We start from the raw sequence: 70691 nt of genomic DNA, 5'->3' as shown, positions 1-70691 counted from the left end.
GGACAACCTCATTGTGTTCAGCCAGCCTCTTGCGCTGTGAGGGACTGCAGTAACTGGAAAGCGCCTTCCAGCTGGTCCTCTTCTACATTCATGGGAGTTGTCTTCATGGGCCCACCACATTCAGAACACCATTTTGCATTAAGGGCCCGTGCGATCCCTGTAATCCCCTGTGAGTAAGATGCCAAAAGAGGTCAACAGCTTTCTCCAGGGAGCAGCTTTAGGAGGAAGAGAACTGCCTGGGAAGCTGACCACAAGTTGAGAAGGGGGGAGGGAGGGAGGGAGGAGGAGAGGGAGGGAGAGAGGGAGAGAGGAAGGGAGAGAGGGAAAAAGAAAGACACGGCACATCCTCAGACAGGGAAGCCCTTGGGTGACCAGCCAAGGATCGCAGGGCTGGGAGTAGCTGGGCCCCATCCTGTCATGCAGCCACAGGCAACCCCACCAGCGTGCTCCAGGCCAACAGCACTTGCCTGCACTGCACCCATCCGGCACCTGAGCGGAGTCTTCTGCTGGCACTGTCACATTCCTGCCCTGGAAATCCTGGGGCCTCTCAATCCCAGCACTCAGAAGAAGCCGCCATGAGGGAATGGGTATGGCATAAGCCAGGAAATGAAAAGGCGGCATCAGGGAAAACAACCACCCAGCCCATGTCAATAGCTGAAATGACTTCCGTTCATCATGAGAAAATTGTCACTTCTGAAGAAGCTACCTCTGGGCCTGGGGCAGTGCAAGGCCACCATAAAAGACTCCTTCTCCTTGGGAACCAGGTGAGTGTGAAGGCCTTTCCCCACATTATTTTCGGCGCATGCTGTGGAGTAATCACTGAGGGGCGATTTAGAAATTTATCCTCTAAGAGCAGCATTGAAACAGGGCGGAACATAGCTCATGTACAATGAGTCTGTACCATGGCAATTCCCGAGGCAACCCCAGATGTTGGCAACATCAGGGGCACTTGGTGTGCTGACCCTGGGAGAAACAGCATGCAGGGTGGAGCGAAGTGGAGGCGTCGCGGCCACGCTCTGTGAACAAGGGAATTTAAGGGTACACAGTGTGTACATTAATAAGTTGCACGTGCGATGCCCTGAGTCAGTGACCTGTCAACTTTGATGAAATGCTGTACTTGGAGTGAACTTTGCCTATTATAATATCATTATAATACTAAAACGCACACCCCTCTCAAAAGTTACCCACCTCCCAAGGTGCGATCACCCCTCAATGAGCGTGCGCACTGAATTTTTCCTAGTCTGTACCTTTGAACGCGAAGTGAGAGAATTCTGAACCAATCCTGATAAAGGTTCGTATGACCAGAGTCACTCCAGCTCCACCTGCAAAGTAAAACACTATAAAATAGTTTGAAAAGAGCTGGATGTCGGGGAAGACTTTTAGGATCCGCCGATGGGCTGACCCTCTCTTCCCCCGCATTGGGACGCCTTTGGGTAAGATTCGAACACTGGGCCATCCCGAGAGGATCCCCAGGTACTTTAGTAGAGTTGTTTAGAGTTGTTTCGTCACCCCACGCGTGTGTAACCCGACCTTAATCAATTTAGTGCACGTGCTTTGCAGACAGTGAATTTATCACCGGCAATCCAAAGAACTTGTGCATCTGTTGCAATAAATCGCGCTATTGATTGACTCAGCCGTGTGTGTGTTGTCCCTGAACGCGACCGTACCTCTCAGTGCGGCCGTGTGAGTTCAGCAGGTGTCCGGCTGAGCAGGTAGTGTGATGTTAGTAGTGCATCCGGATCCGTGATAGTCCAACGAAGGTGTCGGGTGCAACCGGACTACTAACGCTAACTTTGGGCATCATTCAGAACCTAAGCTCAGCCGCCCCCAGTAAAGCAAGGGGGTTTAGTTTCTGCCAAATTGCTCTGCCTCTTAACGCAACACATGCATATGCATGCTCCTGCATCCTGTGCTGGGTCACCGTGCCGCTCCTCATGGGAGGGGAAGAAGGGCGAATGCGTGACTCAGAGAGTGTCTGGGACTTGCCTGAGGAGGCTCTTCTTTGAAGAAATAGGCAGCAGCCTCGTTGGGCCTGGTGACACTTTGCAGTGACATGTCTGGATGAGGAAAACAGGAAAAAATAAACAGGAAACCCTTCTGCCTCACTGCTCAGTCCCTACCTCCTGTCTCAGCAGGTGCCTTTGACTTTGGTGATGGCCTTGTGGCAGACTGCTCCTCCCAGGACATTCATCAGTCGCAGGAGTAGTGGGGGGTGGGACACGTGGCAGTGGGGCACTGTCCCTTGGGGCTGAGGAAGACAGACTCAGCTCCTCCCCAGCCAGTGGTGAACAGGTCCTGCATTCTGGCATCTCTGCTCAGACACGGCTCCTTGGCCTCAGGGCATGTCCTGCAGGTGGGGAGCCCACCCACTGCTGTCCCCCAGTGAGGAGCCAGGTGCTGCTGGAGCCTCAGAGAAGTCAACAGCCGAGAAGCCTGTGCAGAAGGGAATTCCACCTGTCAGACACCTCGACTTCCTTCTGTCGCAGAAGGCTGTATTTCCCATGGTGTTCATCAACACGGGCAGACAGACGCTGCGCTTAGAGCCAGCTGCTGCCTCATATGTGGTACTCTGTGGTACTTGGCCTTTCTTTTACTCGTACCAGAGCAGGCCATAAAAGTTAGAGCCCCGGCTGGCACAGGTGGACTGGAAGGTGTCTCTCTCCTCTACAGTGGCTTGTCCTTCTTGGTGGCTGATACTGGTCTGCCCCATGGTGCCTGGAAGAAAGCAAGGGTCAGCGACTGTGCAGGGAAAGGCTCCGAGATGCAAAACAAGAACAGACGCAAAGTGTCAGAGGAGAAGGCTCCTTCTGCCTTGGGCTGAAGCAAGAACCCCACAGATGGGAAAAGCAAGATGACGAGTGTCTCTGGGCAGGAGGTCTGAGAGCTCAGCTCAGCATGGACCCCAGAGCATAATAATGCTAATTACCTCCCAAAGAGATACCCTCAAGAGGAGAGCTGTGCTTTCACCCAGGTCTTCGGTCCCCATTCTCATGCTGCCCAGAGTCTCCAGGCTACAAGCCTGTAGTGCCTGGCCCTCCTGTTTTGGCTCCAACTCCAGCAGGGTGAGGGACCTGGGAACTCCTGCAAATATGTTTCATCCTGCTCCCCATTCCCTGTCAAAGGGCAAGGGGTCTAAGCTGATCAGGAGAGGAGCTGTTTCTTCTCAGTCTCTTCTTTTCTTTGCTAGCAGTAGCAGCGGCTTGAGAAGGCAGCTGCAAAGCCACCCGCGTGATCTGACGTTTCCCAACGTTTGCCCACAACTCAAGAGCAGCTCATTGCAGAGAGCTGTTGAGGGGTGAGGGTCTCCTGGGGGGAAGAGGAGCCATGCCTCCAGTCAAAGCCAATACTTAACCAGTGGATGCCTCAGGAAGGCAGCAAGGATGAGGTACCCAAGGTGCATGCTGAGACCAATCCTCCTGCATGTGTGAGAGAGACTCAAAAACCCCACACATCCCCCCAAGAGCCCTGAGAAGGCAGAGCTGCTGGAAATGACTCTGCAAGGGGAACAAAGAAGGAAACGGGGAGGAGAAAGTGCTTGTTCTTAGCACGCCTGAAATGCCTGTGCTGTGGTCCTTCCTCCTCCAGCAGTGACATGTGTTGCTCCTGCAGCCAACACCTTCTGCCACTCCAAGGTGAGGGCTAAAAACGGGATCGGCCTGCACCTGGTGACCAACCCCTCTGGCACATACTTCTGTGCCACATCTTGGGACTCTCTCCTTCCTTGATGCCTGTGTCTCCTCTCTCTCTCCATCCTCAAGCCTTTGGCTGGGATGGCCTATCCGGGCTCCTGCACATTGTCTAGCCCAGAGCTCCTGTCAGCCCGCTCCAAGGCTGCAGCTCTCACAAACACAATGTCAAGACCCCCAAAGCCTTGCAGACAACAACTGCCCCACTCAGCCCTACTGGCATTATGGACTTTCTCCCTCTAGCCAAAAGAAGATACCTAAGGACTAATAAAAGACATTTTGTTGTGCCCTGCCCATCCCATCTCATAAATTAGCTTCTGAAAAGATCTTTCGGGGAAAAGAAAGAACATAATCCCAAACAAACAGTCCTTCCACTTGGCCATAAGCTTTCCTTCCTCCATTTCCTTAAAACAAGTAGGACCTGCATTTGTCCTCTCCTTGCATCTAGCAGTTAACACAAAAACCAAACAAACTATTTTTACTCTTTCCACAGAAAAATTTAGGTTGGACAGGACCTGTGAAGACCACCCATTCCACATCCTTGCTCAGAGCAGGTCTCATTAGATCAGGCTCTACCCATCAAGTCTTCAAAATTCTTAAGGCCAGTGTTGTGTTAGGAGGCAGAGCAATTTGGCAGAAACTAAACTCCCTTGCGTTCCAGTCGATCCTCAGATATCAGAGGGACTGGGGGTGGCTGAGCTTGGTGTCTGAGTGATGCCCAAAGTCAGTGTTAGTAGTCTGGTCATGCCCAACACCTCCTTTGGACTATCATGGGTCCAGATGCACTGCTAACACCACACAACCTGCTCAGCTGGACACCTCCTGAATTAACACGGCCACACTCAAAGGTACGGTCACATTCAGGCACAACACACTCGGCTGAGTCAGTCAATAGGGCGATTTATTGAAGCAACAGATGCACAAATTCTTTTAGATTGCCGGTGAAACAAGGATCTAAAATAATTATAAGGTTTTAGCATGTGTCACTAATCAACTGTAAGTTTTGCAGATTTCTTAACATACGGAAGGTTATTGATTACATGATTAGTTTAACTTTAGTGTAGAATTCTTTAGCTTAATAACTGTGTGATTATGTTTAACGGCCTACTCTCATAGTCCTTAGGCTGTATTTGCCGCAATGCTAACATTGTAACTATGTGTAAACGGTTAATCACGAGGAAAGCAGGCCTCATGAAAATTAAAACAAAGAAGAGTTAAGAGCAAGGACTGACAGATTAAAGAGAACAGAGAAGATACCTTAACCTTGAGTGTAGGGACAGACTGCAGGAATGCTCAAACAAGAATGAGAAGAAGGAACTTTCTGCTTCACCAACAGAAGGGGTGAACATTCAAGGAGAAGAAATTATCCTCAAGAGACCCGTGACCATAAAAGGGAAAAAGGAGTAGGGGGCTAACTCCCCAAATGACCACCGATGACCACCCAAGACCCCCACGCATGTGTAGTGTAGTTTTGCAACGCCAGCATTATGTAAATGTAGTAGATAAGAAAGGAGGCGGTGATTTCTTGGAAAATGTGTGAATATTCATGTCTTTAAGGTGTATAAAGGATGAACTTTTCTTTCAGCGCACGCATGTTAGGAGGAGATATCCCCCATGCATCCAGTGCTGCAATAAACATGTCTGCTTGATAACATTTTGATGTTATTGAGTTTCAATTTCTTAAGTTTGAGTTTTTTTGAATCACCGGTGATAAATTCACTGTCTGCAAAGCACGTGCAATAAACTAAATACGGACGAGTTACACACGCGTGGGGTAATAAAGCAACTCTACAGAGATTCCTAAAATTCCCGGGGATTCACTCGGGATGGCCCAGTGTTCAAATCTTACCCAAAGGCATCCCAATGCGGGGGAAGAGAGGGTCAGCCCGTTGGCGGATCCTAAAGGTAAGGAGCGATGGTATCTCCCCTGACATCCAGCCCTTCTCAAACTATCTTGTAGTGTTTTACTTTACAGGTGGAGCTTGAGTGACTCTGGTCATACATACTTTTATCAGGATTGGTCCAAAATTCTCTCGCTTTGCGTTCAAAGGCACAGACTAGGAAAAATTCATTGCGCAAGCTCCTTGAGGGGTAGTCGCACCTTGGGAGGTGGGTAACTTTTGAGAGGAGTGTGCGTTTTAGTATTATAATGATATCATAATAGGCAAAGTTCACTCCAAGTACAGCATTTCATCAAAAGTTTAGAGACTGTTGGCCCAGGGCATCAAATGTTCAGCTTATCAATGTACACACTGTGTACCTTTAGATTCCCTTGTTGACAGAGCGTGGCCGCAACGTCTCCATTCCGCTCCGCCCTCCATGCAATTTCTCCCAGGGTCAGCACACCAAGTGCCCCCGATGTTGCCAACATCTGGGGGTGCCTAGGGAATTGCCATGGAACAGACTCATTGTACATTAGCTACGTTCCACCTTGTTTCAATGCTGTTCTTAGACAGTGAATATAAGTTTAATTTCTAAGTTGCCCCCCAGCAATAATTCCGTAGCCAGCGCCTGTACAACATCTGTGGACAGTGCATTCCAGTGCTTGGGAATTTTCAAGGGAATATCAAAGTTAAAAATAAAAAAGTTTCTAATACCTAGATAAAATTTCCCAGGTTGCAGATCGTGTCTGTTGCCTCTCGCCCTGCCATGGTGCACTCTGGGAAGAGCCTGGATCCATCTTTTCCACATCCTTGGAGCACGTACTTATAGACACCCATGTCGTCACACTTGAGCCTTCTTTTCCTAAGGCACCGTTGCCTCAGGCTCTCTTAGTGCGTCGTGTCCCTCAAACCTCCTGACTGCCTTGGGGGCTTCCACTGGACTCGCTCCCACACGTCAGTCCCTTTCCTACACACCGAGGAGCCCCAGACTGAACACAGGACCTCAGGCATGGTCTCATGAGGGACAAAGAGAGGAGAAGCATCACTTCCCTGCGTGTGCGGGCTACATCTTTGCTAAGACATCTCAGAGCGCAGTGGGTCTGCTTTGCCACAGGGGCACACTGCTGACTCACCTGCAGCCGTTGGCCACCAGGCATCCCCTGCCTGCCCAGCTGTCTGACCTGTAACCGCTGGCTCCAGCATGTTCCAAGCTACATCCAGAAGATGAAAGGTGTCTGTTCCCAGAGCAACTGGTTGCTCTTGACTCAGGCCTTTGGAGAACAGTCCTGGTTTGTATGTCCTACCTGGATGATACCAGTGGGAACTGCAGCACAAATTCCTTCTGCACGTGATCTCTCACTTCATCAGCTTTCTCACTGGGCTCATGCTCCATCTCACTTTCTCTAAGCTACCAAAGTCCAATCCACGGATCTGAACAGTCTGGCATTGCAGGCTCAAGGTTCAGCCAATTCCTAGATGCAAGGCAAGAAAGGCATTTTCCCTCCTCGGGCTAGTTTGGCCAGGGAATATATCACAGGAGCAGTCATGTCTCCTGTCTAGAGCCATTCTCTCCAAAAAAGGCCATCCGTGGATGCAGAGGGAAGCATAAGAGTAAGACAAGCAGGTGGGATACTTCTGCTGAGTATCCCCTCCTGTGTCGCAAGTGAGTCCCTGGGTCTGGACCTGGCTGAAACACTCACACCCAGTGTGTATGTCTCAACAGCTTTCCGCACCGGCACACAGGCTGGGGAGCCACAGATGGCAGCACATATGCCCTTGCCCTTGGCCTTACAGACAGGCTCCACCCATCCCTTCAGGTACCCACATGGAGATCCCCTGAGCGTGCTGTCTGGCCAGTTGGAAGCCCAGTCAAGCAACGCCTGCCAAAGGGATCTATTGCCAGTTCAAAGACAGGGGCCTCTGACGTTGCAGAAACCAGGTTTCCCTCTCTGCTTCTCAAGCCCAGGAACATGGCCTTTGAAGAGCTCAGCGAGCTACTAGAGCCATACAGCCTTTCCTGGGGACCAGCTGGACACAGAACTCTCCCCTCAGGGGACGGCTTGCAGCTTCCGCAAACCTCAGACCTTCGACCCCTTTAGGCAACATAGCACTTCTCTTTCTGACTGTCTCCGAGACATGACGTTGGCAAACCCTGAGCCCCACATGTGTCTTTACAAGGCGTGCCCAAGCTTTCATCCTGTCTCCAGGACTTCACCTGCACACCAAAAACCTCTGCATTTGGTGCAGAGGGAAACCCTCTACAATAGCCTCATGATCTGGAACCTGTGGAGAAAGCCTGAAGGTTTCAGTCACCTCTACATCGTTGTCTCACATCTGTGTTGAGCTCAAACTCTGACTCTGCAGGATGGCTTCTGAGTACCGGAAGAGTTCCCGTGCGGAGAAATGATGGAGAAGCTCAGAAGTAGCCCGTTGTTGATTCCAATGCCGATGCTTGATGCTGGTGACAGTGCTGATGCTGCTGACACCGCCTAGTGGTAGGGGAAGCTCCCCGGGGGGACCGTGGCTGGGCGGGTTTGAGTGAGGCAATGTGGGTCCCAGCGAGCAGAGCAGGCAGGCAAGGTTGGGGCTGTTGTAGAGTCCTAGAATCATCAAATGATAGGAGGGTTTGGGTTGGAAGGGACCTTGAGAGATCACCCTGTCCAACCCTGTGGAATAATCGCTGAGGGGCAATTTAGAAATTTACCCTCTAAGAACAGCATTGAGACCGGGTGGAACGCAGCTAATGTACAATGAGTCTGTACCATGGCAATTCCCGAGGCAACCCCAGATGTTGGCAACAACAGGAGCACCTGGTGTGCTGACCCTGGGAGAAATTGCATGCAGGGTGGAGCGAAGTAGAGAAGTTGCGGCCACGCCCTGTGAACAAGGGAATTTAAGGGTACACAGTGTGTACCTTAATAAGCTGCACATTCGATGCCCTGGGTCAGTGACCTGTCAACTTTGATGAAATGCTGTACTTGGAGTGAACTTTGCTTATTATAATATCATTATAATACTAAAACGCACACGCCTCTCAAAAGTTACCCACCTCCCAAGGTGCGACCACCCCTCAATGTGTGTGCACACTGAATTTTTCCTAGTCTGTGCCTTTGAACGCGAAGCAAGAGAATTTTGAACCAATCCTGATAAAGTATGGATTCTATGACTAGAATCACTCCAGCTCCACCTGTAAAGTAAACCCCTATAAAATAATTTGAAAAGAGCTGGATGTCAGGGAAGACACTGCAGGAGAAGGATGGACTTCACAACTCTATGAGAGTTATATTCCAAAGCTGTTTATTGTCTTGTCTGACTCCAATATATATCATAATTTTTGCTTAGTCGCTGCGCACACACTCATGATTGGTTACAGCTTGTTACACACATTATTGCAATTGGCTATATACAAAATATCACGCGCTGTCCACGCGCCCCTCACACAGTCAGGATTCGCTGCCTGCAGGTGTTCCTGCGCTCCTTTGCTTCCTCTTAGCTGTTTACCACAGCTCCTTCTCCTCAAGGCTGAGCCGTGCAGATATCCAGCTGTTTACCAGCTTCTCAATGCCACAGCTCCTTCTCCTTAAGGTCGAGCCATGCAGAGTGATCCCAACAAGACACCATCACTCCTGACCTTTAGGATCCACTGATGGGCTGACCCTCTCTTCCCCTGCATTGGGATGCCTTTGGGTAAGATTGGAACACTGGGCTATCCCGAGTGGACCCCCAGGAACTTTAGGAATCTCTAGAGTTGTTTCATCACCCCACGCATGTGTAAACGGACCGTAATCAATTTAGTGCACTTGCTTGCAGACAGTGAATTTATCACCGGCAATCCAAAGAACTTGTGCATCTGTTGCTTCAATAAATCGCACTATTGATTGACTCAGCCGCGTATGTTGTCCCTGAACACGACCGTACCTCTGAGTGCGGCCGTGTGAGTTCAGGAGGTGTCTGACTAAGCAGGTTGTGTGATGTCAGTAGTGCATCCAGACCCGTGAGAGTCCAATGAGAGGGGTTGGGTGCGACCAGACTACTAACGCTGACTTTGGGCCTCTGCCTCTTAACGCAGAAAACCCCCTGCCATAGGCAGCAACATCTCTCACTAGATCAGGTTGCCCAAAGCCCCATCCAACCTGACCTAGGACACTTCCAACAATGAGGCATCCACAACATCTCTCGGTAACCCATTCCCCTGTCTCCCTATCACCCTTATAAAAAATTCCTCATGTCCAATCTAAACCTACTCTCCTTGAGTGAGGAGGCACCCGAACTCATTAGCTACCCATTAGCCCTTCTCCTGTCCACACTGGGACCAATAGTATTTGATATCTTCATTAATAACATTGACAGTGGGACTGAGTGCACCCTCAGCAAGTCTGCAGCTGGCACCAAGCTGAGAGGTGGAGCTGGTACCCTTGAGGGAGGGGATGCCATCCAGAAGGACCTTGACAGGCTGGAGGGGTGGGCCCATACGAACCTCATGAAGTTCAACAAGACCAAGTGCCCGGGCTTGCACATGGGTTGGGACAACCCCCAGCGTCAATAGAGACCGGGAGATGAATTGAATGAGAGCAGCCCTGCGAAGAAGGACGTGGGGATACCGCTGCTTAAAAACCTGCAATGAGCCGGCAATGTGCACTTGCAGCCCAGAAAGCCAACCGTATCCCGGGCTGCATCAGAAGAAGTGTGGCCAGCAGGTCAATGGCAGTGTTTCTCCCCTCGGCTCAGCTCTCATGACAGCTCACCTGGAGCACTGCGTTCAGTTCGGGGGTTCCCGATAAAGACAGACATGGACCTGTTAGAGCAGGCCCTCCAGGGAAGGGCCACAAAAATGATCCGAGGGCTGGAAGAGTGTCTTATGAAGAAAGGCTGAGAGAGTTGGGGTTGTTCAGCCAGAGAGGCTGAAGAGAAGGCTTCAGGGAGACCTCACTGCAGTCTTTCAATATATAAAGCGGGCTTAATTAAGAAAGATGGAGAAAGACTTTTTACCAGGGCCTATAGTGGCAGGACAAAGAGCGATGGTCTACCAGAGCAGCAAGTGCCGAGCTCACCAGCCAGCGATGGAAAATCCTGACACAGGCGTGCTTTCTACACGCATGGTACACATCTGTTGTGGCTGCCTGGTGGCCAACAATGGCAGCAGCTGGGCGAACCTGAGCAATGCTGCAGCTGTTTTCTGAGGAGCTTTCTGACAAACCCCTCTGGCTGGCACCTTGCTTCCTGATGGGGGACTTGCCGAGCACAGCTAGGAGCTGGACTCCCTCCAAGGGAGGCAGGTCACAGTGGGGGGGACCTGAATAAGAGCCTTCCAGGCCAGGTGAGGACCCTTGGAAAATGCCAGCCCTTCTGGGATGTTCTCTGGCACAAGGCTTGTCCTCCTGGTGCCTGTGCACCACTCCTGTGGCTCTGGAGGCCTCTCCGGTGCTAAAAGCAGACGAGGAGACAGACCTCTCCAGCAGCGCAGCTCCACGAGCTCTAATGAGCCAGGTTAACTGACAGACAGCTTGCCTCAGGCAGTTTGAACTCTCCTCCTGATGCCACTTGCTAATTAGTATGAGTTTGGCTTCTGAAGAGGGGGTATCTATCTGAAGGCAACTTCCTCAGGCCAGCTTCCGCCCTGGTGTCCCAGGCTCAGCATTTGCAGCTGCAGGGCATCTGCCTCACCCCAGACACACAACCCTTCGCTGCCACATGAGCGTGTCGGGGCGGCACCTCTCCCCACACTGCAGCTGGAACTGGTCCCAGACCTCCATAATTGCCCTACGCTGATCACCAGAGATGGGCTGGAACTTGTAAAACTTAGGGATTCTTTTGACTTGTTAGGTGGGGAACCGCTGGAGCTGCAGCAATAAGGATGGTCTCTAGCTCTGCCTTTGCCTCTCATGCACGGACTTTGCATGTGAACAGGCTGAGTTTCCAAAAAAGACCCTGCAGCTTGGACCCCACTACACCTTCTGTCTTTCCTGTAATGAGGACGCAATTGATTGAACTACTCCTGCCCAACCCACAAAAGCCCCAAAGCCCTCTGCTGTCATTAAATCCACCAGGGCTTGGAATCTCAGGGTGTGTGGGGAGAGGCTGTTCTTCCTCGTGTGCACCTGCGTGTGCCTGTGGGTGTATTTGTGCCTGTGTGCCCGCAGCTGTGTGTGCATTTGCAAACGCACGTGTGAGAGTGAGTGTCTGTCAGCGTGCGTGTCAACAAGTGCATTTGTGTGTGTGCCTGTGCATGTGTTGGTGTACACGCACGTTTTTGCAGGTGAGCAAGTAAGTGTGTGTGGTGTCAGTGTGCGTGTGTGTGCCTGTGTGGGCATGCGTGTGTGCAGATGAGCACATACATATCTGTGTTTGCACACAAGCTTGCATGTATATCTCCATGCAAGTAAGTATATACAATGCAAGTGTAAGCCACCGAGGCAAAGGGCTCTGGAGCGGGTGATTGTGCCAGGGGACCCTTCCTAAAGTGGTGAGAACATGAAGGCGGCAGCGCAGGGAGAGAGAGGGTGCCCCAGCTCCCCCCCTTCAGGCCGGTGGAGCGGGCTCCTGACGAGCGGCAGCTCTGACTCAGCGTGGGTGGGGACTACAGCGGCGGCGGCGGCGGCCAAAGCCCCCCACATACAAGAGCGTTCCCTGGGAGCACGAGCAACCTGGAACGTGGCAAACAGGGCGGGCAAACAGTACGTGGCGCATCAGAAGGTCGTGGTATGTCAGTTTGCGCAGCAGTTGGCGCAGGCGGGGTGTGCAGTGAAGGTGTGCAGTCAGGGTGCTATCACCCCCGGCACTAGAGGCTCTCTGACGAGTGGCCATTGGACTCCCAGAAGAGGATCAGCCATGGTCTCAATTGGCTGAAAGCCATGGCCAAAAGGAATGTGGTGATCCAGACCGAGCTCCCGCTCAAGCACGCGGCTATAGGGAGTGCCTGAGCCTGTTGCTTGTGCCAGAGACCAGCGGAGACACCACCTTGCGTGCGGTGCGACCAGGTGAGCGACCTGCTCAGCCTGGGGCAGAGCTGGCAGAGGCCGTGGGGAGGCTGAGGGGTATCAGGGAGTGCAAGAGGGAGGTGGGTCAGTGGAGCCGCAGCCGGCCGTCCCTGGGGCAGGGGCAGCCGGTGGAGGCTCCACAAGCAGCAGGGGATCCCCTGCCCTCTTGCTGCCAAGCAGAAGGAGGGGACCTAAGAGGTGAGGGAGAATGGAAGCAGGTCCCTGCTCGGGGCAGCAGACGAATCCCCTCCTGGCCTCCCTCACCATCCCAGCTGCCCTCACACAACAGGTATGGGGCTCGGGAACTTGAGGGCCAGGCACATGAGGACCCTGACGAAGGTCCATCCAGGGGGGTGCCTAGGGTGAGTCATCCAGCCCCACGCTTCAAGATGTCCTCTGTTAGGAGAAAAAGGAGGGTAATTGTCGTAGGCGACTCCCTCCTGAGGGGAACAGAAGGCCCAATATGCCGACCGGACCCAACCCACAGGGAAGGCTGCTGCTTCCCTGGGGCCTGGGTGAGAGATGTCACCAGGAAACTCCCTGGTCTGGTTTGGCGCACTGATTACTACCCACTGTTGGTCCTACAGGTTGGCAATATGAGGTTGCGCTAAGAAGCCCAAAGGCAATTAAAAAGGACTTCAGAGCACTGGGGCGACTGGTCAATGGAGCGGGAGCACAGGTAGTGTTTTCATCAATCCCTTCAGTGACAGGGAGGAATGCTGAAAGGAATAGGAAAACACACCTGATCAACACATGGCTCAGGGGCTGATGCCGTCATCAGAATTTGGGTGTTTTTTACCATGAGGCGGTTTACATGGCACTGGGCCTGCTGGCAGCAGATGGAGTGCAACTGTCTCCAAGGGGCAAAAGGATTCTTGCTTACGAGCTGGCAGGCCTTACAGAGAGGGCTTTAAACTAGATTCAAAGGGGGAAGTGGTTAAAACCAGGCTCACTAGAGATGAGCCTAGGGGTGGCATGCCGATGTTGGGGGTGAAACTGATAGCCCAGATCAAGTGCATCTACCCCAATGCATGCAGCATTGGGCACCAAACAGGAGGAGCTGAAGCCATTGTGCAGCGGGACAGCTATGATGTAGTTGCCATCACAAAAACATGGTGGGATGCTTCCCATGACTGGAGTGCTGCAATGGATGGCTATAAGCTCTTCCGAAGGGATAGGCAAGGAAGGAGAGGTGGTGGGGTGGCTCTGTATATTAGGGAGCGTTTTGATTGTATAGAAATCAACGCTTGTGATGACAAAGTCAAGTGCTTATGGGTAAGGATGAGGGGAAAGGCCAACAAGGCAGCTATCCTGCTGGCTGTCTGTTATAGACCACCTAACCAGGGTGAAGAGGCAGAATAAGCATTCTACAAGCGACTGGCAGAAGTCTCACAATCACTAGCCCTTGTTCTTGTAGGGGACTTCAATCTACTGGACGTCTGCTGGAAGTATAACACGGCAGAGAGGAAACAGTGTAGGAGGTTCCTGCAGTGTGTGGAGGATAACTTCCTGACACAGCTGGTGAGTGAGCCCACCAGGGGAGGTGCCTTGCTTGAACTGCTGTTTACAAACAGAGAAGGACTTGTGGGAGATGTGGTGGTCGGAGGCCGTCTTGGGCTTAGCGACCACGACATGATAGAATTCTTGATTCTGAGTGAAGTAAGGAGCGGCATCAGCAAAACTGCTACCATGGAATTCCGGAGGGCAGACTTTGGCCTGTTCAGGACACTGGTTGAGAAAGTCCCTTGGGAGGCAGTCCTGAAGGGCAAAGGGGTCCAGGAAGGCTGGACAACTTCAAAAAGGAAATCTTAAAGGTGCAGGAGCAGGCGGTCCCCATGTGCCGTAAGAAGAGCTGGCGGGGAAGGCGACTGGCCTGGCTGAACAGGGAGATTGTGATGGGACTCAGGGAAAAGAGGAGAGTTTATCACTCTGGAAGAAGGGGAAAGCAACTCAAGAAGAGTACAAGGGTCTCGTTAGGTCAAGCAGAGACAAAATTAGAAAGGCAAAGCCCATCTAGAGCTCAATCTGGCCACAGTCGTAAAGGATAACAAAAAATGCTGCTACAAATATATTAACAACAAATAGAGAGGCAAGGAGAATCTCCATCCCTTACTGGATATGGCGGGGAACATTGTCTCCAAGGATGAGGACAAGGTTGAGGTACTTAATGCCTTCTTTACCTCAGTCTTTAATAGTCAGTCCAGGTATCCGCAGGGTATTCAGCCCCCTGAGCTGGAAGACAGGGATGGAGAGCACAATAAACTCCCCGTAATCCAGCAGGAAACAGTTAAGGACCTGTTAAGCCACCTGGACACCCACAAGTCTATGGGGCCTGATGGGATCCACCCAAGAGTACTGAGAGAGCTGGCGGAGGAGCTTTGCCAAGCCACTCTCCATCATTTATCAGCAGTCCTGGTTAACAGGGGAGGTCCCAGAAGACTGGAGGCTTGCCAATGTGACGCCCATCTACAAGAAAGGCTGGAAGGAGGATCCTGGGAACTACAGGCCTGTCAGCCTGACCTCTGTGCCAGGGAAGATCATGGAGCAGCTCATCTTGAGGGTGCTCACGGGGCATGTGAAGGACAACCAAGGGATCAGGCCCAGCCAGCATGGGTTCATGAAAGGCAGGTCCTGCTTAACCAACCCGATTTCCTTCTATGACCAGGTGACCCACTTAGTGGATGAGGGAAAGGCTGTGGACGTTGTCTACCTGGACTTTAGCAAAGCCTTTGACAGCGTCTCCCACAGCATTCTCCTGGAGAAACTGGCGGCTTGTGGATTAGACATGTGTACTCTTTGCTAGATAAAGAACTGGCTGGATGGTGGAGCTCAGAGAGTTGTGGTGAACGGCGTTAAATCCGGCTGGTGTCCGGTCACAAGCGGTGTTCCCCAGGGCTTGGATCTCAGGTCGGTCTTGTTCAATATCTTTATCAATGATATGGATGAAGGAATCAAGTGCTCCCTCAGTAAGTTTGCAGAAGACACCAAGTTGGGTGGGAGTGTTGATCTGCTGGAGGGTAGGAGGGCTCTGCGGAGGGATCTGGACAGGCTGGATCGATGGGCAGAGGTCAACTGTATGAGGTTTAACAAGGCCAAGTGCAGGGTCCTGCTCTTGGGTCACAACAACCCCATGCAACGCTAGAGGCTTGGGGAGGAGTGGCTGGAGAGCTGCCCAGCGGAAAAGGACCTGGGGGTGATGTTTGACAGGTGGCTGAATATGAGCCAGCAGTGTGCCCAGGTGGCCAACAGCATCCTGACCTGTATCAGGAATAGTGTGGCCAGCAGGAGTAAGGGAGTGATTGTACCCCTATACTCAGCACTGGTGAGGCCGCACCTCGAATCCTGTGTTCAGTGTTAGGCTCCTCACTACAAGAAGGACGTTGAGGTGCTGGAGCATGTCCAAAGAAGGGGAACAAAGCTGGTGAGGGGTCTGGAGCACGAGTCTTATGAGGAGCGGCTGAGGGAACTGGGGTTGCTCAGTCTGGAGAAGAGGAGGCTGAGGGGAGACCTTATGGCTTTCTACAACTACCTGAAAGGGGGTTGTGGTGACATGAGTGTTGGTCTCTTCTCCCAAGTAAGTAGTGATAGGACAGGAGGAAATAGCCTCAATTTGTGCCGGGGGAGGTTTAGATTGGATATTAGGAAAAATTTCTTCACCGAGAGGGTGGTTAAGCATTGGAACAGGCTGCCCAGGGAGGTGGTGGAGTCGCCATCTCTGGAAGTGTTCAAAAAACGTGTGGATGTGGCGCTTCAGGACATGGTTTAGTGGGCATGGTGGTGTTGGGTTGATCGCTGGACTTGATGATCTTGAAGGTCCTTTCCAACCTTAATGATTCTCTGATTCTGTGAATTAAGCTGGGGCTATTGTTTAGTATCTGTGAGCAGTTAACAAGGCACAACCTTGAAGGAAGGAACAAGATAATCACAAAAGAAACACAACTACTGAACATTGAGTGAACTATCCTAATTAATACATAATTAACATATAATAACATATAATGGGCATATTAGAAACCTGCCCCTGGGCGGAGAAAGCCCCCTCCTCACAAAAGCCTCTTCCTCACTGAGCATGCCTAGAAAAAAAGGGCACTGTGATTTTACATGGTGACGAGGCTTTTGAGAACCAATGGCAACAAGGGTAACAAAGTCAACTTTTAAAAAAATACTGATAACTGTTGATCGAACTGTATAAATATTTTCCATGTGTTCACTTATGCATGCTAGCTTTGTGAGCCTACCACCTAGCACCCAACTCTGTGCAGATTTGGAATAAAAGCAAGTATCTCGGCTACATGTGGTTTTCAGCTCTCTGCACACTGGGTGGAAGAACTCATATTTGGGACAACAGTATGTAGTGTTGGATTGGTATCTGGCACTGTCCATGTCCATGATGCGCACGTCAAAGATGTCGATCTCGAGGAAGTTGCTGCACGCAAGCTGCTGAAGCCAGTTCTGGTTCCATCACCGCTGCATGTTGCTCGGTTTCAGTAAAGCTCATTCCTCATCAGCCTGGGTGATTCTTACTGTAATACCATCTTACTGTAATAAAGACAGCAACCATAGTAGTAATATCATACCATGTTGTGTAGCAATTAACATAATACAATTCAAATCATTGACTATTTTCACCCAAAATCAAATCTCCCTGAGGTACACATTGGACTTCCCCATCCTTCTGCATTACCCACCAAGTGCACCCAGGTCCCTGGGCAAAAGCAATCCCACAAATGGGTTTGCATTTGCCTGAGGCAGGAGTAACACAGACTGTCTTCCCAGCATATTTTTTACATGCATCACAGGGTTTTTATCCCCTTCTACAGTACGTAAAAGTTTTGATTGGGCAGGGCCAGCTCTATTAGTAGATCCCCTAGTGTTGACTAACCAGGTGGCTTTTGCTAAATGTTTATCCCAATGTTTGAATGTCCCATCACCCATTGCTCTCAGGGTAGTCTTTAACAGTCCGTTGTATCGTTCAATTTTTCCGGAATCTGGTGCATGATGGGGGATGTGATATACCCACTCAATGCCATGGTCTTTGGCCCAGGTGTCTATGAGGTTGTTTCGGAAATGAGTCCCATTGCCTGACTCAGTTCTTTCGGGAGTGCCATGTCGCCATAAGACTTGTTTGTCAAGGCCCAGGATAGTGTTCCGGGCGGTGGCATGGGGCACAGGGTATGTTTCCAGCCATCCGGTGGTTGCTTCCACCATGGTAAGCACATAGCGCTTGCCTTGGCGAGTTTGTGGAAGTGTGATATAGTCAGTCTGCCAGGCCTCCTCATATTTATATTTCAACCATCGTCCTTCATACCAGAGGGGCTTTAACCGCTTGGCTTGTTTGATCGCAGCGCACGTTTCACATTCAGGGATAACCTGTGCAATAGCGTCCATGGTCAAGTCCACCTCTTGATCCCGAGCCCATCTATATGTTGCATCTCTTCCCTGATGGCCTGAGGTGTCATGGGCCCACTGAGCTATAAATAATTCACCCTTATGTTGCCAGTCCAGATCCACCTGAACCACTTCAATCTTAGCAGCCTGATCCACCTGATGGTTGTTTTGATGTTCTTCAGTGGCCTGACTCTTGGGTACATGAGCATCTATGTACTTTTATGACCAGATTCTCTAATCGGACAGCAATATCTTGCCACAATTCAGCAGCCCAGATGGGCTTGCCTCTGTGCTGCCAGTTGCTCTGCTTCCATTGCTGTAGCCACCCCCATAGAGCATTTGCCACAATCTATGAGTCAGTATAGAGAAAGAGTACTGGCCATTTTTCTCATTCAGCAATATCTAAAGCCAGCTGGATGGCTTTCACTTGTGCAAACTGACTTAGCTCACCTTGTACTTCAGCAACTTCTGCGGCTCATCATACAGGGCTCCACACAGCAGCTTTCCACTTTCGATGTTTGCCTACAATATGAGAAGACCCATCAGTAAACAGGGCAGATTGCCTTTCGTTTTCTGTCAGTTTATTATATCAGCACGCGCCACCTCCTCTTCTGGCGATATTCCAAAACCTTTGCCTTCTGGCCAGTCCATGATCACTTCCAAGATTCCTGGACAACTGGGGTTTCCTATTTGAGCCCGCTGTGTAATAAATGTGACACACTTACTCCACGTAGCATCAGTCGCATGATGTGTAGAGGGGACCCTCCCTTTGAACATCCAGCCCAGCGCCGGCAGTCGCGGTGCCAGGAGGAGCTGTGCTTCAGTACCAACCACTTCTGAGGCAGCTCGAACTCCTTCATATGCTGCCAATATCTCCTTTTCAGTTGGAGTATAGCGGGACTCAGATCCCCTATATCCTCGACTCCAAAACCCTAGAGGTCAACCTTGGGTCTCTCCTGGTGCCTTCTGCCAGACACTCCAAGTAGAGCCATTCTCCCCGGCTGCCGTGTAGAGCACATTTTTAACATCTTGTCCTGCCTGGACTGGCCTGAGGGATATAGCATAAACTATCTCCTGTTTCATTTGTGTTCATTTGTGTTTAATTTGTTCGAAGGATTGTTGTTGCTCAGGGCCCCATTTAAAATCATTCTTCTTCTGGGTCACTTGATAAAGAGGGTTTACAATTAGACTAGAATTTGGAATATGCATTCTCCAGAAACCCACAACACCCAAGAAAGCTTGTGTTTCTTTTTTGCTAGTTGGTGGAGACATAGCTGTTATTTTGTTGATCACATCCATTGGGATCTGATGACGTCCATCTTGCCTTTTTATTCTTAAAAACTGGATCTCCTGTGCAGATCCTTTGACCTTACTTTGTTTTATGGCAAAACCAGCTTTCAGAAGAATTTGAATTATTTTCTTCCCTTTCTTGAAAACTTCTTCTGATGTGTTGCCCCATATGATGATGTCATCAAAGTATTGCAGGTGCTTTGGAGCTTCACCCTGTTCCAGTGCAGTCTGTATCAGCCCATGGCAAATGGTAAGGCTGTGTTTCCACCCCTGGGGAAGTTGATTCCGGGTGTATTGGACACCCCTCCAAGTGAAAGCAAACTGTGGCCTGCACTCCACCGCCGAAGAGATTGAGAAAAATGCATTAGCAATATCAGTGGTGGCGTACCACTTGGCTGCCGTTGATTCCAGTTCATGTTGAAGTTCTAGCATGTCTGGCAAACAGCACTCAGTGGCGGTGTGACTTCATTCAGGCCACAATAGTCTACTGTCAGTCTCCATTCTCCATTAGACTTTCGCACTGGCCATATGGGGCTGTTGAAGGGTGAGTGAGTCTTGCTGATCACTCCTTAGCTCTCCAGCCGACGAATCAGCTCATGGATGGGGATCAGGGAGTCTCTGTTGGTGCGATATTGCCGCCGGTGCACTGTTGTGGTAGCGATCGGCACCTGTTGTTCTTTGACCCTGAGCAACCCCACCATGGAAGGGTCCTCTGAGAGACCAGGCAAGGTGGACAGCTGTTTAATTTCTTCCGTCTCCAAGGCAGCTATACCAAAGCCCACCGGTACCCTTTTGGGTCCCTGAAATACCCTCTCCTGAGGTAGTCTATGCCCAGGATGCACAGAGCCTCTGGGCCAGTCACAATGGTGCTTCTGCCACTCATTCCCAGTTAGGCTCACTTTGGCCTGCAGTACAGTCAGCTGCTGGGATCCTCCTGTCACTCCAGAAATACAGATGGGTTCTGCCCCTATATGGCTTGATGCCATTAGGGTACTTTGTGCACTGGTGTCCACTAAAGCCTTATATTCCTGTGGGTCTGATGTGCCAGGCCATCTAATCCACACAGTCCAATAAACTTGGTTGTCCCTCTCCTCCGCCTGGCTGGAGGCAGGGCCCCTCTAGTCCTGGTCATAGTACTTGTTACTCACTTCTTGTAAATAGGAATCAGAAGTCCCTTCAAGAGGATCAGAGGTGAGATCAGCTCTTCTATTCTTTCTGGGGAACTGCCCACTGGAAAGTGGAGCGACGATTTTTCTGGAGGAACCCGAACCTCCTTTGTAATTGTTTTTCCTTGCAACTCGCATACTTGTGCCTCTAGGGTCAAGGTAGGTTTTCCATCCCACCTCCTCATGTCCTCTCCGTAGTCATGCAAGTGAAACCACAGGGTGGCTCATGGTGTGTATCCTCTATATCCTCTCTCTTGAGCAGAAGAGCGCTTATTCCTAATGGCTGAGATACCGGTCCGTACGGGTGGAGGGTAAGGCATATCCTTTTTGAATTGCTGGAACTCCCGGGACAGTTTCTCTACAGCAGAGACGCAGGCCCGTAGGGAGGAAGAGAGACTTTCTTCATATTGCTGGAGTTGGCCAGTCAATTCATCTACCATTGATCCCTCTGTCTTTCCAGGCCATTACTGCTAATGACTTGGCATATGATGATGGTGCACTCCGTACAAGCTTCCGCCACATAGGTCGCGTGCAATTGACTTCATCTGGATCTTTGGATGATTGCCCATTGTCCGAGTCACCATAAATCACTTCCAGCACAGCTAGTTCCCTCAGGTACTGGATACCTTTCTCCATGGTGGTCCGCTTGCCTGGGTGACATAGAACATCTTCATTGAAGGGATACTTTTCCTTCACACCCAACAGGAGTCATCTCCAGAGGCCAAGGACTCGTGCACCTTTTCCAATTGCTTTGTCAATGTCCCCTTCCCTAGAAAGGGATCCCAGCTGCTTGCCTTCCCTACCCTCTAATCCAGGCTACTGGCCCTGTTATCCCAGCACTGGAGCAGCCAGGTGACAATGTGCTCACCTGGACGAGGGCTGAAATCCTTTCGCACATCTTGCAGTTCACTCAGGGATAGAGACCGGGTAGTTACCGTCTCTTTTATGAGTTCTTCCTCTTCATCCTCTTCAAGCAATGACCCATTCTCTTCTCTCTTCTGTCCTCATGATGGCCCTGCTTTGGGGCACTCTGCCTCCTCAATCTCTTCCTCTGGCTCCTTCTTAGAAAAAGGTTCTTCATCCCTTACTAAACGAGCTGACTTCCCCTTCCAAGATTTCTTCTTTTGTACAGGGCCGACTGATACCGGGACAGGCTGGTTCTCTGGTTCAGCTGCAAGAGTCTGAGTAGCTTGGAATGGGTGAACTGGGGTGTATAAAAGAAGAGAAACCTTTTGATTTATGTACCTACACAGTGTAGATAATGTCTGTGAAAGAGAAATCGTATATTGCTTAATACTGGCCTGTGCTTTTATATATATTTGGTCTCCTTTAAAATGCTCAGAAGAATCACAGGGAATACTTTCCCATATAGAATCTCAAAGGGTCTTGCTCATCCATCATAAACCATAAACCAGGAAATACGAAGGTAGTGTAGCGGGAAACAGCAACACATCCCTGGGATGTTTCCATTCATTACGGGCATACAGGAAAATTGTCCCTTATGCAGAGGCTGCCTTTGGGCCCGAGGCAGTGTGGGGTGAGTATAAAAGCCAGCCCAACTGGTCGCTCTGTTGACCACTTCAGTCACCGCCCTCTCCTTTGGAACCAGGTGACGTGGAACCCCCTTTCTCATCCACGTGCTCCAGGACAAAGTCTAGCCTTCAGGTTGATACCTGCTTCTTAGTCTTGCAAGTGCTCTGTGCGATCATGGTCATGGGGGCACGGGAGGCATGGGCGGTCATGGAGAGAGGCAGAGGCTGGGCTGAGGTAGCTTTTGCTACAGGCCAGGCAGAAGCATCCCTGGGCCTGACTGCTACCCAAAGGACCCCGTGGAGGTCAGGCAAAGAAGCACTTGCTCCCCGCTGCACAGCCTCCACCTCCCCACACGGCAGGTGCCTTGGCTTCCTGTTGGTGAGGTTGCAGGCTGTTCCTCAGGTGTCCTGTGCTCTTCTTCCTCCCTGCCCTCTCTCCCAGGTTGACCACCAGCCCTGAGATATGTCCTACTCCGACAAGTGCTGGCCCTGCCATCCCTGCGGCCTGACCCCACTGGCCAACAGCTGCAATGAGCCTTGGGTCAGGCAGTGCCAGAACTCCATCATTGTCATCCAGGCCTCCCCCATGGTGGTGACACTGCCCAGACCCATCCTCAGCTCCTTCCCGCAGACCACCATTGTGGGATCCTCCACCTCCGCTGCCATTGGCAGCATCCTCAGCTGTGACGGAGTGCCCATCAATTCTGGGTGCTGTGACCTCTCCTGCATTGGCAGCAGCTACTGTAGCAACAGAAGGTGCCCTCTGCATTTGGTGTGGAGGGAAACCCTCTACAACAGCCTCATGATCTGGAACCTGTGGAGAAAGCCTGAAGGTTTCAGCCACCTCTACATCGTTGTCTCACATCTGTGTTGAGCGTAATCTTCAGACTTTGCAGGATGGCTTCTGACTACCGGAGGTGTTCCCGTGGGGAGAAATGATGGAGGAGCTTGGGACAAGCTCCTACAACTGCCCTACAGCAATCACTAGGGATGGGCTGGATCTTTTGAAGCTTAGGGATTATTTTGACTTGTTAGGTGGGGAACCGCTGGAGCTGCAGCAATAAGGATTGTCTCCAGCTTTGTCTTTGCCACTCATGCACGGACTTTGCATGTGAACAGGCTGAGTTTCCAAAAAAGACCCTGCAGCTTGGACTCCACTACACCTTCTGTCTTTCCTATAATGAGGACGCAATTGATTGAACTACTCCTGCCCAACCCACAAAAGCCCCAAAGCCCTTTGCTGTCATTAAATCCACCAGGGCTTGGAATCTCAGGGTGTGTGGGGAGAGGCTGTTCTTCCTCGTGTGCACCTGCGTGTGCCTGTGGGTGTGTTTGTGCCTGTGTGCCCGCGGCTATGTGTGCATTTGCAAACGCATGTGTGTGAACAAGTGCATTTGTGTGTGTGTGCCTGTGCATGTGTTGGTGTACACGCACGTTTTTGCATGTGAGCAAGCAAGTGTGTGTGGTGTCAGTGTGTGTGTGTGTGTATTGTGTGTGTGTATGTCTGTGGGCACGTGTGTGTGCAGACGAGCACATACATATCTGTGCTTGTAAACGAGCTTGCATATATAAATCTCCATGCAAGGGTGAGTGTGCAAGTGTGTGTAAGCACATGTGAACACTTATGTAATGACAAGTCTCTGTGTTGAATGTGTGTGTGTGCAGGAATTCCTGTGTAACTGGGTGCGTATACACATGTGTTTTTATGTGTGCTGACATGTGAGTGAAGGGAAGTTGGAACTGACTGTGAGCGAAGGAAGGACAGAGTGATTTCGTTTTTGTCCTTTGTGGCATTGTGCTCATTTTGGCTCAGATAGAGTTATTTTTCTTCATCATAGCTAGGGCAATGTTTTGGATTTGTGCTGGAAACAGTGTTGATACACAAGTCTGTGGGACCTGATGAGATGCATCCGAGTCCTGAGGGAATTGGCTGATGTAGTTGCCAAAACACTCTCTGATATTAGAAAAGCCATGGCAGTCAGGTGATGTCCCTGGAGGAACTTCAGAAAAAAGGGAAACATTGCACTGATTTTTAAACAGGCAGAAAGGAGGACCCTGAGAACTACCGACCTGTCAGCCTCACCTCAGTGCCTGGGAAGATCATATAACAGATCCTCCTAGAAGCTATACCAAGGCACATGGAGGACAGAGGTGATTCAAGACAGACAGCATGGCTTCCCCAAGGGCAAGTCCTACCTGACCAACCAAGTGGCCTTCTATGATGGAGTGACCACATCAGTGGACAAGGGAAGAGCTATGGATGTCGTCTATCTGGACATATGTAAGGCCTCTGACACGGTCGCCTACAACATCCTTCTCTCTAAATTGAAGAGATATGGAATTGCTTGGATGGTCACATCCAGAGGGTAGCAGTCAATGGCTCAATACCCAGGTGGAGATCAGTGACGAGTGGTGTCCCTCAGGATTCTGTATTGGGACCACTTCTTTTTAATATCTTCGTCAGTGACACAGCCAGTGGGATTGAGTGTAGCCTCAGCAAGTTTGCAGACGACACCAAGCTGAGTGGTGTTGTTGACACGACTGAGGGGCGCAATACCATGCAGAGGGACTGGACAAGCTTGAGGAACGGGCCCGAGTGGACCTCATGAGGTTCAACAAGACCAGGTGTGGGGTCCTGCCCCTGTGTTGCGGGCAACTCACAGCATCAGTACCGGCTGCAGATGAAGGCATTGAGAGCATCCCTGCCGAGAACGACTTAGTGTCATAGAATCACAGAATCATTAAGGTTGGAAGAGACCTCTAACATCATCAAGTCCAACTGTCAATCCAACACCACCATGCCCACTAAACCGTGCCATGTCTACATGTTTTTTGAACACCTCCAGGGATGGTGACCACCACCACTTCCCTGGGCTGCCTGTTCCAATGCTTGACCACTCTCTCCGTAAAGAAATTTTCCTGATACCCAATCTAAACCTCCCCTGGTGCAGCTTGAGACCATTCCTTCTCCTCCTATTGCTAGTTACTTGGGGGAAGACACAAGCACTCACCTCAGTACATCTTGGGGTACTGGTGGGTGAAAAGCTAGACATGAGCCGGCAATGCACCCTCACAGCCATAAGGCTAACCGTATCCTGGGCTGCATCCAAAGAAGCATGGCCAGCAGGTCGAGGGAGGGGATTCTAGACCCTCCACTCCGCCCTGGTGAGACTCCACCTGCAGTGCTGCATCCAGCTCTGGAGCCCTCAGCACAGGGAAGACACAGACCTGTTGGAGCGGGACCAGAGGAGAGACACAAAAATGTTCAGAGGGATGGAACAGCTCTGCTGCGAGGACAGGCTGAGAGAGTTGGGGTTGTTCAGCCTGGAGAAATGAAGGCTCTGGGGAAACCTTGTTGCAGCCTTCCAGGACTTAAAGGGGGCAAGAAAGATGGGGACAGATGTTTTAGCAGAGTCTGTAGTGATAGTACGAGGGGAAATGGTTTTAAACTAAAAGAGGGTAGGTTTAGACTATATCTAAGGAAGAAATTTTTCACAATGAGGGCAGTGAAACCCGGGCACATGTTTCCCAGATATGTGGTAGATGCTCCATCCCTGGAAACTTTCAAGGTCAGGCTGAATGGGGCTCTGAGTAACCTGATCTAGTTGAAGATATCGCTGCCCATTGCAGGGGGGGTTGGACTAGATGGCTTTAAAACCTCCCTTCCAACCCAAACTATTCTATGATTCTAATACAAAGATGTTTTAGTTACTGCTGAACCTAAGTTCAGCTTACACAGAGTCAAGGCCTTTTCTGCTTCTTAGACTTCTCCATAAGCGAGTAAGCTGGGGGTGTACAAGAAGTTGGTGGAGGGGACAGCTGGCCCCAACTGACCAAATTGATATTCAATACCCTATGATGTCATGTGCGGCATATAAATCTGGAGGAAGAAGAAGGAAGGGTGGACATTTGGACATATGCTGTTTGTCTTCCCAAGTAACCGTTAGGTGTGATGGAGCCCTGCTTCCCTGGAGATGGCTGAACACCTGCCTGCCCATGGGAAGCAGTGAATGGATTCCTTGTTCTGCTTTGCTTGTGCGTGTGGCTTTTGCTTTGCCTATTAAACTGTCTTTATCTCAACCCATATGTTTTCTCGCTTTTATTCTTCTGATGCTCTCCCCTGTCGCACTGGAGGGGGAGTGAGCGAGCGGCTGTGTGGTGCTTACTTGCCGGCTGGGGTTAAACCATGACCCACATGAAAGTTCTGCTGCATCCCAGCCTCTTTCTCTGTCTTGTCCTTCCCCCTGTGGACACTCTGCCAAGCGCTCTGTGAGCAAGGTGTTAGTCTAGGGTGATGAGAGTGGAGGCAAAAGGGGATTCTTCCCAGTTTGCCAAGGAAGGGGAGTGCGGGACGCAGTGCTGTGGGCCCTTCTAAGGTGCTGTTCCTGGGAACAGAGGAAGGCTGCTCCAGAGCCAGTGGCCTGCCTTGCTTTGTCTCTCCCGAGAAGTGCTCTCCTGAGCATGTCCTGTGGCTGGGGAGCTTGATCAGTGGTGTCCTGGAGTGAGCAACCTGGGCACTGCAGCAGGCCAGTGGGAGGCTCGCAGCCTCCCCTTGGGGACAGATGTTCCTCCTGGTCCACACGGAGCTCTGCTGGGAGGCAGCTCAGCAGACGATGACCTTGAAGGCTAGCACAATTTGCTGTACTTTTCTTTCCTTAAAATGGCGTTTATTAGCATCAAGTCTAGAAACAAAGAGGGGAGAGTATAGATAACCTTACATCCCTTCAGATGCTCAACATCAGCTGCTCTCACAGAATGAATGAATGGGTGAGGTTGGAAGGGATATCTGAGAGCATCTGGCCCAACCTGCCCTGCTCATGCAGGGCCACCTAGAGCCAGTTGCCCACGAACGTGTCTAGATGATTTTTGAGTATCTCTAAGGAAGGAGACTCGGCAACCTCCCTGGCCAACACGTGCCAGTGCTCAGTCGCTCCCACAGCACAATACAGTGTATTGCCCCTTGCCAGGGCACAGGACACTGTGCAGACCCCATTAACCGAAGGGGTACCCCGAGTTGGTAAGCTGCACTTTTAAAACATTCTCTTCAAACAGAAACAGATCTAGTCATCATTTCAGTTATGTAACACCCTGCCACTGTTGCCAGTGAACAAATGCCAGCAGCTTTCACATCCATTTTTCTTAGGGTGAAAAATCATAGGTTCAGCAGGTGACTAAGAGTGGTGTAAAGAACAGCCACAACTCTGTCAGTAGATGCTTTAAATCACCATAAAATAAAAAAATCTCTGGCAGAAAAGGCCTAATTTTGAAGTGTAAAGCCTTCATGGATCCTGTGCCCTTTTCCTACCTTTCCAGGATCATTTCTGTTGAACAGGCAAACCAGGAGTCATGCCAGGAATCAGTAGCAGTGCTATGGCAAAAGGGCTTGCCAGTCTGTCAGAAGAAATGTCATCCCTCCTTCTTCTCAAGCACAATTGTAGATGATATCACCATTAACAAGGAACTTCTGCCTATTACAAGCTTTACTGTTGTAGGATTAGGAAGTCAACTGCGCTGTGTTATTAATAGAATGGTTAGGGAAAAAAGATTTCAGACATGGAAGTGAAATGCCTTTATAAAAGTTTGGTCTTCAGTCATTCTGAGATATGCTTCATTAGCCATAATTCCTTGGTGCAGGACAGTGGTACGAGGTTATCTGTTCTTTCACTTATACACGTCTGTCAAGACATCTGGATTTTCTAGCAGGAAATAGGATATGAACCTGTAGTAGCTGCCAAGAGACATTGCCAAGCAATCAGAAAGGATGAGATTTACAGATAATGTCCATCAAGAAGAGATCTCACTTTAGAAGAGGAGAAGAAAGGGCTTCAGACTCAACTGGTTCCCAAGGAGAAAGAGGCAAGAGAAGGGGATGAGGGAGCAGGGACTTGGGCTGGCTCTTATACCTGCCCTTCATTGCCGCAGGACCAGAGGCACCCTTTGCAGAAGTAACAATTTTCTGACAAGCTCATCTTGAATGCAAACCATCGCAGCTAATGACACGGGCTGTGCTTTGGTTTCCAACACTGCTGCCTTTTCATTGCCGGCTTTGTGCCATGCCCATTCCCCAATGAAGGCTTCTTCTGAGCATGGGGATGAAAGGCGCCAGGATGTCTGGGGCAGGAATGCAGCAGTGCAGGCAGAAGACTCAGCTCAAGTGCTGGGTGGGTCCAGAGCAGACAGGTGATGTCAGCCCGTCACTCTGTTGGGGCTGTTTGAAGTGCTCTTTGTTGGAAGAAAGTCCAGCCATCCTCAGCTGGACACCAAGGGCTCCTGTGCATGAGGATGTATCCTATCCTTTTCTTTCCCTCCCTCCTCAGCTCACCCCGAAGGTCACAAGTTGTTTTCCTCTCAGGTGTGTGCGTTGTGCTCCTAGGTTATGCCTCACCCTGCCTAACACTGCCCAGTCCTCTGGGGCTCCTCAGCAAAGTCGATGCTTCGTTGTGTTCCTGTGTGTGTTCGTTACTTGTGTGCACCTGTAAGCAGCAATGTTTGTGTGGATGCACATGGGAGCACTAGTTTGTGCATGACTTTATGCTGGTGTGCATTAGCATGTTTGTTTCTGTGTCCTTGTGTGTCCCACATCACGAGGGAATGTGCTGCTCATGGCAGGGACACTTTCCACTGCTGTCCCCTTGAGCACCACAGGGCAGCAGGTCTCAGGGTCAGAAGGTGCCCGAGTGCAGCTGAGTGGTGATGGTACCAGCCTGCTCGAGATCTGTCCAGGGAAGAGGCACCGAAATGCAGCCCCTGTCTCCTGAGCCCTCCTTTTCCTGCCCCTCCAAACCTCACGCTCTGCTGATGCCAATTTCAGAGCCCAACAAGAACAGGTTCCCTCCAGCTTGGATCCTGTGTTTAATTCGGTGTAACAAGATTGGGAGTGCCTCAGCGGGGCTGGCAGTCCCCCCTCCCTGCCTCTCCAGGCCAGGACACAGCTGTTCTGCCCAGCGCTAGGGAGTTCAGAAGAATGGGGATTGCTTTTTGGGCAAGGAGAAAGGCTGAGGAACCCTGAGGACCATGTGCTGGCCATCCCTGCGTGCATTTGCTTCCAATAGTATGCCAGTGGTGTCTTGGTTGGGTCACATTTCCCCTGTCTCATGTCCAACCTAATGCCAAATGTACTTGTGCAGCCCATCGGCCTGGTGCCATGTCAGGCAGGGACTGTGACCTTGGATCCAACAGGTGATGAATGAATGGAACGTGAAGCCTGACATTGCTGTACTGTGAGTAGAACGACAGACTCTCTGGCTTGCACGGGAAAGGCAAAGAGCTGGTGAGTGATGTGGACTTCAGCCCACAAGGACCTTCATGCCTCGCATTGCAATCTCTGTCTGAGTGCCCAGCAAGTGTCCCTGGGAGGGAAGGGATATTACATTTGAGGCCACATCCCCCAAAGCCTGCTGCTATCCCACAGGCATGTCCAGAACAAACCCTCTTTCCAACAAGGGCTGTGCAGAGTTTGTAAGTTCCTGAGTCCATCTCCTCTCCCGAATGTCTGCCTGCTTGGGCTCAGGTCCAACTTGGAGACAGTACTGTTGAGTGCTTCTCTCCTTCCCTATAGTGACCTTTGTCAAGATCAGTGCCCGGGAGCTCTGCTGGGAGAGCTCAACCAGAGCTGATTCCCATCTCTGTATTGCTGCTTTTGATCCGAAGCTCTAGTGTAGCTGAGGGCCAACGGCATTGCTTTCTCAGGAGGTAACAGGCAACTGTGGCGAAGGGCAGGGAAGGGAAGGGAAGGGAAGGTGTATACCTGGAGCTTAGCAAGATATTTGACAGCCTCTCCTCTACTTCCTCTGCGACCAAATTGGAGATGAATGGGTTCATTAAGAGGCTGATAAGGTGGGCTGAACTACCAGGCTCAGAGGGTTGTGACCATGAAGAAAGGAGCTGACTGGAACCTCATGAAGGTCAAAAAGAGGAAGGGGAAGGTTTGCTTCTAGAGAGGGAGCCAGCCCATGCAGTCCCGCAGGCTGGGGACTGTCTGCCTAGGAAGCAGATGCACAGAAGAGGATGTGTGGTTTTAGAAGACACACAGCTGAACATGAGACATCGGTACGCCCTTGCAGCAAAGAAGACCTACCGCATCCCAAGCTGTGACGGCCAAAGTGATAGCAGGAAAGTGACCCTGCCCCTCTGGCCCTTGTGAGACCACGTCTGCAGTACTGCGTACAGGTTGGGGGTCCCTGATCCAAGAATTGTATCGCCATACTGAAGCAAGTCCAACAAAGGCCACCAATGTGGATAGAGGGCTGACAAACATGACGTGCGAGGAGAGACTGAGACAACTGAGCCTGCCCATCTTGGTGAAGAGTTGTCTCAGAGAAGACCTTCTTGCTTTCTACAACTACTTAATCAGAGGAGGCAGAGAACGTGTACCAAGACACTCAAGTGCTCAGCAATAGGAGTAGAGGCAATGGGCAAGCAACTGCAACATGGCGAAATCTGCTGAAGCAACAGGCTAAAAGGAAGAAGAACTGGAATGGGTTTCCCAGAGAGGTTGTGCAATCTCCATGCTGGAAGATGTTCAAGAATGGCCTGAATGTGATCCTGATGCATCGATTCCAAATATCTCCCAGCTTTCTCCCCTCGCTCCACACACCCACAGCACGATCATCTTCCATCCCTGTTCACAGGCACATCTTCCCACCCAAACAAGTCCATCTCTGTTCCTTGGCCGCTCTTCCTAACGATTGCTCTGGGAAAATCAGAGCTGGGTGACCTTTCTGCTCTGTGCATGGCTGGCAGCAGAGATCCTCCTGCCCATGGGCAGCCGGACAGCCCTTGGTCCTGCCGCAGGGACCTGCTGCTGCTGCTCAACGGGCAGGAGTGGGGATCTCTTTCACCACACTAACAGGGCCTGAACTGATACAGTGCTAGTACCAGCCGTTGCTTTGAAACCACAATAAGAAGTTCTTTCTTTCCAGTAACTTTATAAATAGTCTCAGATATACAATTACAAAGGGAATCCTCCAGCTCCAGAGTCCGCTTCGGTGGTGCTCATGCTGGTGTTGGAAAGGTATCCTGTAGAGCCAACAGTTCTACCTTGGCACCAACAGGAGAAGGACACACTGTCAAGTGCATCCCAGAGTGGCTGGTGTTCAGGACACAGAGCTTGTTGCCCAGGATTCCCTTTAACCTCAGATTGAGAGTCTTTCATGTTGAAGTGACGTCCAGGACATAGGAGAGATGCTTGAGCTGGGCACTTGTTGAAAGACACACCTGAGTCTCCAGCTCCAGACCTCAGGAGTGAGCCACAAAGAGATCTGCTAAGTTGCCCAAGGGGGCTGAAGATCTGAGGTGAGTGAGAGCTGGAAAGAGTCCTCAGAGCATGGGGTCCTGGGCCCAGCCAGGCTCCTGTGAGGCCTGTGTGGCTGTAGGAGCTGCCACAGCTGTGAAAGGCTGTGTTCACAGGCTTCAGTAGCAGAGGGGAAAGATTCAGCCCTCTTCCCTGCCTCAGCTGGGGCTGTTGTGGCAGCTATAGCTGTATTAAAAGGTAACTGCTGTCGGGTTTGCAGTCACTGGAGGGCAGAGGGCAGCCCACCATCCTTCTGCCATGGCCTCGAGTGAACAACAGGACCCTGAAGGCCTTGTAGGAGCAGGGTTGTGAATGGGGGTTGCTATGCTAATAACCTGCTTCCTGCAGTCCCTGCCAGCTGTGTGAGCAGAGGGCCCTGGGTGAGAAGTGGCAGAGGAACCCTGCTCCAGGTGGCAGGGAGCAGAAGACACTAAAATCAAGTGTCCCTTTTGCTTGCCTGGGCATTAGGGTTCTGGGACCCAGGGTGGGACAAGCAGCTGGAGGTTGGGGGTAATGTGAGTAGGTGAAGGGACACAGAGGCACTGCTTGTACAACGGAGAGCTGTGTTGCCGTGACCTCTCCCTGCCAGAGTGCAGGAGTGTGTCTGTCCCTGTGTGGCTGGCTTTTGCAGCACATGCTCTTTACAGAGATGGTTTTCTTCAGGTGCCTTCCTTATGGCCAGAGGCAAAGGGACAGAGTGTGCAACACCTGGGTCCAGGCGCTTCAGTGTGTTCCTGGTCCTATCTCCATCCAGGGAGTCCCAGGGACAGGGTGGACATGGGTGGCTGCAGGGGTGCTTTCTCCATCTCCTGCAGAGCTGCGTACATGCCTGTGCAGCTGGGTAGGTGGTTGATGTCAGGGGAAGTTCAGGAGGTATGCCTGTCCTCCTTATAGACATGTAAAACTGTTACCTCTCTAGAGGACCTTCTTGTGGTAGAGCTTGAGGTACAGACCCAAAGAGGCCTGCCTGGAGCAGCAGGAAGAGAGTTTTGCTCCACCCTCTGGGCTGTGGTTTGGAGGCCTCTTTGATCTGGCACTAGTAGAAGAAGGGGTGAAGTTGCAAGCACCAGGTCCCTCATGCTGGCATGTCCCTGGGCACCCCATGAAGGGAGAGCGTGTCATGGTCCTCATTTTCCTGGCAACACTGGTGGAACTGGCAGACTTTGGTGATATGTGGCTTTCAGGCTGGGAGGGTGAGGCAAGACTTTACACAGCTGGTGGTGGAAGGTGGGCGACATGAGTCCTGATTCCCTGCGGGATCTGTGAGTGTTTCTGTAGAGAGAGCAGGGGCTGCAGACAGGTACGGCAGATAACCTGTGAGATGTCAGGAGTAATGGGCACCAGAAGAGGAATAAGGCCTCAACCTAGATTTACAGGTACTGAGCATTCTTGAATGCATACGAAGCCCGGAAGAGAGAAAGATGCTAGGGAACGGAGCGATGTGGCATATACGAGCTTCTCTGTTAGATGCATACAGCATTACCAGTCTCTGTAGGGGTGGTTGTAAACCTTGGGGGACACACAGAGAAGGCTAACTCGACACAAGAAGAGCTGAAGTGCCATGCAAGGGCAGGGCAAGGGCAGAGGATGTGGTGTGTCATAGGGAGGAACTGTTCCAGCAAGAAGATATGGTCAGAGGTGGGCTAGGAACAGCTCATGTCTGCTTCTGCTGAAGGAGGCACCAGCAGCTAACGTAGCTCAGAGGCAGCGATGGAGACAATCAGTGGACTGAAAGACCAGTGAGTGTGGCTGAAAAGCAGGATTATCGGGGGGCGAGGAGTGGCAAGAACCTGCAGAAAGAAGTGTGCAGGGGCAAAGAGCTCAGCCTTTCAGAGGCTAGGAAAAGTGAGATGGAAAGTGGGGACAGTGAGCATGCTGATGAGGTGACAGACAGATGGGTGCACAGGCAAGCAAAGCTGAAAGCCCTTTCTGGCTTTACAGGTCATGTGCAGAAGGACTCTGTGCTCCAGCTTCCAACAGAAATGACCATCCATGTGGGACACGGTGCAACTCTGCACTGCAATTTCTCCACCAGCTGTTCCAGTCCCTACACCTTCCGGTACCAGCAGCACCAGACCCAGCCCCCTCAGATTCTGCTGCAGGGGAGCAAGTACAGAGCTCGTGAGGATTCAGGGAAGTTCTCATCCATGCTGTCTGCAGAGGTGCTTCTGCATGTGCGGGATGCCGAGTTCCAGGACAGCGCTGCCTGTTTCTGTGTGCTGGGCCCACACTGGTGCCCATGGCTTGCAGCAGTGCACAGAAACCTGGGGGTGCTCTAAGGAGTGGTTCCCCCCCTGCCACTGCCTGCATGGAGCCCCGAGCTCAGCCTGTCCAGCAGAGGCACCTGGGGGCTGTGGTGAGGCTGAGCCTCTGCCTCCCCAGCCTGTGCTGCTGTGAAGTGCATGCCAGAGTCACTTTACGGCTGCGTCTAGATTCAGGGTCTTTGATGAGGAAAAGAGCCCAAGAAACCTTGGCTTGGGTCTGGAGGCCACAGCATGAACAAGACAAAACAGGCTTGTAAAGGCCCTCTGCTTAAAGTAGCTGCTACAGTGGAGTGAGTACTCAGGGCAAGTAACCTATCAGCTTCTCCTCTTGTTCCCTTTCCCTGTGCTCCACTGATGGCCACAGCTGGAGAACAAAGCTTGTGGTAGGAGGCACGAATGCTCGTATGGGTTTGCCACCTGGCCATAGCAGCTCAAGGAGGGAAGAGCCCTTCCTTGCCCTGCATCTGCACGTCAGCTAGTGAAAAAGACCCGTCAGCCAGCCAGATGCTGGATAAGATTGTCTGTTCAAACCCTTCCTGCACTCACCCACTGCTGGAGAGTGGTCCCGCTCTTTTCCATGTCCCTTCTCCTTCTCAGGGAAATCACCAGTGCTCGCCTGGGAGGAGCCCCTATGGCCCTGAGTCACAGAATCACAGAATCACTAGGTTGGAAAGGACCTTCAAGATCATCAAGTCCAACCATTAATCCAGCGCCACCATGTTCCCTAAACCATGTCTTAAAGCACCACATCCACACGTTTTTTGAACACGTCCAGAGATGGCGACACCACCACCTCCCTGGGCAGCCTGTTCCAATGCGTGACCACTCTCTCAGTGAAGAAATTTTTCCTAATATCCCATCTAAACCTCCCCTGGCGCAACTTGAGGCCATTTCCTTTTGTCCTATGACTAGTTACTTGGGAGAAGAGGCCAACACCCTCATCGCCACAACCCCCTTTCAGGTAGTTGTAGAGAGCGATAAGGTCTCCCCTCAGCTTCCTCTTCTGCAGACTAAACAACCCCAGTTCCCTCAGCCACTCCCCATAAGACTTGTGCTCCAGCCCCCTCACCAGCTTCATTGCCCTTCTCTGGACATGCTCCAGCATCTCAGCATCCTTCTTGTAGTGAGGGGCCCAAAACTGAACACAGAGTCCATGCAGGTTTCTCTGTCCAACAGCCGGTAACCACATCCCAGTGATCTTGTTTGCTCCCTCAGAGTCCTGAACTCTGCTGTGTCTCGTGTGCCTTGGACATTTCAGGTCCTGCTTGTGGTTGCTCTCCAGGGCTGCAGAGGGCTTCCACACTCCACAGACAAAATTCTTCCCCCAAAACAAGCAGTGATGGTTACTCGAGGATAGCTCCAGGCTCAGGCTCTTTGTCCAGCCTCAGTGGGCCATCCCAGGGATTTTCCCAAGAGCCACTGAGAAAGAGCACAGCTGCCAAGGGTGGGCAGCAGCCTGTCCTTGGCCCCTGGTGCCTGGGCCTGGCTGCAGCTCTAAGAGCCAAGTGCCCAGCACAGGTGACAGAGGAGGTTGGTGAGTCACCTCCAGAAGCACCATTGCTTCCAGAAGGGAGGAGCAGACATTCAGTCTGAACTCAATAATCTCACTTGGAGAGCTCTAGACTCAGGTGAAACCAGTCTCACAGGGTTCATAAAGGTGTATGTGCCTTGTTGATGCCTCCTCCTTATGAAACGGTCACATGGACACTGTCAGTGTGCAGAAAGAAGAGCTTTGAGAACACGATTCATCTGTTCTGAAATGAAAATAATGGCCAGGGGGAAAGCAAGTGCCCTTTGGGGACTATGGCTATCACATTAAAGTGTTTCCACAACAAAGCTCAAGATGGGTGGAACGATGGACTATTAAAAACTGATGTGGGGTTTTAGATGTGGAAATGCCCTGACACATCTAGCATGAAACATAGCAATTTTCATATTTTTAATAAAAACTTTAAAAGTACATTCAGATACTGGGTAGAAGGAAGGAAGTGGAATATAAATTTTGTTGACTGTCTTATGCTAGGAAGAATGGCTATAGGTAGTGATACCAGACATTGCCAAATTTTATCTTGAACCAGAGCAGGATTTGAAAACCAGCCACGAGAATGGGGCATAGATACTTCCAGAAAACATCAGACTAAATGGACAAATGAATGTCTAGTTCCTAAAGCAATGAGTCAACTACTGGGACCTCTTTAGGGGATTCAGACAAATCCCTGACAAAATGAAGCACCTAGCAAACTGGAATACAAACCACTCCTCCAGTGTTCTGTCAAAGACCTGTTTCTGGATGGGGTTTGTGACCCTTTCCAAGTGCTGGTCTTTAGAGCACCCTGAGGCATTCTGAATTTACCCAGGAGCAAGCAGAGGGAGGCAGGAGCATTAGAATCGAGGCTCAGCCCAGCCTAGGATGGCTTAAGAGTGGTGAGAGGGTTGAGCTTACGGGGGAACTGGTGGCTTCTCACTACCTGTGATGCCCAGGTGCCCTTACACTTTGGTGAGGAACTTCTGCAGCATACAAGTCATGGGAGGGAGAGGATGAATCTGTTTGCTCCCATGGAGGCCCTTTGAAAAGGCACTTCACTTTTTCTGGAAAGCCCACTCCAGAGCTTGCTTTGCTTCTTTGTTCCTGAGTGTGTAAATGAAGGGGTTCAACAAAGGAGTTACAACTGTGTGAAAGGTATGCATGAGTTTGTTCAGATCAGGGAGCTCTGGGCCAATGGCTTGACATACAGGAACATGGTGGAGCCGTACCAGATCATGATGACACTGCGATGGGCCTTTTTCTGGCCGTGGACTGACAGGATTCTCAGGATGCAAGAGATGCTGTATACACAGGAGACGGGGGTGACCATACGGGAGGCCACCACAAGAATTATGGAGACAAGGAAGGTCACTAGACAAGGAAGGTCATATGTCACTGCAGGAGAGGGCAAGGCAGGAATCCCAGAAGAAATGATTGATGACATCTGGCCACAGAACATCATCCTGGATGTCAGAAAGGTCAGCAGAAAGATGGCCAGAAAGCCTCCCAGCCAGCAGCTGAGCACCAGCTGAGCAGAGGGGACACTGTTAATGACACAGCTGTATCTCAAGAGGTAGCATGTGGCTAAGCAGTGGTCATAGGCCATGACAGACAGGAGAAAACACTTGTTGGAGCCTAGGGAGAGAAGAAAGAACACCTGGAGGATGGGGGCACTGAAGGAGACGGCTAGTCCCCAGCATGATTCCTATGGCTTTGGGAACAACACCCATAGTGTACCAAATATCCAGAAAGGAGAGATTACACAGGAAAAAGTCCATTGGGGTACAGAGGTTGCTGTTTGCCCACACGAGGGCTATGATGGATGTGTTGCCTGTTACTGTCAGGGAGTAGAGTGAGTGCAAATACCACCACAAGGGAGACCAAAGGAGAATGCCATGTGCCTGGGAAGCCAAGAAGGATGAATTCTTCCTCACTTGTCCCATTTGCAGCGTGTGCCCAAACGTTGAGGTTCATCTGCAAAGACAGGAAAGTTTCTGTGAGAGTTTGCATGCCTGTGCTGGTTCTTCAGATGCTACTAGTAGTGAAACAAAGCCAACATCCCTGAAAAAGTAGTTGGTGCAGAGCATGGGAAAAGAGCATCTACCCTAAGTTAAAATTCTGAGGAGAATGCTTTGATGCAGAAACATGTTTGGACAACTAGATCTGACTCTGAAGATCAGGCCTACACCATCAAATGAACATGGAATTATCTATCAGATCAAGCACAGGCATCTCCTCCAGAACGTGGTGAATGCACTTACTTGCATGGGATGAAAATCCCATTTAGGAAACTGTGTATGGCAGGCTAAGTGTCTCCAGCTACCTGAAAGACTGTTGCAGGGGAAGGGAATCACGTACCTGCACTCTTCAAGGCAGGCGATACTGAGTTGTGATTTCAGCAAATGAGACTGAGGGATTGGAAAACTGTCATGATAACGTGGCACTGGAGGAGATTTTCTCACCTCTTCTAGGTCAGTTTATCGCAAGGGCTTTCGGGCTGACGTGGCAGCAACACAGGGCAGCAGGCTAGTGTGACAGTCTGCTTCTCAGCATAGCTACTAGGGGTAAGACTCATGTAGATAGCTAGGGTCTGGCGGCCGGAAGATATCGCGCTGTACGGAAAGTTAGGGCCCCTCTCCTGAAAGCCAATAGCGTTTAGTTTATGATGCAAGCAGGCGGAAGTGAGGTTATAAACCTAAGCTATATAACGCCGTGTCACACACCAATAAACGCCATTTGCCATCCACCACATTGGTGTCAGCGAGCTGATAGCCCGAGTGGTCTGGGGTTGGTCGCCGTGCCGTTCCTGAACCAGGTCGCCACGCCTGCAAAGGCAACAAGTGGTGCCGAAACCCGGGAATCGTCGCCTGGACGGGTGAACGGCGGCCGGAGCGGCAGGACCAGCCTGGCGGGGAGGACGCTCCCGGACCAACAAGGAGGATGGAAGCCCTTGTGAAGGTCGTATCACAATTACATAAGCAGTGGGGTATTGATTGTAAACCCAAAGATTTTACTCTCGCAGTTGCGAGACTTTTGCAAATTGGGGTCATTGCCCAGCCGGTGGATATTCTCCACCCTGAAGTGTGGGATAAATGCACTAAAGCGTTAGCTGAAGAGACGATGTCCTCGGGTCGTGGGAAAAACCTTAAGTCGTGGGGGAAAGTCGTACAGGCCCTGCAGAAGGCAATACAAGAACAGGACACCTGGAGGGCGGCAAAGAACTGTTTGTTGGTCACCCCGAAATTGGGAGTCGGGGCAGCCACGCAGACTTTGCACCCCCCAGACGATGACGATTCTAGTGAGCCTAAAGATCTGCAAAAGGGCGACACGTCCCCTCAATTCCCGAACCCCGATCCGCTTACGGACGGACAGAAACGAGCTAAATTCTTCTGGGGTAAGCTAGCCGAGGAGACCAGGGGCGCCGCGGAGAAATCAGAGTCTGAGGAAGTCTGGGCTACACCACCGCCCTATGTGCCCCAAGATGGCACCGAGCAAGAAGGCAAAGGGCGGGGCGGGGATGCCCTTAGTGGGAACAGGGAGGAAGCGTTAGCGTTAACAAGCGCACACAAACGTGAAGGGGAGGAGAACGTGAAAAAGAGAGGTGATGAGAGTGACCGGGAAGGTGAGGAGAGCACGAGCGAAGGGTGGAAAGCCAATCAGAGCGGCCATCCGAAAAAATGCGCTGATAAGACAAACACCCCGCCGAGCAGAGGGCGGGATGAATCGAGAGGGCGGGAATGGCCCGCCCGCAAGGGAAGCGGGCGGGGCCGGAGCCCAACAAAAAGGTACTGCAAACCAAAAAAAAAAAAAAAAAAAAGAGCTGGGAGAATGGGAACAAGGGTGGAGGCCAGTCCTTACAGGGTGAGGGTATGCCGCAGTTAAAAAAGATGGAAAAGTTAAGTGGTGTCCGCTTAAGTCTATTAAACCGGACCTTCAGAATAAAGCTAATGAAAACTGTGAGTTTTTGTCCACAGGACCGGATTATTGGACGTCCTTGTAACCCGTACACCCCGGTGGCGAGAGAGGACGACAAGCCGACAAGCATCCTGTCCGCACCTGGGAGCTCCACACTGGTGGAATCCAAACAGCGGCGACCTAACCTCCAAAGGGGGAGGCTACGATGTCTTTGTGTGATCTTGATTTTAGGGCTCGTCACTATAGGGCAAGCAGTATCAGAACACCATCCCCATCGGCCATTTAAATGGTCCCTCCTTCGATTCGATGATCAGCAAGTTATCGCAACCCGCTGCTTTAAGAATGTTCTTGTTCAAAATTTCCTTTAACTATCCCCAGTTATACCCCGTTGCTCCCAGCTACCCCCCAGTCACCTCTTGATGTGCCTTGTGTTTTCTATTCAAGTTCGTAATATGTATATATTTTTTAAGATTATTATAAGGCATAGAGTAAGAGTAGGATGCATTTAGTATGTTTCCTATCCAAGATTACGATATATATATTCTTTAAGATTGCTATATTTTAACCAATTTAATTAAATTCATTAATTAAATAGTAATTTAATTACTGTTGATATTAATTAATATAATTAATACTAATTAATTTATTATTATAAATTGATAAAATAATTTAATTAATTGAATTACGCATAGGGAGGGGGGAAATGTAGATAGCTAGGGTCTGGCGGCCGGAAGATATCGCGCTGTACGGAAAGTTAGGGCCCCTCTCCTGAAAGCCAATAGCGTTTAGTTTATGATGCAAGCAGGCGGAAGTGAGGTTATAAACCTAAGCTATATAACGCCGTGTCACACACCAATAAACGCCATTTGCCATCCACCACGTTGGTGTCAGCGAGCTGATAGCCCAAGTGGCCTGGGGTTGGTCGCCGTGCCGTTCCTGAACCAGGTCGCCACGCCTGCGAAGGCAACAGACTCACCTCCTTGAAATTTTGCCATGTCAAAGTCAGGAGAAGGACTTCTGACTAAGTGGAAAGAGGTATGATGAAATGCTCGGTTCTCCAGCTTAGCCCCCTTCTTTGGGCAGAGAAAAGGCACTTGCGAGAGAGACATGGCTCGTCTTGCCTCATATACAAGGCTAAAAGTGCCAGGTGTCTCTGAGGACTAAGGCAGGAGTCTAGCAAGCAGCTCGGATGAATAGGTCGGACATCTCAACTTGGGCAGAGATATCCATGCCTCAGTGGTTGAAGACAAAATTTTCTGAGTTCAATTCTATCCATGGTAGCTCTGCTGAGAAGCCAGATGAAATGTGGGCTATAATCTAAACCCTCCCTGCAGACGAGGCAAGATTCTTGATCCGTTCTCTAGCAGAGAATCAAGCTATCCTCAGGTGGATGTCTAAGAGAGATGGAGCTGAACCACCATATAAAGATCCCGTTCTCTCCCATCTTGCTCCTTAGCAATACAAACCAGAAATCTCATGTGGCTGAAGAGCAGAGAACTCCCCCTTAATCCGGCCCTACTTAAATGTGCAAGGCATTGGAAGTCTATGCTGTATGTCTTGGGCAGGCTTCACTCACCAGCTCAGCCAATGGAATGATCCAATCGACACGCACCATCTGACATGCGGAAAACAGACTCCACAATCTATAAGATTGTAAAGTAGGTGTGTTTATTCAGCGCTGGGCAGCACGGGGGGGTAGTCCCACCAAAAACCGTGCGCACTCCAACGCGGCACTTACTGCAAATATATACAGCAAAGTGTTGCATATACATAAAGTTTCGCAATATGCCTATATATATGCATGACCTGTCCTCGCTTCGTATTGAAATGAGTTCCAAGACGTTACTTGCATGAACTCCTCCCATCTGCGCTTGCGCAGTGCCTTCTGGTGGTGGTCGCTGAGGGTCGTGAGGATGAAGGCCGGTGGCTCCTCTTCGTCACCACTAGTAACCCCTTGCTCTTACGCAGACTCAGTTGTTCTTTGGTTTTCGTCCAAACCACAAGGTCAGTTTCAGCCGGTTCTTGAGGCACTCTCCTGCTTCTTATCAGGGACCGTCCTTGTGAGGGGCCACAAGTCTTCTCACTCCTGTCAGTTTATCAGGAACTGTCTTTGTAAGGAACTACATATCTCCTGCTTTAGTTACTTTATGCAATAGCTAACAAGATTTCAAACCTTATCTACTAATTAACTGCTAAGATTCCCTTAACCCCTCCTCTCACATCCTCCAGGTGAAGCCATGGTCCCCTTGGCTGAGGGAGAACGTTGGAAAGAGGTTGATTTTTTGGAGGAGGTCTGGATGCTGTGATGTCCAGAGAAGCATGGATGAACAGCTCTCACCTTGCCGACTCGCTTCAAGCTGTACACAGTTGCTTGACGTTGTTTCCTTTCCATCCACCTGGTATGTACAGACAGTTTGTGCTCCAAATGTTCTTTCCCCCTCACAGTCACCACTCGACCGACTTCCACAAAGCAGGGCTTGCTGTGCACGCACACAGTGTAAAGTCTCTGCAGTTTAGCTCCATATAGAGAGAGCATACATCAAAGTCACCAGCATTGTTAGCATAAGAACATATCCACACCCACTTCATTACCACCCTGCACAGGTGCTGGACTTGACAGAGTCATCTTCTGTAAGTCCTGTGTCCAAGGCCTCAAGATGGTTGAGGGGACACTGATCTGCACTTGGTGTGAGGGGGCGATGCAGCTAATGCGCGTAATGTGCCCAGCTTGAGCCCATTCACCCACACAAAAGCCCTCTCCCTGCTATTGGTTGGTCCTTGAGTACCTTGGACATGGATATGGGGATTAACCATGAGATGAAGGTACTTGGAAGGTTAAGGAGATGTGGGCCTATTCCGCAGTGAGGATGGGGACCTGGTCACAAATGACAGGGAAAAGCCTGACATACTCAAAACCTATTTACCCTCTAATTTTTTCTGCTGTGGCTGCTTCTCGGGCCTACCACATCCGTGAGCCTCCTCACAGACTCTAGGAGAATGAAGCAGCACCCGCAGTAGAAGATGAAAGAATGAAGGAGCTCTTACTACCAGTCAGGCATAGACAAGTTCGTGGGATCACTCGGGATGCATCCAAGGGTGTGCAAGGAGCTGACTGGTCAGTCACTACTCAGCCTCTGGAAAGAAGATGGAGCAAATACTCTCAGAAGCCTTTTCTGAACTCATAAAAGGCAAGAAGGGTCTTGGGAGCAGCTCACATGGGTTTCCTGAGGGCAAATCATGCCTCACCAGCCTCATTGCTTTCTGTGAGGAGGTGACTGGCCCTGTGGGGAAGGGGAGGGGCACTGGCTGTGGTTGGGCCTCGATTTTAGCAAGACCTTTGACTCTCACTTATTTGTGCTGATGAGGAATGTTTGTTGTGCCCCTTGAGGCAAATTAAGCTTTAGCTTAAATATGCAGTAAAACAAAAAATCAAAACCCACCACCTGATGAGTGTATTGGACAGAGTCCTACCACCATAAGCACTTCTACCAGGAGTCCGCAAAGGCCCATCAGGAGCCGATTCCTGACATACATTGGCAGCAGCACCAACCCTGTCAGCATTGGCATGAGGCACCTCAGCCTGGCACTGGGTCTATCCCCCAGCACCAGCTCTGCTGCCCAAAGGTGCCCCTGAGCAGTCACATGCCAGGATTGCCACAAGACAATGCTGCAGCTCTTTCTTATCTCACCACCATGGGAAACTGCACTCCCTTGCAGGCAGCCCTTCTGCCCCTGGCAGTCCTGCTGCCAGCCACCTTAACCCCTTCTGCACTTGGGCCTCCTTGCCCTCACTGGCAGATCACTCCTTGGTCACAAATTACCACTGCTGAGCAGTTAGAGTTTGAGTGTCCCCTTCAGCGCACACACAGATTCACACGCACGCGCCCAACCACACACGTGAGCTGCCACGCACCGAAAGAGCAACTCATACGCGTGCACTTATGCAGAGGTGTGTGCACATACATTTCCAAGGGAGCCCATGTTCATACCGATGGGCACAGGCACCCCCCGTACCACCATGTACTTGCAGGTATTCAAGCACACATGCCTACACATATGCATGCTCCTGCACACATGTATATGCACACAGGTGTATGTGCATGCTCCTCTGCACAGATGTACACACAACAAAAACACACATCTACACTCACCTTTGCCCACAGAATTATGCAGACCAGTCACACGCATTCCTGCTCTCCTGCACGAAGTCCCGTGCATGTGCTAAAACACATACACAATCGTGGATGCAATTGCTCAAACACACCCACATAGAACATTTGTGCACACCCACGTTTGCATGTGTACTGCCACAGACACACATGTGTACATGCGAATGTACACACGGCCTCCATCACATGAACATGTACATGAGCGTGATGATGTACCCACAGAAATGAGAACCAGGATACCTGACACCAGCTCTCAGCCCCTCTAGATGAACCTAGGCAAGTCCTGCAGACCCTACCGTTAAGCAATGAGTCAGTCATGGGCCAGTCCCATCAGCTTGAGTGAGCTCAAGGGTTTGGCAGTCATCCAGTCACCCGTTTTCCACTCTAAGACAGAGAGAAACCACATCAGAGTCACACCTGTCCTGGCCTTTGCAGACATTGAGCCTCTCCACGTCTCAAGACTGACTTCCATTCTTCAACTTACACACTTTTGTCAAGGCATCAGAATTTTCATATGAAGGAAATAAGATATGAGACTGTAGTGGCTGCCAAGGGACATGTCCACTGATCAGAAGGGAGGAATTTTTCCTGTAGAAAAATCCTCTCCCCACAGAATGGCAGACAACACCTGAGCACAAATTCTTCGGGGAGACCAATGAAGTAGTCCAGAGCTCTGCACCCACCTGCAGCTCTGTTGACAAGTGCACCCAGTAACTTAATCCTTGCTGATCTTCACATGCTCCTGCATGCTCTGTTTCAGAGCAATTTGATGTCCTTCAGAAAGACACCGTTTCACTGTCCCCATTTCTGTGCTGACTGCCCTCAGCTCCCACATGCTAAGCTCCAAATTCCAGCCTCAAGGCATTCAGCACCATGGGAGACATTTTGCTGTGACTCCTGCCCATGCCCACTGGCCATGGCCCCTCCATCGGGTGTTGGAGGACAGAGGGATGTGGAGTACCAACTATGGGCCATCCCAAGGGTTGCTCCCTGGTTTACTACACTTCCGTTCTGCAAAGCAAATCACCTTCTGGAGCCCCACACCCACCCAGCAGAGCTCTGCACAGAGCAAGAGGAACGCCCTTCCTCAAGAGCTCATGGGGCTGCTGCCCCTCAGGGCCTCCTGCCTTTCTGGGAATTTGTGGGCAGAGACACAACAAGGCAAGGCCTGATGGTCACTGGCAGCCCAGCAGCCAGGGATGTCTTCCTCAGCTCCAGGGAATGGTACCCAAAACTGGCCGCACTGCAGCGTGTCCCAGCCTCCCATTCCCCTGTGAATGGAGAAAGGTATCCTTGTGCCCTCAGCCCCTTCCAACCCAGAGCAACACCCTTCTCCTCTGGCAGCTTGGGGAGAGTCCACAGAGGGAAGGACCACATGGAGGCCAGGCTTGAATGCAGCAGAACTTTAATGAGTCAAAAGAGGGAAAGAAAATCACACCGAGTGGTGGCTGCCAGTGCAGGGAGCCCCAGGGAAAGCCAAGAGTCTGCAGACATTGGCCTTGAAGAAGTTCTTGCACGATGTCTCTGTGTCTGCGTGTCCCATAGAGGGAGAGGAGGCAGATGTTCTGCACCAGTCTGGCCTTGGTGGGACCTTGCTGCCAAGGGGAACCGAAGCAAACAATGAAAGGGGAAAGAAAGGCAAAGCCACTCAGCTAAACTGAAAACATAGCCAAAAAATCTCAATCCCCTTCCCAGTACCATGTTCTGTGTTCCTCAAGGAGTCTCTGGGGGTCTGTCGCAGGCACATATTTATCATAAGAGGCACCTTCTGCCGTAGTAGCGGCTGGAAATGCCAGAGAGGTCACAGCACCCAGAGGTGATGGGCACTCCATCACAGCTGAGGATGCTGCCAACAGCAGCGGAGGTGGAGGATCCCACAACGGTGTTCTGTGGGAAGGAGCTGAGGATGGGGCCAGGCAGGGTCACCACCACGGGAGGGGGCTCAATGACAACGGTGGAGTTCTGGCACTGCCTGACACAGGGCTCGTTGCAGCTGTTGGCCAGCGGGGTTGGGCCACAGGGCCGGCATGGCAGGCACTGGTTGTAGCAGGACATGTCGCTAAGGGTCCAGAGGTGCACCTGGGAGAGAGTGCAGGGAGGAAGCAGAGCACAAGGGTGAGTGAGGAGCAGCCTGGTTACCCCGTCACAAAGAATGAGGAGTGGGTAACTGGAAGCAGGGCCAGGAACCATACGTTCTTCATTGCCCTCCAAAGAACAGCCTGGCCCGTAGAGGCGTTCTCGTAATTAATTAATCAAAACTCCCCTCAGCCACATCCCAGCCTCTCTCTAAACAGAACTTCCACCCACTTCTTTCTGTCATGACAAGGAGCTCCAAGCTCCATCACAGGACAGAGCCAATATCAGCTGAGTTGTGCATCAAGAAGAGATCCCACTTTGGAAGAGAAGGAGAAGGGGCATCAGACTCACCTGGTTCCCAAGGAGAAGGAAGCAGGAGAAGGGGATGAGAGAGCAGGGACTTGGGCTGGCTCTTATACCTGCCCTTCATTGCCGCAGGACCAGAGGCACCCTTTGCAGAGGTAACAATTTTCTGACAAGCTCATCTTGAATGCAAACCATCGCAGCTAATGACACGGGCTGTGCTTCGGTTTCCAACACTGCTGCCTTTTCATTGCCGGCTTTGCGCCATGCCCATTCCCCAATGAAGGCTTCTTCTGAGCATGGGGATGAAAGGATGTCTGGGGCAGGAATGCAGCTGTGCAGGCAGAAGACTCAGTTCAAACACTGGATAGGTCCAGAGCAGGCAGGTGACATCAGCCTGTGTCACTCTGTTGGGGCTCTTTGAAGTGCTGTTCGCAGGAAAAAGCTCCAGCCATTCTCAGCTGGACACCAAGGGCTCCTGTGCATGAGGACGTACCCTATGCTTTCCTTTCCCTCCCTCCTCAGCTTCACATTGATGGTCATTTATCAATGCCACCCCAGGTGTGTGCGTGCTCCTAGGTTATGCTTCACCCTACCTAACACTGCCCAGTCCCCAGGGCTCCTCAGCAGAGTCCATGCTTCGTTGTGTTCCTGTGTGTGTTGTTTACTTGTGTGCACTTGTAAGCAGCAACGTTTGTGTGGATGCACATGGGAGCACTAGTTTGTGCATGACTTTATGCTGCTGTGCATTAGCATGTGTGTGTGTGTGTCCTTGTGTGTCCCTCATCGCAAGGGAATGAGATCTGTCCAGGGAAGAGGCACCGAAATGCAGCCCCTGCGTCCTGAGCCCTCCTTTTCCTGCCCCTCCAAACCTCACGCTCTGCTAATGCCAATTTCAGAGCCCAACAAGAACAGGTTCCCTCCAGCTTGGATCCTGTGTTTAATTCGGTGTAACAAGATTGGGAGTGCCTCAGCGGGGCTGGCAGTCCCCCCTCCCTGCCTCTCCAGGCCAGGACACAGCTGTTCTGCCCAGCGCTAGGGAGTTCAGAAGAATGGGGATTGCTTTTTGGGCAAGGAGAAAGGCTGAGGAACCCTGAGGACCATGTGCTGGCCATCCCTGCGTGCATCTGCTTCCACTGCACTGTTGCTTGTGTCTGGGATGGGACACAGCCCTCTCTCGTGTCCAAGCCATTGCTAAATGTACTTGTGCAGTTCACCAGCCTGGTGCCGTGTCAGGCAGGGACTGAGACTGTGGATCAAGCAGGTGCTGAATGAACGGAACTTGAAGCCCGATGTTGTTGTGCTCTGAGTGGATGGGCAGACTCTGTGGCTTGGACAGCAAAGCCAAAGAGCTGCTGACTGCTTTCGGCTTCAGCCTACAAACATGTTCATGCCTTTTATTGGAATCTCGGTCTGAGTGCCCCAGAACTGCCCCTGGAAGGGAAGGTGTTGGGATCACCCTGCAAGGGCTCAACCTTAAGGGGAAGGAACTGTAGCATTGAGAAGCTGGTAAACAGCTAGACACCTGCAGGGCTCAGCCTTGAGGAGAGGGAGCTGTGGTAAACAACTAAGAGGAAGCAAAGGAGCATGTGTATAAAAGGGATTGTGTTGTACAATAAAGGTTGGCATCGATCTGATCATATTGATTGAGTACGTCATGTCTGTGACTTCCACGTCATTTGGCGCCTGAACAGGGACCCTCTAGTCGATGCTTCCCAGAGCAGAAGAGAGAGCAAAGGGGGTGCGGAAGCCAGCCGTAACAGGTGCTGCCCCGGTGCCTGGAGGATGCTAGCGAAAATGAAGAAACCGTCGGAATCTCGCCCTGATCAGGTGATTGGCTGGGGAGGAAATGGGGTCCATGCTAACAAAAGAGGAAGAAGCGGTGGTAAAGCTCCTCCAACATATCCTCTCAGATTGGTGTACAGTATGAGGAAGCCGGCCTAAAAAGATTATTGGTATGGGCGCGGCAAAAAGGACTAATCCCCTCAGTAGGTGCGGCTTTTGAGGTCCCGATCTGGGAAGGAATTGCTGCAGCACTGTGGGATGAAGTCAGCACAGGCCGCAAAGACAGTATAAAGTTTCTGATGCTCTGGAGGTTGATCCTAGAGACATTAAAAGAACTAAAGGTGGAATGCATTGCCACTGCTTCTGCCTTTGCAGCTCTGTCAGCTGAATTTGGGGATCTGAGAGGCACCGCTACCTCTATGATGTTTGAGGGTCCGGTAGTTCCTTGGGTGCCCCCAAAAAGAAGCATGACTGTTCCGACCATAGTCACAGCACCAGAACGAGATAGCCAGGAACGGCCAGAGTTCCCACTTACAAGTCCCCGGAGCGAGTCGCCAGAATGATCCTCACCGTCACTGCTGCCAGTAGATGAGGGGGAGCTCCGTGACCAAACAGAGCAACAGTTGCAGGAGCTGATAGAAAGACTGAAGCAGTTGGAGACTCGGTTGGACCATACGGTGCTACCCGTCTCCAGAACACTGCCGCCACCCACAAGTCTGTTTCTGCGGCGTGGGGTGGGGGCGGGAGGTCAGGAAGAAATATCGGTGTTTGACCCACTGCTACCCTCTGCAGGGTCCCTCGGGACCTCAGGGGACCTTTAGATCATGATTTAAGTGCTCTGTTAATAAGACGATCCTCAGCATCTAGGCAAGGTATCTTTGTAGTCCCAGGATTGATTGATGCTGATTATCATGGCGTAATTAAAATTATGGTACATACCCCTGTTCCTCCGTTGACAATCTTAGCAGGGTCAAAAATTGCTCAATTGATTCCGTTTAAATTGATAGTGCCCAATGCTAGCACAAGAATAAGCGAGGATCAAGGTTTTGGATCTACAGGGCAGCCAGATGTTTTATTGGCTTTAGATATTAGTAGGGGAAACCTGAAGAACAAATGGATTTAAGACATCCCAATGGGCAACTCACTAGATTAGGTATGGTTATTGATACAGGGGTAGATGTCACCATTGTCTCCTATCATAAGTGGCCTAAGCACTGGCCCTTGATGCCGGCTAATACAGGAATTATGGGAGTAGGAGGGACACAAGTTACGTTGGTGAGCAAAGACGTAATTGCTTTTACGTTTCCAGACAGAAGAACGGTTTCTACGCGACCATACGTGATGCATTTGCCTGTTGCCTTGGTAGGCAGGGACCTACTCAGTCAAACAGGGGCTCGACTAGTTACACCACCTTTTTAGGGGCGGTCACTGAGCAGCAGCTAATCCTAAAGCTGAGTTGGAAAACAACTAAACCAGTATGGATAGATCAGTGGCTGCTGAAGCAAGAACGGCTGCAAATTATTAATAGCTTGGTGCAAGAACAACTGGAAGCTGGGCACATTGTGCCGTCGACCAGTCCGTGGAATACACCTATATTTACTATACCAAAAAAATCTGGAAAATGGCGGCTGCTACACGACTTGTGGGCAATCAACGCAGTAATGTGTGATATGGGGACATTACAGCCTGGACTACCCTCTCCGGTTATGTTACCAGAGGATTGGGATTTGTTGATAATTGATCTAAAGGATTGCTTTTTTACCATTCCCTTAGCAGCTGAGGATGCAGAGAAGTTTGCCTTTACGGTACCATCGGTAAATAAAGGAGAACCAGCAAAGAGGTATCACTGGGTAGTGTTACCGCAAGGAATGAAAAATTCACCTACGATGTATCAGACATTTGTGGCATGGGTTCTAGAGCTGGTGCGGAGAAAGTATCTGGATTTAATAATGTATCATTATATGGATGATATGTTAATAGCAGGGACACAATTGAATGCAGACCACATTTTACAGCAATTAGAGCATGATTTAGGAAAACGGGGTCTAAAAATAGCACCGGAAAAAATTCAAAAGAAGGGACGATGGCAGTATTTAGGTTGGATTATCACCAGTGGAGCGGTCTGCCCACAAAAGATAAAGATTAATTCAAAAATAGAAAATCTTTCTGATGTCCAAAAATTAATGGGGGTTATACAGTGGGTTCAAAATATTTGCGGAATTACTAATGATGGTCTGAGGCCGTTGATGCCGCTCCTGGGGTCATCGGTGGAAGATCCGGAGCGCCTTCAACTGGACGAGGATCAACAGCAAGCTTTGCAGAAAATTACTGAGAAGATAGCAACAGCCTATGCTCACAGATGTTCACCTACTGAGAATATCTCACTTATGATAATTAATTCAGGAGGGGAATGGAAACATCCACTAGGACTGATTGTGCAGTTAGGAAATACGGCGGACAGTTTGAAAGTGTTGGAATGGGTTTTTCTCTCCTACCAACCCAGAAAAACAGTGGTTACCAGACATGAATTATTTGCACAACTCATTATTAAGGGAAGACAAAGAATTGTAGAGATATCTGGGTTAGAACCTGTAATAATTTATGTTCCTCTATCTCAAATGTACTTAGATTGGTTGTTGGCCAGTTCTCTGGAGTTTCAGATCGCAATCTCGGACTTTTTGGGATGCGTTACAAATAGCTATCTGTCAGATAGATTGTTGTCACTGTTGGTTAGTCAACAGTTTGAAGAAATGCCCATGCGATCGGAGACCCCAGTGAACGTGGTGACAGTCTTTACCGACGCAGGACGCAAATCCCGTAGAGCGGCTGTCACTTGGCAAGAAAACGACGAATGGAAACATCAACTGTTACCTGGGGTGCTTGGAGATTCTTTACAAACTATGGAACTTCGAGCAGTTCTTTGGGTATTCGAAAAATGGTCTCAAAAGGCTGTTAACGTTGTGTTGGATTCACAATATGTGGTGGGCACGGTACAGCGACTTGAACATGACATGGTCAAAGCAGTCAAAAATCCGGTATTATATTCCTTATTGCTGCAGCTGTTGAGGTATTTAAACCAACGACAGCAACCATATTTTATTATGCACATTCATAGCCATCAGCAGTGTGGGGGTTTAGCCGTAGGAAATGCCCACGCTGATCACCTCGTAGCTCCAGCCTGGACCGCACCTGCGGTAAGAACATTTGAACAAGCTAGGCTATCACATGAGTTTTTCCATCAGTCAGCAAAGGCGTTGGCAAAAGAGTTCCATATTCCCGTAACTGATGGTAGGGGCATTGTCCAGTCTTGTCCCAGCTGTCAGAAAGCAGGGATGGGCATTGGTATAGGGGTTAATCCCAGAGAGCTCCAGTCGTTACAGTTATGGCAGATGGATGTGACACATGTTCCGGAATTTGGAAGAATGAAATATGTCCATGTCTCGATAGACACCTTTTCGCATGCCATTTGGGCTACAGCACAAGGCAGAGAAACAGCGCGACATGTTATCAAGCATATGCATGCTGCTATTATGGCCTTAGGAGTACCTTTACAGGTAAAAACGGATAATGGGCCTCCGTATGTGTCTCAGAAATTTTCCCATTTCTGTCAGCTTTGGGGCATTCGACATATTACAGGGATTCCTCATTCCCCCACAGGGCAAGCTATCATGGAGTGGGCACATCAAACATTGAAAGTGCTTTTGCAAAAACAAAAAGGGGGAAGCGTGCTGGACACGGCAGAACGACTTGCAAAGGCGGTGTATGTGCTAAATTATTTGCGCTTCACGGGAGACAGGGAAGACCCTCCAATGGTGATTCATGGTTCAAGTTTACAATCTGGGGTATCACAGACTGGGAAAAGAATTTTAGTACAGTACAAAGATGATGTCACAGGAGAATGGAAAGGACCTGCGGAGATAAAAATGACTGGTCGAGGCTATGCTTGTATTCTTACAGATAGCGGAGTGAGATGGGTTCCAAGTTGATGGCTTCGACCATGGCGAGCACAGCTCTCTCCACAAGCGGAAGAAAGTTGTTCGTGAGTCTGATGGTCACGTGTTTCATATGCCAGGGTCAGACATGGTTTTCTGTTCAACCAAGAAAAAATATCTGGGTTACACTAGCTAATCAAACGGGCCAAGACCACCTTTGTTTATCCATGTCCACTGCTGAGAATCTGTTTACAACATGCTTGGTTGGTCTGCCATTAGGGGACTATTATTTGGCAATGGTAGTAAATAAGACCGCCGCTGATCTAGCCTTGTTTTTAAACATAACAAACACCTCCGCAGCTATGGATAAGTGGGACGGATGGATGGCGCACGGGCCACAGGAGTTGTTGGAACCACAGGAGTTGGATATTTTAGGAAGCATTACGGCCCCTGCCTGTTTATATTTTAATTATACGGGACAGAACGATACCAGATCACAGGATGTAAGCCCCACGTTGGCCGTTTTTCAGAATGATACCTATTGGTATAATTATACGGCGAGGAACAACTCGCGTTCTAGTATTATCCCAAAAAGGTTCCCTGAAGGAATATTTTTATTTGTGGTGATCGTGCATGGCAAGGCATTCCCTCCCGTTTGAGAGGTGGTCCTTGCACATTGGGGTGTCTGACATTGTTGACTCCCAACACTTGTATGATATTAAACCTTACCCGACGGCATAGAATAAAACGACAGATTCAAAAATATCAGGAAGGGTGCAATGATCAATTGGATTTTTGGAATGCAGACAAAACCATATTAGCCTCTTTCCTTGCCCCTGGGGTCGCTGCTGCCCAAGGTTTAACCACCTTAAATAGATTGGGATGTTGGCTAGCAAAACAAACCAATGCTACTTCTGCAGCGCTCAGTGTTTTGTTAATGGAAACTGACTCAATAAGGCATGCGACGTTGCAAAATAGGGCAGCAATCGACTTCCTACTTTTGGCCCAAGGGCACGGATGTGAGGAGTTTGAAGAATGTATGAATTGTGTTGTATGAATTTAACAGATAACTCACAGATGGTAATTCAACAATTGCGAAAACAGAAGGAGTTAACAGATAAGTTAAAGACAAGTTTGCTTGGCCTCGAATCATGGCTGTCAAGTTTGGGCCTAATTGGATGGTTAAAAGACTTACTTAAAGGGGTAGTTGTTATATGACTTGTTATCTTAATAATAATGCTTATTGTACTGTGTTTATTACACTGTCTACAAGGAATGGTTCAAAAGGTAATAAAGAATGTTTGGCTAGCTAATAATCCAAATGAGCGTCTTAAACACCCAATGAATGAGCTTTGTTAGATAAACCTGGTTAGATAAACACGCTCAGAACAAAAAGGGGGAGACGCTACCACACCACTCCAAGAACATTTGAATAAAGCCATATATGTGTTAAATTATTTGCGTCTAGCAGAAGGAGAAACAGTACCTCCCATAATAAAACATGTAAAAGGAATGACAGGAAGTCTGTTTGAGTTAACACAAAATGTGCAAGTAAAAGTTAAAAGTTTGGAAAAGAATATGTGGGAAGGACCTTTTCAACTGCTAACCTGAGGACGAGTTTATGCTTGTGTCATTACAGATTCTGGAACTTGTTAGGCACCTGCAAAATGGGTAAAACCATGGGCGAAACCGTCACCATCGTCATCGTCGGACACATCGTGACACTATCAGGTGTCATCGCAATCTGGATGCCACCTCAGCCAAAAGAAAATGTATGGATAAATCACACTGAAATTCGTGGTATCATTAGAGGAAAATGGAAAGCTTTTAGGACAAAGCGCTCTATAACAGCAAATTCTCTGGTAAGATACAATATTGGTTTTCATAGCTTTGTGCAGGCGCTTTTTCCATTGCTAGGAGTAGTTTCCATCGCTAGGAGTAGTACAGCTAGAATTGTTTGCCTTGTAACATTCTGCTATTGGCTTAAGCATAGTTGATATGTGACTGCTGGATTATGGTAAGATGCCGTGTGAACAAAGCCTACGAACCAATAGACGGGATGGCTGTGGCGCGTGCATAGGCTCCCTGTGTTAAAAGGTGACAACTGAGGTGAGTTCCAACACTCGCTGGCCACGTGTGTCGAAACTCGTTCCTCTGCAAATGTGTAAATACTGGGATTTCCTGAAGGGCAGTGGGCCGGTGTACGGCAAGGCCACCGTTGCCTCCGTGGGGATGCCCACATAAAGCTGGCACCTACCGACTGCTGGGCTGAGTTCGCGGCACAGGACGATACAAGAATGTACAGATGGTCCATCTTCCTCACAGTCCTTGGGTTGCGAATGATCCATCAGGTTTTGTTTATAGATAAACAAAAAGGGGGAGATGTTTGGAACACCCTGCAAGGGCTCGACCTTAAGGAGAAGGAGCTGTGGCATTGAGAAGCTGGTAAACAGCTGGATATCTGCACGGCTCAACCTTGAGGAGAAGGAGCTGAGTTAAACAACTAAGAGGAAGCAAAGGAGCATGTGTATAAAAGGGATTGTGTTGTACAAAAAAGGTTGGCATCGACCTGATCATATTGATCGAGTACGTCGTGTCCATGACTTCCGCGTCAGGAAGGGACATTGGATGTGTACAGTGGGTAAATTTTTTAAGCCCGTCTCCCCTCCTGAATATCTGTCAGCCTGTGCTCAGGTCCAGCTTACAGGCAGCGCAGCCGAGGGCTTCCCCCCTTCCCTTAGTGACCTTAGCCACATCGTTGCCGGGAAGTGCTGCTGGGAAAGCTCAGCCAGGGCTGATTCCCCTCTCCATGGAGCCACTTCTGAGCTGAGGCTCTTAGTGGAGCCAAACACCACCCTCATTGCTTTCTCGTGAGGTAGCGGCCATTGTGGAGAAGGGAAGGGCAGGGCAGGTGTGTATCTGGAGTTTTAAAGGACCTTTGACGCCCTCTCCCATTCTTCCTGATGATGCATGTGTTCATTAAGAGGCTGATAATGTGGGTGGAGAGTTGGCTGGACTACCAGGCTCACAGAGTAGTGACTGTGAAGAAAGGGGCTGACTTGCAGTCCTGCAGGCTGGGGACAGGATGCCGAGGAAGCAGATGTGCAGAAGAGGTTGTGTGGTTTTAGGAGACGGCCAGGCTGAACATGAGGCAGCACAGTGTGCCCTTGCAGCGAAGAAGGCCAACTGCACCCTCAGCTGGATTAGCCAAAGTGTTTCCGGCAGGTCCAGGAAAGTGACCCTGCCCCTCTGGCCCTTGTGAGACTGCATCTGGAGTACCGCATCCAGGTTGGGGCTCCCTTGTCCAAGAAGAAGGTCAACATACTCAGCAAGACCAGCAAATATCACCATGCTACTTAGGGGCCTGACAAGCACGACATGCGAGAGGAGGCTGAGCTGGGAGAATTGGGCCGGCCCATCTTGGCAAAGAGATGTCTCAGGGGACAACTTCTTGCTTTCTACAACTACTTTTCCAGCGGAGACAGAGAAGATGGTCCTCCTCTGTAGGAAGTGCCCGGGAGATAGAACCTGGGGAGTTTTGATTAAGCAATAAGGTAGAATCACAGAATCACAGAATCACAGAATCACTAAGGTTGGAAAGGACCTTCAAGATCATCAAGTCCAACCATTAATCCAGCGCCACCATGTTCCCTAAACCATTTCTTGAAGCACCATATCCACACGTTTTTTGAACACTTCCAGAGATGGCGACACCACCACCTCCCTGGGCAGCTTGTTCCAATGCCTGACCACCCTCTCGGTGAAGAAATTTTTCCTAATATCCCATCTAAATCTCCCCTGGCGCAACTTGAGGCCATTTCCTCTTGTCCTATCACTAGTTACTTGGGAGAAGAGGCCAACACCCTCATCGCCACAACCCCCTTTCAGGTAGTTGTAGAGAGCGATAAGGTCTCCCCTCAGCTTCCTCTTCTGGAAACTAAACAACCCCAGTTCCCTCAGCCGCTCCTCATAAGACTTGTGCTCCAGACCCCTCACCAGCTTTGTTGCCTTTCTTTGGACACGCTCCAGCACCTCAGCATCCTTCTTGTAGTGAGGGGCCCAAAACTGAACACAATATTCAAGGTGCGGCCTCACCAGTGCCGATTACAAGGGCACAATCACTTCCCTACTCCTGCTGGCCACACTATTTCTGATACAGGCCAGGAGGCTGTTGGCCTTCTTGGCCACCTGGGCCATCGATCCAGCCTGTCCAGATCCCTCTGCAGAGCCCGCCTACTCTCCAGCAGATCAACACTCCCACCCAACTTGGTGTCATCTGCAAATTTACTGAGGGAGCACTCGATTCCCTCATCCAGATCATCAATAAAGATATTGAACAAGACCGGCCCCAGAACTGAGCACTGGGGAACACCGCTTATGACTGGCCGCCAGCCGGATTTAACGTCGTTCACCACAACTCTCTGGGCTCGGCCATCCAGCCAGTTCCTCACCCAACGAAGAGTAAACCCATCCAAGCCACGAGCTGCCAGTTTCTCCAGGAGAATGCTGTGGGAGACGCTGTCAAAGGCTTTACTAAAGTCCAGGTAGACAACGTCCACAGCCTTTCCCTCATCCACTAGGCGGGTCACCTGGTCATAGAAGGAGATCAGGTTGGTCTAGCAATTTTGGTGTTAAGGGTGTCAGGAAGGTGTTTGGAGGGAGAAACTCTTCTGAGCTTTGTCGTACGTTGTATAGCCATGGTCATAGCTGTAAATATTGTTGACGGCTCTGCCTCCTCGTGGCTGTGCCTTTAACATGGGGACAAGGAAAAGGTGCCCCAGCTGCCGGTGTCAGCAGGGGAGAGGGCAGGTCTGGGGAATGCTTACAGAGGTGCAAGGCCACACCTGTTCAAAAAGAAGTTGATTGTTGGGGTATGATTTTCTGTGAGAATTTTAAGGTCGAGACAGAAAACCAGCACGAATGTCAAGGTGGAAGTGCGGGCTGTGCTATGAACACATCTGTAATGTAAACCAGCAGCAGTGTTTCACACCTGTGAACCAAAATCCAGAAGAAGGGCAGTGCTGTATTATTGCTGACAGGGAGTGTCTCCAGGAAGCTGGGACACATGATCCAAACTCCATTTGTCCTATCGAGTTAGCACCGGATGGACTTATGTATGTGCAGTTTGCTTGTGGTATTCCCATTCCCCGATCCTCTTCCAGCAAGGATACGTCTCCCTTGTCCCGGACCTCCCCTCTGGTCTCAGGGACGTAGGACTCTGAAGGCTGACCTGGCTGGTAAAAGTTGAGGCAAAGGTGGCATTCAGCACCTAAGCTTTTTCCCTGTCACCTGTGTCCTTATAGAAGCCTTGTTGCCATCAACATTCCTCAGCAGATTCAGTTCCAGTTGGCCTTGGACTTTCCTAATCCCATCCTTGCACGCTTAGACAGCATCTCTTTATTCCTCCAAGGTTACCTGTCCTTGCTTGCACCTACTTTATGCTTCCTTCTTGTGTTTCCATTTTGCCAGGAGCTCCTTGTTCTTCCACGCTGACCTCCTGGCATCCTTGCCTGCCTTTCTGCTTGTTGGGATGGGCTGTTATTGAGTTTGCAGGAGGTGGTCCTTGAATATTAACCAGCTTTCTTGGGGCCCTCTGGCCTCCACGGCCTTATCCCATGGGACTCTTCCAAGCAGATCTTTAAAGAGACAGAAGTCTGCTCTCCTGAAGTCCTGGCTTGTGAGCTTGCAAGTTACCCTCCTCCCTGCCCTCAGGGTCCTGAACTCCACCATCTCAATGTCATTGCAGCCCAGGCTGCCTTTCATCTTCATGTCCCCACAAACCCTTCCTTCTTGGTGCGTATGATGTCCAGCAGACCACCTGTCATCCTTGGCTCCTCTGCCACTTGGGTGATGAAGTTGTCGTCCTTGTGGTCCAGGAACCTCCTGGCTTACCTCTGGCCTGCTGTGTTGTCCCTGCAGCAGACATTGGGGTGGCTGATTTCTCCATGAGGACAAGGGCCTGTGAATGACTCACATGCTCCTATCTGACTGTAGAGGGTCTCCTGCGCTGGTTGTTCCTCGTCAGGTGGCATATAGGTCACTCCAATGTCACCCTTACCTGTCTTGATTGCTTACCCATAAGCTCTCAGGTGGCACATCATCCATCCCCAGGCAGAGCTCCACGCACTCCAACTGCTCTCTCACAGAACGGGCAAGTGCCTCGACTTGTCTTCTCACTCTCTGCTTCTAATAGAGCCTCTATCCCTCCAGTGCAACATGCCCGTCATGGGAGCCATCCCACCCCGCTTCTGTGATCCCAGCATGATCGTTTCCCTGCAACTGCACACAGAGCTCTAACACCTCAACTTTATTCTCCGTACTGCGTGCATTAGTGTACAGGCACTTGACAGAGGCATCACAGCACGTTGAGTTCTGAGAAAGCCCAGGCAAATTCAGACCAGACCATAACTTGCATGGTTATCAGAAACTGATCCAAGAACGAAGGCAAGGACAAGGAAAAAAAAAAATCTTTAATTTAGTTGTCTCGAATTTGTAGCTCGCTTGCAGTGAGACACATATAGTCGAGTAGATGGATGAATGCCTGGGGAACGATGGACGGATGGTTGTACGCCTGGCCGTATGGAAGAAGAGAGCGTGAGGAGGTGGAGGGAGAAGGAAACTGGCACTGGTAAGCCGAGGTCGTGAGAAGAGCCACCAGACTCAGGGAAAGACTTTTTGTTGAAAGGTTATTGCAGCTCATATTGCAGTGTGAAACCTCACTCTGACATAAACTCCATTGGTAATCTTGGAGCCATGGCAAAGAAGAAGAGGATATTTGGCAGACACAAACAGCTGCTTTACATCACTGTCATGACACAGATACTCTGCTTCTTGCTATGCCTAGCAGCATAGCCACTGCGTTTTGTGGTCATCAACTCCCAGATGCCTCTGCTGCTGGTGCAGTGCCTTCTCTGCTCCAAGAACAACATTGACCATTATCTACTGTGATGTTGGGCCTCTCCCAAGCCTGGCCTGTGCCAATACAATGCTCATTGAGACTCTTGGCTTTCTGGTGCCCTTCCCCATCACCCAACGCACACTGCTTTTCAAGACAGTTTTCTTCATCTGTATCACCTTTGCAGTTCTCCACATAGTCCCTTGTCTTTCAGCCACCTGGAGGCTTTATCTGCTTGTACCTCCCATCTCACGGTGGTCCCCATCCTCCATGGAGCTGTCATCTTCATGTGTCTCAAACTCATGGCTCGCTCGTCCTTTAGTCTCAACAGAGTGGAGTCCACCGCCAATACTCTCCTAACACTTCTGCTGAATCCTTTCACCTGTACCGTCAAAAACAAGGAGGTGAAGGCAGCTCTGAGGACAACGGCAAGGCAGTGAAAGGCGACTTCAGCCTTAGCAAAGGTTCCCTGACAGCTCAGAAAACACAGCCCAAATGCTGTGTTTGTGGAACTTCAATACAGCTGCACTTTTACATTAAACAAAGACCATGGTTTTTAGTCTTCTATCAAGACAGCCTATTGCAGAGCCTTCTTCTTTAGTTACATCCATTTTGACATAAAGAAGAGGACATATTGAGCAAAACATACAATTTATATACTTTTCAAACCAGTGTGTTGTGATCTGGCCTAGCATAGTTTTTCGGAGAAAACGAGATGCTCTGTGGACAATGTCCTTTTCAGATGTTGGTCTTGTTCTCCTTAACTGACATACACTGCAGGCAGGGAATAGCAAAGACAACATCAACATTTTAACTTGTTGTCTAGAAGGATTTTGTCATGATGTAGAGAAATGAACACCCCCAAAGTATGAGTCAGTGGGTCCATCTAAGACTTGTATCCTTGATGGCAGATCATTCTGCCCCAGAAGCATCTGTTGATTTTTGCCATCATCTAGGCACCAGGTAGATTATGGGCAGAAGTTCTCGGTCCCAGGGTCAGAGCTGGGGCTGGGGCCCAGGCCAAGGCTGGACTCAAGCGTGGCCCAGGTGAAGGCTCCCTCCAATGACTGCCTGGGAACTCCTGGGAGGCCAGGAGGACAATAGTAGCTCTAGCCTGACACAGAAGCACCAGGGAGGGGAATGACCCTGTCCTCCATCCTGGTCCTCTAGTGCTGGTGGTGTGTGGGGTCTGTGTGAGGGCAAACCCCCCACACCACAGGGCCCCAGGGTCTGCAGATGTGAGGAGACCCTGGCCTGTGTGTGGGGAGCAGTGGTGCTGCACAGAGCTCAAGGGCCACCTCAGCCCCAGGGCTCTGGGAATGCTGAAGGAGCTTGGGGTGGCACCCAAGGTGCTTGTGGGAAGGCACCTCAACCTGTGCCCTATGGCTGGTTTGGCGCGTGCCCTTTGCCACTGAGAGACAGCTCATGGACCCTGCTGAGTGCAGAAGCAAATCCCACTGTCACTGCCGTGTCTCTGTGGAGCTGGGGGGATCTGCTCTCAGACAGCACCTTTCCACACCAGAGCTGGACTGTGGCACTTGCGGGACCGTAGAGTTCGTGGGCCTGAAGAAAGCTGCTCCATGCTTGGGGAAGTCAAGGCACCACAGAGCATCCATGTGTGGTTGGCCACCAGTCACTTTGCTGGGCCTGCCTTCACCCAAGCAGGGGTTGGGTTCTCTGGGACAGGGGCTTCCCGCTGTAGCTGATACCAGTACTAACTTGTAACCACCTCAGCTCAACGCACGTAGCCAACAGGTGGGCCATGCCAGATGCTGTGCTGAAGGGTGATAGGGCTGCCCGGGGAAGCTCTCCTTGCTGCCCATTCCCAGACGTGCTGACCATGGGTCTTAGATCAGGTGATGGAGAGGAGGGACAGGGGGAGTCAAGACTGCAAGCCATCCCCAAGGCTATTTACCCATTCCCAGTTCCATGCATCCTTTGGAAACATCTTCTTGTGAGTCTTCTTGCCCAGCACAGCTCCACCCAAAGCAAGAGGAGCACTCTTCCCCAAGAGCTTGTGGGACTGCTCACCTCCCAGGGGCCTCCCACATGCCCACAGTTCCCCTCTGGAGGACAGCCCTTGTCAGGATTCCTGTTCACATGACGTGCTCCAGGGCCAAGGGGCTACTTCTGAGCAGAGATGCAGCAAGGCAGGGACTGATGGCCATTGGCTGTGGTGTAACTAGGGTTATCTACCTCAGCTTCAAGAGGCAATGCCTGAAAGAGGACTCACTGCAGTGACTCCCACCCTCCAATGCCTCTAGGAATGACAAAGGGTCTTCCTGTGCCCCCACCTATTTCCCCTCCAAAGCAATGGCTTTCTTCACCAGCAGGCAGTCTGCAGATGGAAGGACCACCTAAGAGACACAGGCAGCATTGCAGCAAATTTTTAATGCATTTAAAGAAGGAAATGAGGTCTCTCCAATTGGCAGTCCAGAGTGTTGGAGAGCAGCAGGAGGAGCCGGAAACCTGTTTCCGTATTCCTGTGGACCTGCCCCACAAAAGGAGACAGGCTAGCAGGTCCCTGCAGGCTGCTTTCTGGGGTCCTCACAGCAGGCTTTGAGGGGAGCACAAGACAACAAAGAAAAGAGAGGAAAAGGATGAGCGGAGGACAGGAAAGGAAAATTTTGGCCACGTTTTCAGAGAGCCCAGGTTGGTCCCTTCAAGATTGCCCTTGCAGGACAAGTCAGAGAAGATCAGGTGCTCTTAAAACAACGACACGAAGTTTGATCCTCTGTCCAGCACCATGTTCTGAGTTCCTGGGATGCCTTATCCAGTGCTGTTTCCAGCATTTTTAGCAGGGGCGGCAGCTACTGCCACAGTAGCGGCTGGTAATGCAGGAGAGGTCAAAGCACCCAGAGTTGATGGGGACACCATCACAGCTGAGGATGCTGCCAACAGCAGCGGAGGTGGAGGATCCCACAACAGTGTTCTGCGGGAAGGAGCTGAGGATGGGGCCGGGCAGGGTCACCACCACGGGAGGGGGCTCAATCACAACAGTGGAGTTCTGGCACTGCCTGACACAGGGCTCATTGCAGCTGTTGGCCAGTGGTGTTGGGCCACAAGGCTGGCAGGGCTGGCACGGCTGGCACTGGTTGTAGCAGGACATGTCTTGGGGTCCACGGTACGCCTGGGAGAGAGGGCAGGGAGGAAGCAAAACATGGGGTGCATGAGGAGCAGCCTGTCACCACACCATGAGGGAATCAAAGGAAATCTGCAGGGTCGCGAGGTGGAGGCTGTGCAGAGATGTATGAGGGCTTCTTGGCCTCGTCCTGCCAGTGCCCAAAAAGAGCCACCAGCTCCTATGTGGCTACTGAGCAGCCCCTGAGTCCAGAAGCCACCTCAATACAGTCCCAACTTCCACACATGTCTGACCATCTCCCCGCTTCCCTCTCTCGCGACAAGGAGCCCCAAGATTTCGCACAGAGAAAGATGGTGTCCGCTGAGAGGTCCACTGAGGTGAGACGTCCTTTTGGAGAAAGGAGAGAAGGAGAAGGGCCTTCAGACTCACCTGGTTCGCAAGGAGAAGGAGGCAAGAGAAGTGGATGAGAGAGCGAGGAGCTGGGCTGCCTTTTATCATGGACCTTTACTGCCCCAGGCTGCCAGAGGCATCCCTTATACAGGTGACTATTTTCTGACAAGCTCATCTTGAATGCAAAACATCCCAGCTGAGGCTACGGGCTGTGCTTTGGCTTCCCGAATGGCTGGTTTTTCATTTCCTGCTTTATGCCAGGCACAGTCCCCAGTGACGGTGTCTTTTGCCTGACAGGATGAGAGGCCCAAGCATTTCCGGAGCAAAACATCTCAGCGTGGCTGGAGGACACATTGCACGTGCTGGAAGAGTCCAGTAAAGGACACTCAAGACAGACTAAACAGCTGGCTCAGGAAACACACATACACACACACACAAATCTCAACCTCAAGTCTCCTGCAGTTAATTGAGAAGACTCATGACACCCAAAGGGAGGCTGTCTACACTGTGTCCAGGGCCACTGCACACGTGTTGGACTTGACAGGGTCATCTTCTGCATCCAAGGACAGAGTGCTGCATCCAAGGGTTGAGCGTGGCTGAGGGAAGACTGACCTGCACTCAGTGAGAGCGGGAGATGCAGCTGCTGAGAGCAATGTGCCCAGCTGGAGCCCATTCGCCCACACACAAGCTCTTGCGCTGCTCTCTGCCTGTCCCTGAGCACTGTGGGCGTGGATATGGGGTTGAGCCATGGGATGGCGGTGCTTCTAGGCTCTGCTGGGACAGGTGAAGCAAGCCATGCACATGTGACCAGGCGTGTAGGCCCTGCTGTGAGCTTATGCCAGCTGGGGAGTTCAAGGGCCACCACTGGTATTTGCAGGATCGGCATCTCCAGAGAGATGGTCCATGCTTTTTTGGATTCCTGTGTGTCGTTTACTTGTGTGCACTTCTAAGCAGCAACGCTTGTATGGATGCACGTGGGAGCACCAGTTTGTGCATGACTTTATGCTGGTGTGCATTACCGTGTGTGTGTGTGTCATTGTGTGTCCCTCATCACAAGGGAATGAGATCTGTCCAGGGAAGAGGCACCGAAATGCAGTCCCTGCCTCCTGAGCCCTCCTTTTCCTGCCCCTCCAAACCTCACACTCCGCTGATGCCAATTTCAGAGCCCAACAAGAACAGCTATGCTCCAGCTTGGATTCTGTGTTTAATTCAGTGTAATAAGATTGGGAGTGCCTCAGCGGGGCTGGCAGTCCCCCTTCCTTCCTCTCCAAGCCAAGACACATCTGCTCTTATGCCAGCTGGGGAGTTCAAGGGCCCCCACTGGTATTTGCAGGATCAGCGTCTCCAGAGAGATGGTTTGTCCCATTTATCATGCGCGTCTGCTTTTGGATGAGCTAAGTCCTGTGTTTGAGCTCATGTCTCTTCACTGACCATGGGAAGCCTCTGTAGAGTCCATTAGAATGTGTCCAGAGGTGGGCCACAAAAATGTTCAGAGGCTTAGCTGGAACACCTCTCCTATGAAGAAGAGCTGAGAGAGGTGGGGTTGTTCAGCCTGGAGAGGAGAAGGCTCTGGGGAGACCTTCTTGCGTCCTTTCATTATTTAAAGGGGGCTTAAAGGAAAAGCAGAGAAAGACGTTTTACCAGGCCCTCTAGTGACAGGACAAGGGGCAATGGCTTTAAACTGAACGAGGGTACCTTTAGATTGGACACAAGGAAAAATATTTTTTTTTCCGATGAGGGTGGTGAGACACTGGCACAGGTTGCCCAGAGCCTCAGTGGATGCCCCATCATGGGAAGTGTTCAAGGACAGGTTCGATGGGGCTTTGAGCAGCGTGATCTAGTGAGAGATGTCCCTGCCCATGGCCGGGGGATTAGACTAGATGGTCTTTCAAGGTCCCTTCCAACCCAAGCCATTCTGTGACTCTATGATACTGAGACTCCATGACTCTGTGATGAAAATGGTTCAAATGTAACAAAAATGGTTCCACAAGGTTCTTCCCTGCAGGGTAGTGAGTTTGGGCCGAAAAAGCCTCTGCATGAGGATGTCTTTGGAATCGAAGCTGGTCCCCTGGGGCTGGATCGACATGGCCCCGGAAGGGATCCTGGTTCATTTCATTCACATCCCCTTAATTGCCTATATTCTCTGAGACCGAGAAGCAAAGTATGGCACAAACTTCAGAAGAGGATCATTCTCCCTTGAGAGCTCATTTGGGCAGCGTGACCGGCAGGAGCGGAGTGCAGCAGCACTCAGCAGTTTTGGCTTCTCAACCCGGAGGCCCCTCTTGGAAGAGTGAGGACTACTGCTCAGGAGTGGAATGTGTCTGGCAAGGGGAGGCAAGAGTGTCTTTGCACATGCCTGCTAAACTAGGAAGGGGGACTTAAAATCGGTATAGAGAGGGCGGTCCACCATAGGCTGAAGAGAGGGGAGAGCACAAGGCGTGGAAGAGGTACGCATGGGGGACAGCATGGCAGGGGAGGCTCTCACACTTCCCCTGCGGTGCAGGTGCTGCTGTTGGTACTTGTCTGCCACAGGTCTCCTGTTCAAGAAGAGAAGGCCATTTCCAGGCAGTTGGGGAAAGCCTCACGGTCACAGGCCCTGGTGCTCATGGATGATTTTTACCACCTCAGTATCGGCTGCAGGACCAAAATCGCTGGGCACAAGCACACCAGGACATGGCTGGGGTGACTGGAAGACAAACTTTTGATGCAGGCAATCCATGAACGGACGAGGGGAGAGGCTCTGTTGGACCTGCTACTCACAGATGAGGAAGAACTGTTGCATGATGTTAAGTTCAAGGGCAGCTTTGCCTGCCGTGACCATGAGACTGTGGAGCTTAAGATCCTCAAAAGATTGACTGAGACAAGCAGGATGACTACTGGCCCGGACTTCAGAAGAGCACATCTTGATCTCAGCAGGGACCTACCTTCATAGCAGGAAGCCCTGGGAAACTGCCCCAGAGCGCACAGGGTCCCAGGAGAGCTGGCCAACTTTCAAGGACAGCCTCCACAGAGCGCAAGGATTGTCCCCTGCAATGTGTGGAAAAGTGAGTGAGGAGAAGCCACAGCGCATGTGGAGAGGACACTTGCAAGGGAGGTGAAGGGAATCAAGAAAGGCACCTGCGAGCCTACTGGCAGCAAAAGGCAGGCTAAGGAGATGTGGGCTCAGTCCTTGGTGAGGATGGGGAACTGCTGACAAATGACAGGGAAAAGCCTGAAGTACTCAACGCCTATTTCCCCTCAGTTTTTACTGCTATGGCTTCTCCTCGAGCCTACCATATTCCTGAGCCTCCACGCAGAGTCTAGAAGAATGGAAGAGCACCCACAGTAGAAGATGAAAGAATGAAGGAGCTCTTACTGCCACTTGGACATAGACAAGTTCATGGGATCACTCGGGATGCATCCAAGGGTGTGCAAGGAGCTGACTGGTCAGTCACTACTCAGCCTCTGGAAAGAAGATGGAGCAAATACTCTCAGAAGCCTTTTCTGAACTCATGAAAGCAAGAAGGGGCTTGGGAGGAGCTCACATGGGTTTCCTGAGGGCAAATCATGCCTCACCAACCTCATTGCTTTCTGTGAGGAGGTGACTGGCCCTGTGAGGAAGGGGAGGGGCACTGGCTGTGGTTGGGCCTCGATTTTAGCAAGACCTTTGACTGAACCCTCCTGGATCCACAAACATGCACCCCCACATGCACCCAGAGCAATGTACACTCACAGGCATGCACACTCTCACTTATTTGTGCTGATGAGGAATGTTTATTGTGTCCATTCAGGAAAATATGCAGTAAAACAAAAAATCAAAACCCACCACCTGATGAGTGTATTGGACAGAGTCCTACCACCATAAGCGCTTCTACCAGGAGTCCGCAAAGGCCCATCAGGAGCCGATTCCTGACATACACTGGCAGCAGCACCAACCCTGTCAGCATTGGCATGAGGCACCTCAGCCTGGCACTGGGTCTATCCCCCAGCACCAGCTCTGCTGCCCAAAGGTACCCCTGAGTGTTGGGATCACCCTGCAAGGGCTCGACCTTAAGGAGAAGGAGCTGTGGCACTGATAAGCTGGTAAAGAGCTGGATATCTGCACGTCTCGTCCTTGAGGAGAAGGAGCTGTGATAAACAACTAAGAAGCCTCAAAGGAGTGGAGGAACACCTGCAGGCAGCGAATCCTGACTGCATGAGAGGCACGTGGACAGCGCGTGATATTTTGTATATAGCCAATTACAATAATATGTGTAACAAGCTGTAACCAATAATGAGTGTGTGCGCAGCGACTAAGCAAAAATTATGATATATATTGGAGTCAGACAAGACAATAAACGGCTTCGGAATATAACTCCCGTAGAGTTGTGAAGTCCATCCTTCTCCTGCAACTCCTGAGCAGTCACATGCCAGGATTGTCACAAGACAATGCTGCAGCTCTTTCTTATCTCACCACCATGGGAAACTCACTTAAAGGCAGCCCTTCTGCCCCTGGGAGTCCTGCTACCAGCCACCTTAACCCCTTCTGCACTTGGGCCTCCTTGTCCTCGCTGGCAGATCACTCCTTGGTCACAAATTACCACTGCTGAGCAGTTAGAGTGTCCCCTTCAGCGCACACACAGATTCACACGCACGCGCCCAACCACACATGAGCTGCCACGCACCCAAAGAGCAACTCATACGCGTGCACTTATGCAGAGGTGTGTGCACATACATTTCCAAGGGAGTCCATGTCCACACAGACGGGCACAGGCACCCCCCGTACCAAGATGTACTTGCAGGTATTCAAGCACACATGCCTACACCTGTGCATGCTCCTGCACACATGTATATGCACACAGACGTACGTGCATGCTCCTCTGCACAGATGTACACACACACAAAAGCACACATCTACACTCACCTTTGCCCACATAATTATGCAGACCAGTCACACACATTCCTGCTCTCCTGCATGAAGGCCCATGCGTGTGCTGACATGCCTACACAGCTATGGACACAGTTGCCCAAACACACACACAAATATGTGCGTGAGTGCAACAATGCACACACATGAAGGAAAAACAGGAATCCTGACATCAGGTCTCAGCCCCTCTAGATGAATCTAGGCAAGTCCTGCAGACCCTACCATTAAGGCAACGAATCAGTCATGGGCCAACCCCATCAGCTTGAGTGAGCTCAAGGGTTTGGCAGTGGTGCAGTCAGCCGTTTTCTGCTGTAAGACAGAGAGAAAGCACATCAGAGTCAAAGCTGTCATGGCCCTGGCAGACATTGAGCCTCTCCACATCTCAAGACTGACTGCCATTCTTCCACTTGTACACTTTTGTCAAGGCATCTGAATTTTCGTGTAGTAACATATGAGACTGACGTGGTTGCCAGGGGACATGTCCACTGATCAGAAGGGATGAGATTTCCATGTGAAAAGATCATCTCCCGCAGTACAGAGGCCAATTCCTGAGCACAAATTCTCTGAGGGGACCAATGAAGCAGTCAAGAGATCTGTGCCTGCCTGTAGCTCTCTTGGCAAGCTCACACTAGTAACCTAATCCTTGCTGATCTTCACATGCTCCTGCATGCTCTGTTTCAGAGCAATTTGATGTCCTTCAGAAAGACACCGCTTCACTGTCCCCATTTCTGTGCTGACTGCCCTAGGCTCCCATATGCTAAGCCTCAAATTCCAGCCTCAAGGCATTCAGCACCATGGGAGACGTTTTGCTGTGACTCCTGCCCATGCCCACTGGCCATGGCCCCTCCAACGGGTGTTGGAGGGCAGAGGGACGTGGAGTAGCAGCTATGGGCCATCCCAAGTGTTGCTCCCTGCTTTACGACACTACGGTTCTGCAAAGCAAATCACCTTCTGGAGCCCCACACCCACCCAGCACAGCTCTGCACAGAGCAAGAGGAACACCCTTCCTCAAGAGCTCATGGGGCTGCTGCTCCCTCAGGGCCTCCTGCCTTTCTGGGAATTTGTGGGCAGGGACACAACAAAGCAAGGCCTGATGGTCACTGGCAGCGCAGCAGCCAGGGATGTCTTCCTCAGCTCCAGGGGATGGTGCCCAAAACTGGCCGCACTGCAGCGTGTCCAAACCTCCCATTCCCCTGTGAATGGAGAAAGGTCTCCTTGTGCCCTCAGCCCCTTCCACCCCAGAGCAACACCCTTCTCCCGTGGCAGCTTGGGGAGAGTCCACAGAGGGAAGGACCACATGGAGGCCAGGCTTGAATGCAGCAGAACTTTAATGAGTCGAAGGAGGGAAACCAAATCACACCAAGTGGTGGCCGCCAGTGCAGGGAGCCCCAGGGGGAGCCAACAATCTGCAGACCTTGGCCTTGGAGAAGTTCGTGCATGATGTCTCTCTGTCTGCTTGACCCATAGAGGGAGAGGGGACAGATGTTCTGCACCAGTCTGGCCTTGGTGGGACCTTGCTGCCAAGGGGAACTGAAGCAAACAATAAAAGGGGAATGAAAGGCAAATCCACTCAGCTAAACTGAAAATACACCCAAAATCTCAATCCCCTGCCCAGAAACATGTTCTGAGTTCCTCAAGGTGTCTCCGTGGGTCTATCCCAGGCACATGTTTATCACAGGAGGCATCTTCTACCATAGTAGCGGCTGGAAATGCCAGAGAGGTCACAGCACCCAGAGGTGATGGGCACTCCATCACAGCTGAGGATGCTGCCAACGGCAGCGGAGGTGGAGGATCCCACAACGGTGTTCTGTGGGAAGGAGCTGAGGATGGGGCCAGGCAGGGTCACCACCACGGGAGGGGGCTCAATGACAACGGTGGAATTCTGGCACTGCCTGACACAGGGCTCGTTGCAGCTGTTGGCCAGTGGGGTTGGGCCACAGGGCCGGCATGGCAGGCACTGGTTGTAGCAGGACATGTCGCTAAGGGTCCAGAGGTGCACCTGGGAGAGAGTGCAGAGAGGAAGCAGAGCACAAGGGTGAGTGAGGAGCAGCCTGGTTACCTCGTCACAAAGAACCAGGAGTGGATATCTGCAAGCAGAGCCAGGAACCACACGATCTTAATTGCCCTCCAAAGAAGAGCCTGGCCCGTAGAGGCGTTCTTGTAATTCATTAATCAAAAACCCCCTCGGCCTCTCTCTAAGCAGAACTCCCACCCGATTCCTTTTGTCATGACAAGGAGCTCCAAGCTCCAGCACAGGACAGAGCCAGTATAAGCTGAGTTGTCCATCAAGAAGAGATCCCACTTTGGAAGAGGAGGAGAAGGGGCATCAGACTCACCTGGTTCCCAAGGAGAAGGAAGCAGGAGAAGGGGATGAGGGAGCAGGGACTTGGGCTGGCTCTTATACCTGCCCTTCATTGCCGCAGGACCAGAGGCACCCCTTGCCGAGGTAACAATTTTCTGACAAGCTCATCTTGAATGCAAACCATCGCAGCTAATGACACGGGCTGTGCTTTGGTTTCCGACACTGTGCCTTTTCATTGCCGGCTTTGTGCCATGCCCATTCCCCAATGAAGGCTTCTTCTGAGCATGGGGATGAGAGGCGCCAGGATGTCTGGGGCACGAATGCAGCCGTGCAGGCAGAAGACTCATTTCAAACACTGGATAGGTCCAGAGCAGGCAGGTGACGTCAGCCCGTGTCACTCTGTTGGGACTGTTTGAAGTGCTGTTCGCAGGAAGAAGGTCCAGCCATTCTCAGCTGGACATCAAGGGCTCCTGTGCATGAGGACGTACCCTATCCTTTCCTTTCCCTCCCTCCTCAGCTTCACATTGATGGTCATTTATTGATGCCATCCCAGGTGTGTGCGTTGTGCTCCTAGGTTATGCCTCACCCTGCCTAACACTGCCCAGTCCCCTGGGGCTCCTCAGCAGACTCTATGCTTCGTTGTGTTCCTCTGTGTGTGTTCTTTACTTGTGTGTGCTAACGGGCTCAGTTCAGAGCAGAGGGGTGATCCAGATGACCGCTGGAGGTCCCTTCTCACCCCCATTCTGACCCTGTGATTCCCCCCTCTTCCATTGCCCTCTCTGACCCCTGCACAACCATGGGCACATGTGTCCTCATGCACCCTCTGCCATAGCACAGCTTTCAGGCATTGTGCTGGGACTGCAAGGAGGCAGCTGGAGGGAGGCTCTCAAGCCTACTCTTTCTCATCTGCAGGAAATCGGTGGCTGCTCTTTCCAGCCCCGGAGCTCAGAGGCGCCTCTGGGAAGCTGGTCCATCGCCTGGGCCAAGGCCCTGTTGCTGTCCCAGGCTGCAGCTAACGCGGTACAGCCTTGTTCTTGCTGGAGGACAGGGAGAGTCCGTTTCCCAGGAGACAACCTTCTGCCCGTGTAGAGCCACTGAGCACTCTTAGCCTGGGTGACACCCTGAGTGGCCGAGGCAGAGCAGTGGGATGTGACGGTGCTGGGCTGCAGGGTTGGCAGGGTTGGCCGATGTGCTACTGGGTGCATGGGTCAGGCTCTGGGTTTCTGTGGTGGTCAAGGGGAGACCTGTTTCTTCTGGGGAGGCAGTCTGAGTTGCTTGGCACAGCCAAGCACATTGCCATGGCAGGTACCTTCTGCCACAGAGATCTCAGTTACTCCCTACCCATGCTGACCCTTGAACACCCCTGCAGCTCTTGTGGAGTGCAAGGGGCAAGCCAGTGGAGGCACCTGACGCATCTCCTGCTGGCTGGGCCACAAAGGCTAGCCAAACTCTGGCCTTAGTGTTCTTGGAGGTACACCAGGTAGCCTGGAAATCCCTGCTCGGTGGTGCTCTGCTTAGCTGAGATGCTACGCACTGGATGGCAGCCCCTGCCCTCTTTCCACCGATTCCTTGTGTGGACCCCTACTCCTTTCCCCATGTATTTCTGAATGGAGAGAGTGAAGGTCAGCTTCGGCTCCATCCCCTTCCTGTGACATCCAAACTGTGCTGAGGCCAGTTGGTGGGGACGCCAGCCTCAGTGAGAGGGTGGCGATCTTCCTTGACATGGGGTTCATCACTATGTCCCTTTTCACCCCCATCCTCACCTCCTGTGTGTGCATCATCTCAGCCGTGCTGAGGGGCCACTCTGCCGTAGGCAAGTGTCATACCTTCTCCACCCGCACTGCCTACCTCAAAGTAGTGGCCAGCTATTACGTTCCTGTGGTGTCAGGTACCTGAGGGCAGGGTCCCAGAACCCTGTGCACAGCATGGCTACTGACTTCTGCACCCTCTTGAA

General features: G+C 50.9%; 5 protein-coding genes across 5 annotated transcripts; 1 reads left to right on the top strand and 4 right to left on the bottom strand.

The window, feature by feature from the left end:
- Positions 1-22385: 22385 nt before the first annotated feature.
- Positions 22386-22796, top strand: LOC309413395 (feather keratin Cos2-3-like; the record flags this gene model as incomplete). The annotated part of the gene is made up of 1 exon (XM_082010515.1): positions 22386-22796. The coding sequence occupies one exon, from the start codon at positions 22386-22388 to the stop codon at positions 22794-22796; it is 411 nt and encodes a 136-aa protein (XP_081866641.1).
- Positions 22797-36058: 13262 nt separating this feature from the next.
- LOC309413335 (olfactory receptor 6F1-like) lies at positions 36059-37266 on the bottom strand (the record flags this gene model as incomplete). The annotated part of the gene is given in 6 exon segments (XM_082010456.1): positions 36059-36183; positions 36186-36394; positions 36396-36453; positions 36456-36688; positions 36690-36856; positions 36858-37266. Coding segments are annotated over 6 exon segments (948 nt in total). The 5' UTR covers positions 37014-37266.
- A 7573-nt stretch (positions 37267-44839) lies between these two features.
- On the bottom strand, positions 44840-45142 carry LOC309413394 (feather keratin Cos1-1/Cos1-3/Cos2-1-like; the record flags this gene model as incomplete). Its single annotated transcript, XM_082010514.1, has 1 exon — positions 44840-45142. The coding sequence occupies one exon, from the start codon at positions 45140-45142 to the stop codon at positions 44840-44842; it is 303 nt and encodes a 100-aa protein (XP_081866640.1).
- Positions 45143-60872: 15730 nt separating this feature from the next.
- Positions 60873-61187, bottom strand: LOC309413393 (feather keratin Cos1-1/Cos1-3/Cos2-1-like; the record flags this gene model as incomplete). Its single annotated transcript, XM_082010513.1, has 1 exon — positions 60873-61187. The coding sequence occupies one exon, from the start codon at positions 61185-61187 to the stop codon at positions 60873-60875; it is 315 nt and encodes a 104-aa protein (XP_081866639.1).
- A 6920-nt stretch (positions 61188-68107) lies between these two features.
- Positions 68108-68410, bottom strand: LOC309413392 (feather keratin Cos1-1/Cos1-3/Cos2-1-like; the record flags this gene model as incomplete). The annotated part of the gene is made up of 1 exon (XM_082010512.1): positions 68108-68410. One exon carries the CDS (start codon positions 68408-68410, stop codon positions 68108-68110), a length of 303 nt encoding a protein of 100 aa, XP_081866638.1.
- Positions 68411-70691: the final 2281 nt, after the last annotated feature.

This window comes from Phaethon aethereus (assembly GCF_964289735.1).
Source record: "Phaethon aethereus genome assembly, chromosome: 25".
Classification (NCBI taxonomy): Eukaryota; Metazoa; Chordata; class Aves; order Phaethontiformes; family Phaethontidae; genus Phaethon; species Phaethon aethereus.
This window is presented reverse-complemented; position numbering and strand designations above follow the sequence as displayed.